The sequence below is a fragment of the Lathyrus oleraceus genome, chromosome 6 (assembly GCF_024323335.1).
Source record: "Lathyrus oleraceus cultivar Zhongwan6 chromosome 6, CAAS_Psat_ZW6_1.0, whole genome shotgun sequence".
Lineage (NCBI taxonomy): Eukaryota > Viridiplantae > Streptophyta > Magnoliopsida > Fabales > Fabaceae > Lathyrus > Lathyrus oleraceus.
The window spans coordinates 28,046,291-28,118,379 of record NC_066584.1 but is presented as its reverse complement, the minus strand read 5'-3'; the positions used below and the strand labels follow the sequence as shown (position 1 = coordinate 28,118,379).

Below are 72,089 nucleotides of genomic sequence, written 5' to 3'. Positions count from 1 at the left end.
CTTGACGCAAGAGTGAGGTCTATTAGTTTTTGACCACTCAGAGCACACTATTTGTTGTTTAATAATTTGACTTACTAAACAGTAGCTAACTAACTTCAGTAGTTGCTATAAATTATCAGACGTACACATTCCCTCTTTGCCCTTACTAATGTCGTACAATGTCATGACATTCTGGGTGACATTGTACTCAGTCTGCGTCAGGTTCCTCCATACTCTGGTTGACCACCTGCTACCAGAAGCTAGGTATTTAGTTTCTGCAGACGACAATAATACACACATCTGTTTATCCCTTGCAGTCATATCAATTGTATGATGCCCAATAGGTGCCAAAGACTCATAACTTTCAATCAGACATTTTCCACAGTCTGTCCTTTTGTCTGAGGACAGATATGGGCCTTCTCTCATAGTTCCCTTGGAAATGTTCTTCTTCATTCCTTTTACATGAAGTTGATCAAGTCTTCCATGTCCCAGCTTCCCTTCCTGATCTCCCTTGGCTAAGGGGCACTTGGGGAAGTAGAGTGAGTCTTTAGATTTCCATAGATAGCAGTTATCTTTGGATCTGTCTCCTCTCATCACTTCCTGATTGCAACCATTCAATACCACACATCCTTCCTTAGTAAATTCCACCTTACATCCTTGGTCACATAGCTGGCTTATGCTTATGAGGTTTACAGTCAGTCCTTTTACTAACAATATATCACTCAGTTTTGGAGCTTCAGGACAGTCCAGCTTACCAACACCCTTGACTTCTCCTTTAGTTCCATCACCAAATGTCACAAACTTGGTGGTAGGAGGTTGTAGATTCACCACTAGGTTGCTCATCCCAGTCATATGCCTTGAGCAACCACTATCAAGGTACCAGTCTTGTTTGATAGGTGCCCTTGGAGATGTGTGAGCAAGGTTAGCAACACATAGTTGATTCTCAGGAGAGGGATGAAGCTTAGATGCCTGCTGCTTAGGATTGACCTGAGGTGTCTGCTTAGCCGCCCATGTTTGTTTCTTAATGGGGACATTATGCTTAGACACCTTCTTCTTAGGCCTACCTTGCGAGGTCTGGTTTGGGTAACCATGCAGCCTATAGCAGAAGGGTTTTATGTGACCGAATCTACCACAATAATGACATCTCCATCTCTGAAATTTCTTCTTCTGATGTTTGCTCATTCTGGTTCTCTGATGTTGAGACATTGGATGTGACTTCCGCTTGAATTTCTGAACTCCAGCCTTAGACTTTTTGAGTTCAGATGAAGAGTTCTTAGTGAAACCTAAATCAGATATGGTTCCTGACTTCTGTCCCACTTTTAGAGTCTCTTCCAAGGTGTCAGATCCTTTACTCAACATTCTGATGGATTTGGTCATTTGATTCAGCTTGGAGGTCAGCAGGGTTATCTCACCATTTAAACCCTCTATGACTTTCAGCTGCTCCTGTTTCTCAGATTCTAGCTCTTTGATGAGTTTCTTCTACTTTTCTCCTTGGATACATACTTCTGCACTTTTAACACATAGTTCTTTATATGAGGCAGCAAGTTCATCCAAGTTGAGCTCATCTCCGCTTGAGTCATCCTCTGAACCACAGACACTGGTCAGAGCTGTGACATGTTTAGCCGATTCTCCTTCAGATTCACTCTCCGTGTCTTCCTCTGACCAGGTGGCAGATAGCCCTTTCCTTTGCATCTTGAGAAAGGTAGGGCATTCAGCCTGAATATGACCATATCCTTCACATCCATGGCACTGGATTCCCTTGCCTTGTTTGAACTTTTCTTCAGAAGTTGATCTTTTCCTTATGTCAGACGGGATGTTCTTGACATTAGGTCTACCCTGTTGGTCAACCTTCTTTATGAACTTGTTGAACTGTCTTCCAAGCAAGGCTATGGCTTTAGAGATGCTTCCATTTCCTCCACTGTTTCCTTCTTCTGACTTCTCTTCAGTGTTAGATACAAATGCTATGCTTTTGTTCTTCCTGTTAGCATCCTCACATAAGCCCATTTCAAAGGTTTGGAGGGAACCAATGAGCTCATTTACCTTCATCTTGCAGATATCTTGAGCCTCTTCTATGGTTGTGACCTTCATAGCAAATCTCTTAGGCAAGGACCTGAGAATCTTTCTTACAAGTTTCTCTTCAGCCATTTTCTCACCTAGTCCACCAGAGGTGTTTGCAATTTCAAGAATATTCATGTGAAAGTCATGAATAGTCTCATCCTCTTTCATCCTCAGATTTTCAAACTTGGTGGTCAGCATCTGAAGTTTGGACATCTTCACCTTGGAAGTACCTTCATGAGTTACCTTGAGGGTATCCCAAACTTCCTTAGCTAGTTCACAGTGGTGCACCAGCCTGAATATGTTCTTACTGATTCCATTGAACAATGCATTCAAGGCCTTGGAATTTCCAAGAGCTAATGCCTCTTGCTCCTTGTCCCACTCTTCTTCAGGAATCTGCACACTGACTCCATCTTCACCTGTCTTCGTTGGATGTTCCCATCCTTTGTTGACAGCTCTCCAGACTTTGCTATCTAGAGACCTTAAGAAGGCTATCATACGAGGCTTCCAGTCATCATAATTAGAGCCATCCAACATGGGTGGTCTGTTTGAGTGTCCTATATCCTTGTCCATGGTACTAGAAAGTAACTTCCCTAGATCTCACCCAAAAATTCACAGGCAGGGTGCCTGCTCTGATGCCAATTGAAATTCTAGTTATCATACTTTAGATGTCACACGGGTTGTTATGACATCCAATTATGCACAGACAAGAATTATGCAGAACTTAAAAGTAAGTGCAGTAAATAACACAAGTGATTGTTTACCCAGTTCAGTCCAACATGACCTACATCTGGGGGCTACCAAGCCAGGGAGGAAATCCACTATCAGTAGTATTAATTCAAAGCTAAACTCACCCGTTTACAACTTGTCACTTAATCCCTACCCAATGCAATTTCAATCTTACTCTAAGATCAGAGTTCCTACTCACTCCCCCTCAATCACCACAGTGATTACTACCTTTAATCAATATTAAAGACAACTTTGAAGTCACACTTCAAACAACTATTGATTGTGCTTAACAGCTTTAATCAAGATACACAACACTCACGCTTAAAAGCTTTGACCGACACAACACTTACAACTCAATGAACACCCTATGCCAAAGCAATCATCTACTTGATAATGGCTTGGCTTACAAGATATGTCTAATACAAGACTCACAAAAATACAGTAGTGAAGTATGATGGACACCCTAAATCTTCACGCCTCAAAATCCCCAGTTCTGAATGAAGGAACGACTTCCTTTTATATTGCAGTACTTGGGCCTTTGCACTTGTATTCTCCTGAATTTAAGGTCACGCGAGTTCCCCTAAATTCCACATCTAGGTTACTAACAAATAGGCTATTTGTTAGGTTCATTAAATGTAGCTTGGTTGTTAATTTCCTGGATTTTCTCTCAGCTGTTGAATCCCTGAAGAATAGCCTGAGAAAAAGCTGAAACAGAAAACTGAACAACCTACAATATAGCATATGCTGTCAGGAATGAATGTCACGACATTCAGCTTGACATCAAGGATCATATGCTGAGTCTGTTTTTCCAGAAAACAGACTGTACAATTTTGCTGACCTGTACATGACCAAAATGACCATACTACAGTAACAGCTTACATTAATAAATGTCAAAGTATCCAATTTGACATTTACACATTTGGCCTTAAGTTAGTTCTGTTATCCTCTTGGAGAACAGACTAAGAAACATACTGAAGTGTAGCAGAACACCACTCTGTCTATTGTTCAGTATATGCTGTCAATGATGAATGTCATAACATCCAGTTTGACATTCAGTCAGTAGGCCTTATGCCAGGTCTGGTATTTCCTTTGATAACCAGACTGCAAATGAATACTGAGCTCTAACAGAACACCAACTGTTCTATTCCTCAGTATCTGCTGACAGGGATGAATGTCACAACATCCAGTTTGACATTCAATAAATCCTGTATTAGCCAATCCTGCAGTAACTACTCAAGTGTGTCATGACATCAGTCAAGACATCAGAGTACAGTTAGATATTCTAACCTACAATGCAGTTACACATACACACCATGTCATGACATCAGTCAAGACATTAGAATCCAGCTAGTGTTTTACCATATAATGCAGCCAATTAAACACCTACAGTAAGGCTCTTCCAACATTGAGTAAGTGTTAGTGTTTTCTCTCTACCCTCCCATTCTGTTGAGTGCTTTCAACACAAGACCTTCGGTGATTGATTCCTTTGAAATCATAAAAGGATTGAAACAAAAACTTAAGGTTATGATCAGTTCTTATGGTTTTAGGTGTAATGTGGAATTGGTTTTGGATCATGGTGACAAAATGTTTCACTTTTGTAGATGCTTCAACTTTGGTTTTCAAAAGAACAATTCACACATATCTTGTATAATCATCAAGGATATTAAGAAGTATTTGTGATGGCATACTGAGGGTATAGATAAAGGCCCACATATATCTAGATGGAGAATTTCAAACTTTTAGTTAGTAGTGCTAGAAATATGACAAAATGGAAGATTCTTTTGTCTAGCTAGGTGGAAAATATCACAAGTTGCTTTATTATCAAAAGAAATTGACGGATACAACAGAGTCATATAGCTAAGATTGTTATTTGAAACATGAACTAGTCTAAAATGCCATAAAACATTACTATGTAATATGGTGTTAATGCTGGTAGAAATAGAGGGATATGGTCTTGTGTTATCAACAAGGGAACACGCATCCATTTGCAATCTGTATAGTCCTCCAATCTGCTAACCCAAATCAATCATCTTCATCATGTTCAAATCTTGTATAACATATTTGTTGATAGAAAAATCAATTTTATGTTTAAAAGACTTACAAAGTTTGGAGATGGATATGAAATTGAGATGAAACTCATCAGAATACAGTACATTGTGTAAATAAAAGGTGGAAGAAAAATGAATGTTGCCATCTTGTTTGACAAATATAGAGTGTCCATTTGGAAAAGTGATGTTAAGAGGTTTGATATCATGAATCAAAGTAAAGAAATGAAATGAAAAACATACATGGTCATTAGCACCAGAATTAAGGATCCAAAATTGATTATGAGGTAACATTTTAAAAGTTATGCAGATAATACCTTAAGAGCCCGCAATCAATGGATTATCATGAATCATGGAAGAAAATGAAACATTATTGCAAGGATTTGATGTAGGTAGTAAATTAACTTATTAGAGAAAGCCAATTAATTTATCATATTGTTCTTGAGAAATAGTATAATTGTTACTTGCATAAGAAGTAACTACATAAGTATCTATTGGTTGAGCAAGATCACAATTTTGACTGGTAGATGCATTAACCTTAGATTTATTCTTGTTGAATGTTGGTGGCCATGCTTTTGGCAGCATAAATCTATAGTGTGACCACTCTTATTACAAAATGTACATTGTCTATAAGGATTCTTAAAGTGTTGTGGCTTACCTTTCTGATCAAATCATTGAGTTGTATTGACCAATAATGGGTTATCTTCTTTAGTGATGTTGACAGGTTTTTGATTAGTCTCTTCTTCCACTACTAACGAATAGACTTTGTTGATTGGTGGTAGGGGTTCCATCAACAAAACTTGATTTTTTTTACAACTGATTATTGATCATTATAACCAGATAAAAATTGCATAACTTTATCTTCATGTCGATAAGCACGAACTTTCCTCATGGCTAAGCATATACATAAAATGGACAATGTTCATTGAGTTCTTCCCATAAACCTTTTAACTCAATGAGTGAATCCATAACACACTTAGATGATTGCTTCAAATTGATTATTGAAAATACGAATGCGGTCAACTTTGAAAATCGTTCTTTCAGGTCAATCCGCACATCGATGGATTGACATCAAATATGATGGTAGATGCAGTTTTCTCAGAAACAGAATTTAACAACTAAGAATGAATCAAGTAATTGCACCATTCTCATTGCTTGCGATTGAGATCATGGTTAAGAGGAATATCAAATGTGTCGTCGATGAACTGAAGCTTGTTTTTCGCACTTAAAGCTTGCTCCATGGAGTTGCTCCATGTAGGATAATTGGATCCATTAAGCTTTGGCGAAATGAAAATATAATTGGGACCTTCGCTGGGATGAATATAGTTGTGTGATTCATTGTCAGCTTGTTGACCTGGTAAAGCAACGTGTAGAGGCATGATTTGTGATAGCAACGATGGATCGAAAATGATGAACAAAAAAGCAAGAATTGTTATGAGAGGAAGCATCAAAACTGATACAAATGCTGAAACAAACCAAAAACTGGTATGCATAAAATAATGGGATGAAGCAGATGGTGAATCAATGAAACAAGAAGTTGATGGCAATGAAGAAATAAGTCGAGAAAATGTTCTTTATGAATGAGGCAAAGGAGAATAAAACTAGATTATTCTATCTTATACCATATTATGAACAAGCATATTTAGTGATTTTCATCTATTTTCATTGATTGAATATGGAGAGTACAAACATTACTTAAAAAATAAGTAAATTTTATGCTAGCTACATTACACCTACACCTATAAGATTGTAATCTCTTAACTAATTCCCAAATGCCATAACCAAAGGTTAGCTATGATGGTTATCTCTTCATGTTAAGTTGTTCTTCTATGTTTCTTATATTATAAGAAAATTAGAGAGGGGATACACATTGGTGCGAGATTGAGAATTTGTTTGGGACTCCTCTTTTATCCCTCAAGAATTCCTCTTTTATAAAAGAATGAACAATATTCCACCACGTGGAAGACGCAATCAAATTACCATAATTCACAAATTTATCAACACAAGAATTACCTTCACGATATATATCACGTTCCAATAAGGAACTTCATAATGACGTGTAAGAAGGGACACCCTTCGAACATGTGTTGTAAGATTGAATGACACTTCTTGCTAATTTGAAAGTTTTCTGTTTTTGTTGATGAGATACATATGTCGTATCATTTTGCTTGCTTTCTTCCATATTCACCCAAGCTTCTCTGGTAATTTGAATATCATTTTGTACCCCCAAAGATATATCAAACTTTGTGTATCTTAAGTAATCATTTCCCCACTAGGAAGGGTGTTTGAAATTACTATATCATTCGGCCTCTTGCAAGCATTAAATGGACTCACCCCAAAAACATCATTTATACTTTATGTCTGATTAACAATATGAGCAGTGTCTTGAATAACAAAGGTATTCACATCATGAAAATCCTCACTCAGGTTATCCATATTTGTCACGACCATCTCACCATATTCTAGATTGTCAAGTATTAGACCAACCTGCTTCGTCGGGTTAAGATTCTCCCCATAAGGTGAGTTGTTAAAATCTTCCTTTAAATCCTCATCATATTGTTGTGTATTATGCTCTTGTAAAATAGGTGTGTTTTCTTTAATAATATGAATGCCTTCCTTGCTAAATGAAGTGTTTTCCTTGATAATAATAGTGTTTTTCTTGATAATAACTGTATCATCCTTGATAATACGAATGTCTTCCTTGGTAATAAATGTGTTTTTCTTATTAATAGGAGTGTCTTCCTTGTAAATACGAGTGCCATCCTTGATAATAACAGTGTTTCCTTGATAATAAGTGTATCATCATTGATAATAGGAAGGCTTGAAAAAATCAAAGTACTCCTCTTTTCAATATACTTGGTTGTATTCTTAGGCCTTGCACCCACCATTTTTGTTGTTTGATCCACCTCTACATCATTTTTAGGTATCAACTTATGGAAATAGTTTATAGCATGACCTAGGGCTTTACAATGAACACAATAATTTTGTATCTTCTCATACACCATCTCTATATAAAAAGCATACCCTTCTCATTTTACCATAATTTCATCATATAATCTTTGAGAAAAATCAATGTCCACCAAGACCCTTATATATCGACCAAAGGAACGATTTCTAGTAGCATGATCTAGCACGAGTCGTCTACCTACCCATCTAGCAATCTCAATCAAAGTATGTGGTCTCTAATAGTCTTGATGGAGATCACATATACACACCCATGATTGACATTAGTTTGTTTGAGTATGACTTAGTTTTAGGTTATATGTTCCCAAGGACCATGCTCTTCTCTTATTTTCTGCATAACTAAAACGAAATTCGAAAAAAACCCTTACCGAGCGAGAAAATTTTCCAAGCTTCAAAACTCTTCCAAATTGTTCCCAACTTAACTGATAAATCTTTGGTTGTCATTGGTTTGTTTTCTTTTTCCCTTACCAATCGTTTGTGAAGATGATTCTTGCAATCATCAATACTATTTTAATATTCTTTCTGCGTTATTTTATTGTTGACATAATCCTCTTTTAAAGTAGGATTCAGAAGTTGGCTGACACTTACTTCATGATGTCTATTATTGATTATCTGCACATAAGATATAGTGTTAGGCACAACGGTCGGAGTAGCTATGACCGTCATGCACAAATTGACGACTTGGTATCTATGCAAACCCTAGCATAGTCTTAGGATGTGAGTAAGAAAAAATATTGGATGTCATTTTGCATAATTTTATAATTTAATATAAAGAAGTTAATTTGTATCCCTTCTAACTAAATATATAATGTTTAAAACATATTTGAAAATAATAAAGAATTTGTTTTTTTCATTAGAGTTTTGTTTAGCTTATAAGAGACGAAATGAATATCAAATACTGATTAACTAGTTGTTATAAAAGTTAAATTTTCTTAAAGAAGAAGAAGAAGAAAAGTAGAAGCAAAGTTAGAAATATGACAAGGGATCAAACATATTGACAAGTTGTTTTCTTTGACAAAATACATATTTGACATTCATGTTGTTTGGTACATATATTTGAGAGAATTTTTTTTAAATAATCAATTTTTTTAAAAAAATTCCAAAAAAACCCATAATTTCAAAAAAATTACATAAATGGGCAATTTTTGCCCTAATATGTACATGGGCGCCACCCTAGATGGCGCCTACCCTTAATTGGAGGGCAAGTCGCCACTAGGAGTGACGCCTACTCCTATTTTCTTTTTTTTTATATTTTTTTTTTGCTTTTTTAAAATTTTTTTAATATGTTTTTAATTATTTTTAAAATTTTTTTTAACTTATTTTAAATTTATTAATTTATATTTATTATAAATTATATTAATTTATATTAATACATATATATAAATAATATTATTTATAATATATATATATATATATATATATATATATATATATATATATATAAATATAAATTTATATATATTAATTTATATATATTAATTTAATTTATAACTAAATAATATTATTTACAAATTTTTGGGAGAATTAGGGTTAATCATGTTAGGGTTAATTAATCAATTATAATTAGGGTTTATTGATCGGTTATAATTAGAGTTTGGTAGTTATGACCTAATTCAAACCCTAGTTCTCCCTAAGACTAATTAATCAAGTGCGACACTAATTAGGGTTAAGTACATTGATGTACAACCTAGATTTTTTCCTATAAATAAAGTGTTATTTCCTTGCATTTTCTTCACCACTATTTCCTATCACTTTCTCTATCAAGTTGAGTTCATGGCATCCCCCAGACCGTCATCATGGCAGCGAACATCATCAAGGCGGCCGGATCCTGAACCAGTAATCTTAAAAAGGGATGGGCATGTTATTTTCTCGCCTGTGAAACCCCCAATGGAGATGAAATTTTGGAACATCCGTTTGTTGGACCAACTAAAAAGGTCCTTGATGTCTTGGTTAGAGGGAGATTACCAACCTGGTGAAGTCATCAGAAGGATTCAGAGGCTTAGAAGAAGGTTCTCATTTGAAACTGGAGAAACGGAATGTTGGTGGGCTGAAGTTGAAAGCGACATTGATTGCATCCAAATGATGCATGGATCAGATGACATAGTGTTAACTGTTGTAATTTCCTAGATTTTAATGATTGTTTGTGTTGTTGTTCTTGTATTTGTTATTGTTCTAGTACTTGTTCTTGTTCTAGTACTTGTTCTTGTTCCAGTATATGTTTTTGTTTTAGTAATTGTTGTTGTAATGTTAGATGTTTGTGTTTGTTGTTCCAGTGTCATCTTCTATTTGGAATAAAAAGTAAACTTTATTGATAAATAACATTGGTACACAGAGTTATGAATATGAAAACTATGTTGTGGAACTAGATCCACGATATGGACATTTGTTCTTATTATGCCCCAGTTGTCGACATATGCTACACTTCCTCTGCATTTTCTCTGCGACGTCCATTTCAGTTCTAATGCGCCTGCTGTTTGGGCGACCACTTTTATTCCGCCGCATCGATTCGTTGTGCCAAACAATTTCCCCGTCATACTCTGGCCAATATGCCTCCAATGCTACCACCGGAAAGGGATTGTCGTATACATTTAGCAATGTTGCAACTTTGTAGATGGGAGACACTAGCGACAATGCATCGAAGTGGGTGTGTGAACACGCTGCAATGACATGGGAACAAGGCATACGATAGGCCTGAAATTGACCACAGTCGCACCAACAGTCTGGTATTAGGACCCTATACTCTTGTCTGGGCAGCCCCTGGTTGTGGTCAATTGTTTCCTTGACACTAAAAGTGTGGCCATGGCGGTCGAATTCCGTTACCCGATGGCTGCTGGCTTTGGCAGATTCCTGCCTCATAAACTTCATGCAGGCATCACTATATACTTGACTCGTCTGTAACACTTCATGCCAGCACTTGCCTCTTGTTACGAACAACGTTGCCATCCGAAAATAGGTCGCACTCACCAAAGCGGTTACCGGGAGGTTACGTATGCCCTTAAAGACGCCGTTCATTGATTCCACAAGATTTGTTGTCACGTGGCCCCACCTCACCCCATCGTCTTATGACCTAGTCCACTTTGCTCTGTCAATATTATCGATCCACCTCCCTGCATCAGAATTTGCCAACACTATTTCCCGGCGGTAGTATTGGAATCCAGGTTGGTTTAATGCATACCCCGCGTTTATCAAATTTTGCTTCAAGAAATTATCTTTAAACTCCAGCACAAAATTTTGAGCAATATGCCTGATGCAGTAGACATGCGTAGACGGGGGGTCATGCCAACCATTTGCTGGATTATTGTATGCACTGTCTATAGAAGCGTGCCTGTCAGAAATCACACAGATGCCAGCTTGTGGAGTCACGTGCGTTCAGAGATTCTTAAGGAAGAAACTCCAAGCAGCAGCCGTTTCTCCTTCTACCAATGCAAAGGCTATTGGGAAAATATTAGAATTTCCATCTTATGCGACCGCCATCAGTAACGATCCTTTGTATTTCCCATACAGCCAAGTTCCATCGACTTGAATAAGCGGCTTGCAGAATGTGAAACCGATGATGCAGGGACGGAATGCCCAGAAAAGTCTATGGAATATTCCATTACCTTCTAGATGAGTTCCGTCAGGGGTTTGTGCCGGCAAGATCTCCATTATAGAAACCGTCCTAGGTGAATACAAATGTAGTGCAGCCAGGTAGCGCGGAAGTTGTTTGTATGATTCCTCCCAATTACCGTATACCAGTTCAATTGCCTTGGTTTTCGCTAACCAAGCCTTTATGTACGACGGTGTATATTTGAAAACAGCAACACAATAGGAGATAATAGTTTTGACCTTGAGTGACAGGTCAGCTTCAACAAGAGGTATTATGGAATGGCAGATCATATCATGGCTAAGTTTGCGATGATCCTGTGCCATGTTTGTGTTGACGCAAGTGTGAGCTTGAGAAATGGACCCTATCACAAGATGTATTACCACTAAATCATTCAAAGACAATACTAAAACCCATAATATCATGGCTAAGTCTTGTCTTTATCGTCAACTCTTGGATCGTCTCCGAGCCAAAGATGTATTACCACTAAATCATTCATCTTCTAACTAATTTATTAATATCAAGCATTATCAATAAATAACATATTTATTTTTTTCTTTGCAGTTTATTTAGAGGCCATATTTGGGATTGGAACATCAACCCAACCCCGAAGATGCAGCTGTTTGGACAGCAAAAACGGATATCATGCGGTTCACCACTGTGGAGATACACCAAAGTGACCGTTTTAAACTGCAATTCGGAATGCATCAAGAAATCTCAGGCCCCCCAATGTCTTTGGAACCTTGGCATCTTAAAAACGTCAGCCTACAGCATTGAAGGGACTTCGACCCAACCACAACGACAAACGGCAAGGGGACGCGTTAGGACTAGGGGTGGGAATAGGGAAGCACCACCACCACGTGAGCCGTCTAGACGAGTAGTTAGACCTCCCCCGTGCGGATCGTACCAAGGACCGCATAATATGTGATAAATCTCAAATTAATAATGCATTTTAATTAAATTTTATAATATTTGTTTTGTGTATTATTTTAATATAAATATATTGTGTTTATTAATATAAATTAATATATATATATATATATATATATATATATATATATATATATATATATATATATTAATATTAATATATATTTATATATATATATCTTGTGTATTTTACAAATATATACATAATATTATTTATTTATATGTATATAAATTAATATATTTTAATAATTTATAAATAATATTATTTAGTTATAAATTAAATTAATATATATATATATAAGTTAATATATATATATATATATATATATATATAATATATATATATATATATTAATATATATTTTATATATATCTTGTGTATTTTACAAATATATACATAATATTATTTATTTATATGTATATAAATTAATATATTTTAATAATTTATAAATAATATTATTTAGTTATAAATTAAATTAATATATATATAAATTAATATATATATATATATATATATATATATATATATATATATATATATATATATATATATATATATATATATATATATATATATATATATATATATATCTTGTAAAAAATATTATTTATATATATGTTAAAAAAGATATCTTGTAAATAATATCTTGTAAATTAATATAAATATAAATTAATAAATTTAAAATAAGTTAAAAAAATTTAAAAAAATAATTAAAATATATTAAAAAAAATTTTAAAAAAATAAAAATAAAAAAATTAAAAAAAAAGAAAAGAAAATAGGAGTAGGCGCCACTCCTAGTGGCGACTTGCCCTCTAGGGGGGCGCCCATGTACAAATTAGGGCACAAATGTGTCCATTTTTGCAATTTTTTTTGAAATAAAGGTTATTTTTGTAATTTTTTTAAAAAAATTGTTTATTTAAAAAAAATTCTCTATATTTGACAGAAATTGTAATTGGGATATTTTGCAAGTAGTTCCCAGCCAATTACGTTTAAATTAAATGGGTTATAGTGTTCGTCTTGTTTCATGCCCATTACTAGGTTGTTAAGATGAATTATTGAAATCAAATTAGGCAATTTTGTGAATAACAAATGCACAAGTCCACATCCGTACAATTTTTGAGTCGGCTAGGCTCAAGTTTCAGTGGCAATGGCAAGGTCAAATTATATGCCATAAGCCTTTAGAATTTGATGATCTAAAAGTCAATGTAAATATGATTTGATTATTAAAACAGAATCAACCGCAATTAATCTTGAACAAGTCAGCAAGTTCAGCAGTATATAGAATAATATTATGAATAGCATGAATAGAATATTGTTTGAAAATTTTATGTTTTTTTTTATAAGAAAACACGTAGATGAGAGATATTTTTATCAAATAAGATTACTTTTAGTGGTGTTCTCACCACTCGATAATCAATATTTTCAAACGGAAGTTTCAGGCAGAATTTTTTCAATCTAATTTTGTTTTACCTTTTTGAAAATATTAGAAATAGGTTTCAAATGAATTGATAAGATATTTTATCCCAAATCCATATCTATTTTAAAGAGATTTTGTCTCAAATTTGTTGTTTTAAATATTTTTAAACATATTATGTTGCATATATATATATATATATATATATATATATATATATATATATATATATATATATATATATATATATATATATATGAAAGTTTGAGACAAATTTCAGACAAAATACATAATTATAATTTATTCATAGAATTAATCTCAAATTCATGCGAAATTTAAAGATAAATTTTGGATAAAATACGGAATCTTGTTTTATGTTTTCATGAGTTTCATCTCGAATCAATATAATATTTTGAGATAAACTCTATACAAAAATACATATTGATATTTTTTATTAAAGAATTCTATCTCGAATCCATGTAAAACATTGCAATATCTTTTGGACGAGTTAGATTATTAAAGTTTTTATTTTTCACTTTTTTGTATGAGTTTCGTCTCAAATCTATGTGAAATAATGAGACATATTTTAGACGTATATAATGATGTTTTTTTTATGAAATTTGTCCCAAACTATACAAATCATTGAGATATATTTTAGACAACACATATAATAAAGTTTTTAATTGTATTTTTGATGAGTTCTGTTTAAAATCTGTGTGAAATATTAAGTAAGATTTCATACCAAATATTTAGTGATGTTTATGAACTGTCTCATATTTGTGTGAAACTTTGAATCATCCTTTAGACAAAATAAATAATTTAACATTTTATTTTTATTTTTTTTGACTTTTATATTTGTGAGAATTTTTGAGACATATTTAAGAAGTCTATAATGATATTTTATTTTATAAAATCAGTGTTAAACATATATATATATATATATATATATATATATATATATATATATATATATATATATATATATATATATATATATATATATAAAGCTTTATTTATTTATTTAATATAGTTGATTTCAAATTTGTGTGAAAGATTGTTGCTAAAATAATCTATTTTTCGGGTATCATATTTGGACAGATTTAAAACAAAACACATGCTATTGTGTATTTTTTTATTTGTTAATCAAATTTATCTCTAGTTTTCCTGCAATTTTAGGACAAATTTGAGATAATACATAGGATATTATGTATGTATTATCTGTTCTTCAATTGCGTCACAATTCTCTCTAAAACTTTGGGACATATTGGAGAAAATTGTAGAAAAAATATTTGAGACGGATGTTGGACGAATTTTATAATTTGCATCTAGGGTTTGACATTTTTTTCTCTGAAATTCGTGCTAAATGTATTTGGAACATATTTTGGCAAGGATTCTATAATTTGCAGTGAGGTTTTTTTTTAGAGAAAGTGACTTTTCGATTGAAATTTGTGCGAAAAATGTCCAAAATCCATTTTAATTCATTCGTAAATTTGTGTGAAAATGATATTTTTCTAGTAGTGTGTCTTGACAGCTGATTCAAAATAGTTTACTGGAAAGTCAGAACCTTCTTAGGCGTGACATTGTAAATGTCGTCAAAGAGGCAATATGCAATTTAAGCTTAGGTCAGGTAGAGTCACACTATCACGTTTTTGTTCTTTGTTAGGTTGCCTCAGTAATCTAATATAAAGTGTTTGGGTTGCGGGAAGGCCGATGTCTCTTTCACATTCAATTTTAGGTGTGTTCTAGGAGTTCCGGGATTTTGGTCAAGGTAAAATAAGGTGCTTTTAGATTTGGTTTCGATATGGCATTCGGTGGTTTGGAGGGTAAAGTCACATACATCTGGAGGGCATTAATCCAATAAAAGAAATTCACTCTTAATAGTCAGAAGTACAATTGGTCTTATCTGAACTCACCATGTTCAGTGTAGCTTTCCTAATACTACTCGTGGAGTTTCGATCCAGTGTTTCCCTTAAAGGAAATTCACTATTCATAGTCAAAATTACGACGGGTCTTATCTGAACTCACCACATTCAATGCCGCTTTCCTAATACTACCCCTGAAATTTCGATAAGGACTTCTCCTGAATTTGAGACACCTCTCACTTTTACTCGAGCGCTCTCCCAAGAGCTTTGATAGTTATAAATATAAAAGATAAAACTCCACTACAACTCAATACTCTATTTGGCTGACTTATACTTGATGCCCGAGAATAAAGTGTACAAGATAAAAATACATAGAATTGATTAAAACTTTTCTATAAAGTAGATATTATCTCTTGAGGTCTAAGTCTTCATAAAGGAGATTTCCTCCTGAAATAGTAACGCAAAGTCTAACTAGAAAGTCCAATAGGATTTCGAGTTGAAAGTGGCTTAACCTCCAAAAAGCGCAGAGATCAATCTTCAATGATGTTATTTGTAAATCTTGATTGATCAAATATTCAATAAATATGAATATCTTGATTTTAACAAATTCAATCTTGCAAAAAAAAATTCAGAATAAATATTTCCTAAAACCAAAAATGTGTTATAGCAATCACATATCTGATTGGACAGAAGAGAAAACAAATGTCAAAAACGTGAGATGTACTTCATTCAACCTTGTATGCCAAACAAACAGTGAGACAAGACAGAATGTCTCATAGAATATTAAATATTTTGCTTATTATGTTGCTTTCCACGTAACTTCATAAAGCTGATTCAAGATTTTGATTCAAACAAATTCAATAATATATTTCTTGATATAATTAAGAATTTCAAATCCTCAACTAAAGGATTCAAAATAAAATATCTTAAAAAAAGAAATGAGCTATAAATCATCTTTAGTAAAAGGATGAAGATCTACTCATAAAATGTAAATCTCAATCTTGTAATTAATGCAAATCCAATAAGATCTCTTCATGCAAGATTTATTTAATTAGACTATTTCCAATAAAAAAAATTTGAAACCACTTTAGTATAATCTTGGACCGAACAAAGCTGACCCAAATCTTGTAATAATCTCTAGAGTCAAACATTAGATCATCGACATGAATCTGTAGTCCAACTAAAGTTTATCATATTCCTATAAGGCTTCTTTTTTTTAACATCATACCATTCAGTTTAACTATGAAGCTTACATGCTCTGGTCTAATTGTCACAAAACTAATAAACACGTAAGAATATACCATAATCAATTCACTGAACAAATTAATAAAAATTCATCAAATATATTAAAATAAAATAGGTCAAAGTTGGTAAATAAAGCAAACATGCTTTCTCCATTATTGAAATAACACAAAGTACATTCGGTGAATAAGGAAAACATCCTTACCCGATTATTGAAAAAACATACATCTCACACAAGAACTAATACAGTTACATTTGATTTGATGATAATTTAGCAGAATCACGATGTTACCGTGATTTCGTTAAACTCACAGTGGTTCCAATTATTAACATAAACAATAATAAAAATAAAACAACAGTGAAAATAGAACTTATAACGTGAAAGTCTATGATGAGCATTGGAAACCAGAGGGAACTGATTTTTGACAAGCACTGAGTAGAAGACTGAGTGTGACAGGAACATTCAAGTTGATACCAAGAACGTTAGCCTTAATAGCAGTACAAAGACAAATGGCTGCATCCAAATCAGCCAAACCTTGAATCAATGCACAACACTTGCTTGAAGCAGGACTTCCGACAACAACATTAACAAGTCCAAGAAGATTAGCACAAACACCTAGCTTTAATGTGTCGTTAGGACATTTTTGTGATGTTGAAGGAGTAGGAGGACTAGCCGTAGGCGTTGTTGTTGAAGGAGGTGGAGTACCAGTGGTAGGTGTTGTTGATGGGGTAGGAGGAGGACTGGCCTTAGGTGTTGTTGAAGGTGGTGGAGGACAAGGTGGAGGACTAGGCTTAGGTTTTGGATTGCATGATTCACAAGCATCTGAAAATATGGAACAAGAAAGAAGAGAAAGCAATATAGTGAGTGAACTAAGTTTGTTGAAAGCCATTGTTAAGAAATAAACACTAATGTTTTGTATGTTTAGATGTTGAACTATGGATGAGAATGAAAGAGGAGAATTGGATTATATTTATAGGGAAAAACAATAATGGTTTCATATCTTAGTGGCTGTTAAAGACAAGGAATTTCTACTATCTATAGCTAGTAATAACTAGTAACTTAAGACATTTTTTCAATTAACTTTTTTTCTTTATCAGTGCTGTTAATATGCTTTTTTTTACACGACATCTAGAATGATTCTTTACTAAAATGCTTTATTCAACAAGTGTTGTAATGAGATAGTTTGTGACATCGCTTTTACATGCAAGTGCTTTAATTGGGTAGTTTGTTAAATAGGTGATTCATATATCCTATCATTTAAGATTTGGTGGGAGATGAGGTGTTAATTTCTTTGCATTTTCTAATCACTTAAGTTTGTTATTTTCTTTTTAAGCTTTATCGAAGTATCGAAGTTGTGACTTTTGAATTAGTTCGAAGTTGTGACATTTGAATTAGGTTTACCTTAATATAACTAACTATTTGTGTCAAAAGTGTCCTTAAAATAATAAACTTCTGCCTAAGTATTAACGAGCAATCCTAATTGTTACGCTCCCTATATTTTAAGTTTCTCTTATTATCATTGTGTGTCTAGCCACTCCATAACATTGTGTGTTATCGAACATTGTGTGTCTAGCCACTCCATAACTCTTTCTGTGTGTGTGCGTGTGCGTGTGCGTGTGCGTGTACGTTTGCGTGTGTGCGTGTGCGTGCGTGTGTGTGTGTCACATACTCGTTTTCAGCTTTCAATGTTTTGTCCTACTAACAAAAACCCACCATCAAGCTCAGAAACACTTCTATTGCAAAAAATATTTGCATTGGATAATGTTGGAAATTTGGACCACAAGGTTGATGAACAATGGTGGAGAAAATTGGAATGTGAAAAGTGAAAGTGAAAAGTGAATGTGAAAAGTGAGTGAGAGAGAGAGAGATAATGATAATTGTCATTACTTTGAATGAGAATGTATCCAACACATTTATACAAGTGTTACAATTTGATTGGGATAAAAAAACAATTGTATAACAGAAAAAGTGCAAAACTCGGGCCTGTAACCGATTACACAATTTGGTTAACTAGTTATAGCTAACACTAAAAGTTAAAACAACTTCAAAGGTAGTTGGTTAACAACTGAGGTTAACCGGTTACAACTTCCTAACAATCCTTCACTAACAAGATCGCTCAAGTAGGAAAACCTCATATCAATATGCTTGCTTCTCCCATGTGCAATTGGGTTATTAGCAAGATTAATCGCAGAAACATTGTCAACTAGGAGAGTAACATCCTCACTCTCACTGCTTCCCAGCCCCTCCAATAGATTCATAAGTCAAACGTCTTGGCACACACATAATGAGGCGGAAATGTACTCGGTCTCACAAGATGAGAGTGCAACTATCGGTCTCTTCTTCAAACACCATGAGATTGGTTTTCCACCAAACATAAAGATGTATCCAGCTATAGACTTTCGACCATCTTTATCTATGCACCAATTAGAATCGGTAAAACCGAGCAAATTGCATTTTCTGCCCGTATCTGCTGCGGGATAGAGAATTCCGTAGCCAACAAAATCTTTGACATATCTTAGGATCCTCTTCACTGCTGCCAAGTGAGACACCTTTCGTATCCCCATGAACCTACTCACAATACTGACACTAAACGCCAAGTATGGTCGCGTATTGCACAAATAGCACAAGGATCCAATCAACCTCCTATATTGAGTTGGATCAACATCTTGCTCATCCTCATTCTTAGACAATTACATCATTGGTTCAGCTGGAGTAATGACAACATTACAATGCTCCATTTCAAACTTCTTCAATATTCAAGAGCATACCTTCTTTGGTGCATGAGCAATCCCCTTTTGGACTTGTGGAACTCAATACCTAGGAATTATATCATGAGACCAAGGTCGGTCATCTGAAACTCTTTCATAAGTTCACTCTTGAAATTTGAAATTCACTTTCGGTTGCAGTGCGTTATCAACAAGTCGGCTATATATAAACAAAGGATAATCACTCTTTGACTCATATTTGTCTTCACATACACTTAATGCTCGGATACACATTTCTTGAAGCCAACCTCATTTAGGAAACCATATATCGTTTTGTTACAAGCTCTTGGAGCTTGGTTTAAACCATATAACTCTTTCTTCAACATGTAGAACTTCATCTCTTGGTTTCTCAAAACAAAACCAGGGAGTTATCCTACATATACCTCCTCTTTCAATGGTCCATTCAAAAACGCAGATTTGACGTCCATTTGGTAAATGGGCCAATTGTGGTTATTTGCAATACCAACAACAAGCCTAATGGTTTCAATCCTAGCAATTGGTGTAAATACCTCTTCAAAGGCTATACCTTCTCTTTGCAAAAATCCCTTAGCCACCAATCGAGGCTCATGCTTGATTATCTCACCCTTGGGATTTGCCTTCTTTGAACACCCATTTCACACCAATTGACTTCTTTTCATCTGGTAAATAAACCAACTCCCAAGTATTGTTCTTCCCTATGGATTCCAGATCCTCCTTGATAACACAAATCCATTTTGGATCACTTAAAGCCTCTTCCATTTTAACGGGTTTGAATTCTTCCATAAGTGCCAAATGAACAAAACCACCAATATCGTTGACTTTGTTGTTTTGGAACATCTCAAAATCTTGAAGTCTTTAAGGAAAACCTCTTTTCCTTGTTGATCTTATAACATTCTCTTCAATTCGAGCTTCGACAACAAGAGTTTCTGCTCTTTCTGTTTCTGTAGAATTTGAATTTTCAAAGCTGTAACTGGTTACAACTTTTATGTAACTAGTTACTAGCTGCTGCAACTCCTTGATTTTATCAACAATGACGTCTCGACTGATCACAACCCTCCTCCTTACTACATCAAACAACTTATAACCATCGATAGGGTGATACCTTATAATTATCGTCACTTCTCCCTATTCATCCAACTTCATTCTAAGTTATCCTAGAACATGTTGATACGCCACATAACCAAAAACTCTGAAATGGCTCTGATTCAATTTGATTCCCGACCATATTTTCTCCGAAAGTTAATTTGTATCACTTCTAACTAAATATATAATTTTTAAAACGTATTTGAAAATAATAAAGAATCTGTTTTTTTCATTACAATTTTGTTTAGCTTATAAGAGACGAAATGAATATCAAATACTGATTAACTAGTTGTTGTAAAAGTTAAATTTTCTTAAAGAAGAAGAAGAAAAAAAGTAGAAGGAAAGTTAGAAATATGAGAAAGGATTACACATATTGACAAGTTGTTTTCTTTGACAAAATACATATTTGACATTCGTGTGTTGTTTTTGTTACATATATTTGACAGAAATTGTAATTGGGATATTTTGCAAGTAGTTCCCAGCCAATTACGTTTAAATTAAATGAATTATTGAAATCAAATTAGGCAATTTTGTGAATAACAAATGCACAAGTCCACATCCGTACAATTTTTGAGTCGGCTAGGCTTAAATTTAGTGGCTATGGCAAGGTCAAATTATATGCCATAAGCCTTTAGAATTTGATGATCTAAAAGTCAATGTAAATATGATTTGATTATTAAAACAGAATCAACCGCAATTAATCTTGAACAAGTCAGCAAGTTCAGCAGTATATAGAATAATATTATGAATAGCATGAATAGAAAATTGTTTGAGAATTTTATGTTTTTTTTATAAGAAAATACGTAGATGAGAGATATTTTTATCAATTAAGATTACTTTTAGTGGTGTTCTCACCACTCGATAATCAATATTTTCAAACGGAAATTTCAGGCAGAATTGTTTCAATCTAATTTTGTTTTACCTTTTTGAAAATATTAGAGATAGGTTTCAAATGAATTGATAAGATATTTTATCCCAAATCCATATCTATTTTAAAGAGATTTTGTCTCAAATTTGTTTTAAATATTTTTTAAAACATATTTTGTTGCAAATATGTATGAAAGTTTGAGACAAATTTCAGACAAAATATATAATTATACTTTATTTATAGAATTAATCTCAAATCTGTGTGAAATTTAGAGATAGGTTTTGGATAAAATACATAATTAATAAATCATCTTGTTTTATGTTTTTATGAGTTTCATCTCCAATCAATATGACATTTTGAGATAGACTCTATACAAAATACATACTGATATTTTCTTTATGTTTTTGTGAATTTTTTACGAAAATAATCCACTTTTTAAAGGAAATTCCCAAAATATTTTTGATTTCAAAAAAAATCTCAAACTACCCCACTTTTAGGAGGAGTCGCCAATTGAATTGGAGACTCCTCTTAAAAATTGAATGGAGGCGCCAATTGGATTGGCTAGGGCAGGTGCCCTAGCCAATTGGATTGGCGCCCCTGTGTAGGGCTTAAGAGGAGGCGCCAATTCAACTGGAGCCTCAGTGTAAAATGCAATTTTTTTTGGTAAATGGTATATGTGATAGATAAATTTGATATATGACCAATTGATATTAATAAAATTTGCCGTTTACACAAAGAAACCTAATGGTGATGACCGGGATCACCTAACCGATCTCCGGTCCCACATCCTCTAGCTACCTTAAATTTGATATAGACCAATTGATATTAATAAAATTTTCCGTTTACACAAGGAATTGCCACGGTTTTTATGGGCACTAAAAACATATGTCCCAAGAATTGTGGCAATTATGGAGACATTGTCAGCGATGATGCCAGACGGAACCTGTGCTACAGGTAATAAAATCTTTCACCGTCTCTTTTGGGCATTTGACCTGTGCATCAAAGGTTTCGCATTCTGCAAACCTATTATTCAAATTGATGGCACTTGGTTATACGGAAAATACAAGGGTATTTTGCTCATGGCGGTTGCACAAGACGGCAACAACAATGTCTTTCCCATTGCCTTTGCTCTTGTTGAAGGTGAAACGGCTGGTGGATGGGGTTTCTTTCTTCGACATCTCAGAACGCATGTGGCTCCATAAGCCAATCTCTGTTTGATTTCTGACAGACATGTTGCCATTGAGAGTGCCTACAACAACCATGACAACGGATGACAGGATCCTCCTTCTACCCATGTCTATTGCATCAGACACATTGCACAAAACTTCATGCGTGCTATAAAAGATAAGAATCTTCGCAAGACGGTGGTGAATGCTGGGTATGCTCTAACTCAGCCGTCATTTCAAATATTATCGTGATGAAATTAGACTGTTTAATGAAGACGCAGGGAGATGGCTAAATAACATACCAGTAGAGCAGTGGACAAGGGCATTTGATAGAGGTTGTCGATGGGGCCACATGACAACAAACCTTGTGGAATGCATGAACGGGATATTCAAAGGAATTCGAAATCTGTCGATAACCGCCTTGGTAAGATCAACCTATTATAGGTTGGCTTCTACGTTCGCAACCAGAGGTGAAAGATGGAGTGCGGTGTTAATGTCCGGGCAAGTATTCAGTGAGTGTTGCATGAAGGTCATGAAAGAGGAGAGCATCAAAGCTAGCACACACACTATAACAGTCTTTGACCGTCATAGGAAAAATTTCAGCGTCCAGGAAACAATGAACCACAACGAGGGGAGACCAAATTTAGCCTACGCTGTTAGACTAAACAGAAGTTGGTGCGATTATGGAAAATTCCAGGCCTTCCGCATACCTTGCTCCCATGTCATTGCAACATGCGTTTATACTCGTCAAGATGCTTACAGCCATTTATCTGATGTGTACAAGGCCGACACCGTCATGAATGTATATAATCAAAGCTTCTCGGTACTACCAATGGAGGATTACTGGCCTCCATATGAAGGTGATATTGTTTGGCACAATGACGAGATGCGTAGAAAGAAAAAAGGAAGACCAAACAGCACACGTATCAGAACAGAGATGGATTCCACAGATAAAATGATAAGATTATGTAGTATCTGTCGTTAACCAGGACACAACAAGAACAACTGTCCCAATCGAGGAGCATCATCTAGGTCTTAAGCTTTTTGTAACATTGTATTTCTGTAACCTTCAATCATTATATATCATTAAATTTTTGTTACAACGAGGTTCACAACAAACATCAGTACAAAATAAGCTATCTGAAAACAGAAATATTTATAACTGATTACAACAATCAAATTGATGTCGTCTCGACCGAACATCATTTCCCTAGCATCCTTATCAGTCTTCATTCGTACCCAACCAAAGATACTGTCAAGTCTCTCAATACTTCTAATTTTTCCCCTTCTGGTATTTTTCCATCTAACCAACGAACCAGCTCCCTCTTCAGTTGATCGAACGTAGTGATGTTCCAGAACAACATCAACATCTGAGGTTTGTCTCTCGCATAAATCACCTTACCGTATCGCCGACGAACACTAAACAAGATTGCCAAATGATTGTATGAGATGTGGAACAATTACTCACATAACGCATCTATTTATAACACAAAAATTGCATTTTAGGAGAAGTCTCCAATTGAATTGGCGCTTCCTCTTAAGCCCTACACAGGGGCGCCAATCCAATTGGCTAGGGCACCTGCCCTAGCCAATCCAATTGGCGCCTCTATTCAATTTTTAAGAGGAGTCTCCAATTCAATTGGCGACTCCTCCTAAAAACGGGGTAGTTTGGGATTTTTTTTGAAACCAGAGGTATTTTGGGAATTTTCTTTAAAAAGTGGGTTATTTTTGTAAAAATTTCTTTTGTGAATTTTTACGAAAATAACATAGGATTTTGTAGTATCATTTTTTACGAAAATTTCTTTTCGTTTTTTACCAAAACGAAAAAGTGGGTTATTTTAAGAATAATTCACCATATTCTTTCTCCCCTAACCATAACTCGGATTTTGTAGTATCATTTTTTAATGTTTTCTTAATAATTTCTTTTGCAGTATCATACAATTATCCTGGTGAATTTCAAGCCTTTAAGTGTTACTCTAAAAATAATATAGCTGCGTGCATTTGCATGTTTGTTCATATTTTTTTAGTGTAATTGGTAGTTATTTTTTATTTTTATAAATTATTTGTGTTGATACTTTTTATCTATTTACAGATTTGTAGCAATAGATTTTTCAGAAAGAAGTCTCTAAAAGATGTTGTACATGATAACAAATCTCAGTCTCCCAAGTTAAATTTCTTTTAACTACTCTAATTTTACAAAGAATTTGAAGAGAGGTTAATGAATAATCAAACAATAATATTATTTGTTGATGATTGAGTAGAATTGAGCTCTTGTGTTGCATGCTAGATGAATCTGTTTAAATTAAATTTTTATAAATAAGCTTTAGAGTATAATTTCTTTTTTTTTTGTCGATCAAATTATTATATATAATTTTTTTATGTAATTTAATTGTCATTTTAATTATTTTATCACTTCTTTTTGAGATATGAGATTAATATATTTGTAAATTAAATTTGATAATACGTCAATTTAATACATGATTTTTATCTATTTGTGTCCAAAAATTTAAATATGCTTTGAACAATACAATTACTTAAATTTCCAAATAATATTATAAAATCTACTTTATGATTTTTTTGTAATATTATATTAAATATTCAAAATCAAAACAGTGTAAAATTTAATATTCAGAAATTTGTTTTAATTCTAATAGAAATCTGTCTCAAAATATTTGGGACACATTTTGGGACAAAAATTATAATTTGGATATACATTTTTTGGACAAACTGTATTTCCCTTGAAAATTGTAGAAGAAATATTTGAGACGGATGTTGGACGAATTTTATAATTTGCATCTAGGGTTTTTCTGACACACTCTTTTCTTCTGAAATTCATGCTAAATATATTTGGAACATATTTTGGCAAGGATTTTATAATTTGTACTGAGGTTGTTTTTAGAGAAAGTCTATTCCATTTTAAATCTTTGTGAAAGTAACTTTTTGATTGAAGTTCGTGCAAAAAAATGTCCAAAATTCATTTTAATTCATTCGTAAATTTGTGTGAAAATGTTTTTTTTAGTAGTATCTCTTAGCAGCTGATTCAGAATAGTTTACTGAAATGTTAAAACCTTCTTAGGCATGAAATTGTGAATGTTGTCAGAGAGGCATTGTGAAATTTGAGCTTAGGTCAGGTAAAACTTCACCTACCAAATAGTTTGCATAATCAGCAAACCATGGAACACCACTAATTCCCAAGATGTGCTCATCAGCAAAGACATCCTGAAAAGGGTGTGTCTCTTATGCCTTCTCAATTAGGGACATGCGGGACAAGTGATCAGCCATGGTATTCTCGCACCCCCTTTTGTCTCGGATTTCAAGATTAAACTCTTGAAGAAGTAGTATCCATCTTAAGAATCTTGACTTTGATTCCTGCTTAGCAAACAAATACTTCAAAGCACCATGGTCAGTATACACAATAACTTTTGACCCTAGTAAATAAGACCTGAATTTGTCAAAAGCATAAACAATAGATAACAACTCATTTTTGATAGTTTCATAATTCATATAAGCAGGTTAATACATGTCAAAACCTTCTTAGGTGTGAAATTGTGAATGTCGTCAGAGAGGCGGTGTGAAATTGTGAATGTTGTTAGGTAGAGTCACAATATCATGTTTTTATTTTTTAGGAGGTTGCCTCTATCATCTAATAAAGAGAGTTTAGGTTGCATATTTTTGGTGTTTAGGTTGCCTCTGTCACAATATCATGATTTCAGGTGTGTTTTAGGTGTTCCGGGATTTTTGTCAAGGTAAAATAAGGTGCTTTCAGATTTGATTTCAATATGGCATTCGGTGGTTTGGAGGGTAAAGGCACATACGTCTAGAGGGTATTAATTCTATAAAAGAAATTCACTCTTAATAGTCAGAAGTACAATTGGTCCTATCTGAACTAACAATGTTCAGTGTAGCTTTCCTAATACTACTCATGAAGTTTCAATTTAATGTCTCCCTTAACATAAATTCACTCTTCATAGTCAAAATTACAGTGGGTCTTATTTGAACTCACCACATTCAATGCCGCTTTCCTAATACTACCAGTGAAATTTACGACCAGGGCTCCTCCTAAATTTGAGACACCTCTCACTTTTACTCGAGCACTCTGTTAGATGTCCAAAAGTGCTTATTTGAGCTATCATATGTGGGCTTCTTTCACTCTATTTCCTTGCTAAATTGTCAAAACCACCTTTGTTTTAGATGAAATGCATTACATTGATTAACGATCTTGGTACCTTTGATTTGTGTGTTATTGTGCAGGAAGAAGGCATGAAATAATTGAAAATGAAGACACAAGAAAGTTGGCAAAGGAATCAAAGAAATCAAGCATTCATCAGCCTGCTCGCTAGGCGAGGGCTGTGGCGAAGCACTCGCTAGGCGAGCGCCCAGCGAAAAGCTCCAGTAAAATATCAATAAATTCGCTAGGCGAGCTGCTAGCGAAGGTGGTAGCGAGTTCGTTCAGTTTTGGTGAAAAGCGCAGCCAGCACTCACTCGCTAGGTGAGGCTCTAGCGAGTTCCCAGCGAGCATTCCAGTAGCCAAACCTCTCAACCTCGCTGGAGCGAGGGTTGAAGCGTGCCCTTCGCTAGGCGAAGGTTTTGTTCGCTATGCGAACATGACAGTCTGAGATAGACTGTGTCTCTGGGCGCAGGTGCCTCTTGTGCCTCAATTTGACCCTCGCTAGGCGAGCCATTCTGCTCGCCTAGCGAGCATGACAGCCCAGTACAGCTCTATAAGTAGCAAGTGCCACTTTTGAGAGCCATACCTTAGTTTTACCTAATTTTTCCACTTTTGTACTTTCTTAGAGATATTTTCCAGCATTGTTCTTATGATCATTTATGCCCTAGATTTCATTTCTCTTCATCTTGTAACCATCTTCTACAAAAAGAAGGTGGATTCCCATCCAATCTCGATTATCCGACTTGGATGTTGATCAACCTTCTTCCGAAACTTGCCGACCAAGCTACCATGAAAATGAGTAGCTAAGTCATCCATTTGTCAAGGTTAGATGTAGGTGATTACTAGCTTTGTGTGTAAATGTAAGGATCTTCATGTGTAAACTCTTTAATGGTGAATATATGATGAAAACTTTGTTTCTATTTAAAACTCTTTGTGTTGGTTTATGATCGAGAGATGTTTACCAACTCTTGACCTAAGTTTTCATCCAATATTGTTTGTTAGCTAGAGATAGTAATGAATGATTTTGTTCACCATAAGGTTGAACCAAAAAGTTGTCATTTTGATAGATTGTGTTCGAGAGAAACAATGGATCAAAATGGGAAAACTCACAATGTGTGTTCGAGAGAAACATATTGGGAGGACTTTGTGAAATGATTTATCATCTAAAGGAGTTTATAAGATTGTTGACCGAACAAATACATGCAAAGTGATCATCGAACCCTAACTTTGGCAATATTTATCATTTATTCAAACCAAAACTTTTACCGCAATTTATTACCTTTTTATGCAAGATAACGTGACAACCAACCAAAACCCTATTGTTACATTGAGCTAGAATTAATACAACCATCGAACGGCGGTGATATCTTACAATCCCTGTGGATACGATAACAAAAATCCGACACTTAAAATTACAACTAACAAAATGGCGCCGTTGCCGGGGATTGTAAATTGATATTGCGAGCATCGCAATGGTTGTTTAAGTTTTAGCTTGTGAAGTTTTGACTTGTGCTTGTAATTTGTTTGGTTTAGTGTGCAACTTACGTCTTATGTGAGGGCAAATCCCTGTGGACGAACTTCTTTTTGATCCCGAGATCGAGAGAACCGCAAGGAGGCTCAATAGCAAAACGAGACGTAGGAGGCAACATGCTAGACAACGCCAAGAGCAAGGAGAAAGTTCTTCTACCACAAATCCACTACCATTCATACCTAACATGGAGCCACCACCACCACCTATTTCTACTCCATGCATAAACAGTCCAAGAAACACCGCTCAGTTTGCCAACCACACGGGAAGGCAAGCTGAGATGAAAACGGGAACTCTAAATTTATTATATGGAAGTCCATTCACCGGAATGGACCATGAAGACCCATTTGCTTTTCTCACAAAATTTTATGAGATAGCATTGGCGGCCGGAGTGGATCAGGCTCAGGAGCTCCCGTTATTCAGAAGATTATTTCCCCATGCTTTGCTCGGCAAAGCAAAGGATTGGTACTTAGATCAAACACCAGCCGTAATGACAGACTAGAACGTGTTAGAAGAGAAATTCATCGAAAGATTTTTCTCCCATAACCGATTCATGGAATGCAAGACGACCATCTCGGTGTTTTCACAAGGAACCAGTGAATCCTTAAATGAAGCGTGGGAAAGATTCAAGTCCATGCTTCGGAAATGTAAAGGGCATGGATTTGATGAATTGACTCAAATCCATATCTTCAAAAATGGACTTCAACCAAACTGCAAGACGTTGTTGGATGCTACCTCGGGTGGCTCTTTATTGTCAAAAAGTGCCGAAGAAGCTACAGACATTATAAATCGAATGGCTCTAAATGATCTTCAGAGTCAAAGTCGAGGCAACTCTTTGAAGAAGTCGGGAGTGATTGAGCTAGGGACGAACGATGCCATCCTTGCCCAAAACAAGCTCATCTCACAACAAGTGGAACTCTTAACGCAACAAATTAAAGAGTTGAGAGAACCGTCTAAAGCTAAAAAAATAGCTTGTTGTGAGCTTTGTAAAGGTGAGCATGACACCGGTTTCTGTCCACCTCCGGGGTTTGAAGAAGTAAACTACATGGCAAACCAAAGGGACTACCAACCGAGACCACAACAACAACAACAACAACCTTATCAACCAAACCTTCAAAATCAACAACAACATTTCCAAGGGAACCAAGGGTTCCAACCTAGAAGTAACTATTACCAAAACCAAGGTTATGGAGGTGGTTCTTCTAGCCGTCAAAACCCTCCTCAAAATCCTTATATACCTCAACAACCGCCGGTCGTAACTTCGAAGTTGGAAGAGACATTGACGCAATTCATGCAAATGTCAATGGCAAATCAAAAAAGCAACGACGCGGCTATAAAAAATCTCGAGACTCAAGTTGGGCAACTTGCTAAGCAACTCGCGGAACAACAAACCGGTCCTTCCTTTTCGGCAAACACGCAAACAAATCCTAAGGAGTATTGTAAGGCGATCACAACGAGAAGTGGGAGGGAGTTGATGAGTGAGAATAAAAAAAGAGTTGAGAGAGAAAATGAGGAGGAAATAGTTGAGGAAAATATTGATGGTGAAGTGGGGGAGTGGAGTGAAAAGGAAGAAGTTGAAAAGAACAAAACGAATGGTGAAGTTGAAAAGAAAAAAAGTGTGGAGATTGAGAAAAATACAAGTGATGAAGTAATGGTGGAGCCAGTGAAAAAACCTAGATGGAGGAGTTCGAGAATTGCAAAAGGAAAGGAGGTAGTGAGCGCTACTCCAATCCAAAACCTTCCTTATCCTCATGCTCCATCCAAAAGGGAGAATGAATGGCATTACGCCCGGTTCATGGATACTTTTAAACAACTACAAATCAACATTCCGTTTGCCGAAGCTTTGGAGCAAATGCCAAAGTATGCCAAATTCATGAAGGACATACTTACAAAAAAACAGAGGTACACGGAACCAGAGACAATCTTGCTTGATGCACGATGTAGTGCCATCATTCAGAAAACTCTCCCAAGGAAGGAATCCGATCCAGGACGAGTCGCTTTACCGGTAACCATCGGAGACACCTACATGGGTAATGGCTTGATTGACTTGGGATCTAGCATCAATTTAATTCCCCTGTCCATTATCAAAAGATTGGGAAATGTTGATATCAAACCTGCGAAGATGACTTTGCAACTTGCTGATAAATCTACCACTGCACCATATGGAGTGGCTCAAGACATGTTAGTCAAAGTTGATAAATTCTTCTTCCCGGTTGATTTTATTATTATTGATATGGAAGAGGATGATGATGCTCCGCTCATCCTGGGCCGACCATTCATGAAAACCGCGCGAATGATGATAGACGTAGATAACGGTTTGATGAAGGTAAGGGTCCAAAATGAAGAGGTAGCCTTCCATCTTTTTGAAGCCAAAAAGCATCTCAATGATAAACATGATTCTTTCCGAATCGATGCCACAGAGGAGAAGCTAGTGGAGGTCGCAAACCAGGTTCATATTTCTAATCCTTCCGAAAGACCTCTTATAGGAGTCTACCAAGTTTCGACCAAAACTAAAGAAAAAAAGATGGAAGCATGGTTGCATGAATTAGAGGCTTACGGAGAACTTTTCTATCATGATGAGACAAGGGAAGGCGTGGATATGACCAATATAGTGGAGGAACCAAAACTGGAGCCACATTTGAAATATGTGTACCTTGATGATAACTGTACTAAACCCGTGATCATCAACAATAATTTGTCCACAAACGAAGAGAATCAATTGATGCGGGTGCTGAAGAAGAAAGAGGTTGTCAAACTGGTAGAGGCCGGGATGAATTATTCTATCGCCGACGGTGAATGGGTGAGCGTTGTGCAAATAGTTCCGAAAAAGGGTGGTATTAGATTTTATCGAAGGTTCATCAAGAACCTCGTGAAGACAACAAAGCCCTTGAGAAAGTTGCTCAACAAAATGGATCCCGGTAGCTCAAACAACAAAGTGGATCGCGGAAGCGGCACAATTCCGTTGGATGCTCCTCTGTGAGCATCACACCGTCGAGCTTAGCCGACGTTAAACAAGCGCTAGTTGGGAGGCACCCCAACATTGTAAGTATTTACTGTTTTTTGTGTTGTGTTGTGTTGGGTTTCCTAGTGCTAAAACCATGCTGTATGAACATGAATTGCTGCCTTTGAAAAGGCATTTGCTGTCATTCTCGCTAGCTGCTCGCTAGGCGAGGCAGTAGCGAGCTGATTCGCTAGCTGCTCGCTAGGCGAAGCAGCAGCGAGCGCTGCATGACAACACTTATTTAAAATCTCAGCAGGGCACTCATTTTGCCCCAAACACAATTTTTCTGTTTTTCGACTCTGCTGAGGAAATTTTTTCAGAGCTCTCCACACTCTCTCATTTGCATCTCTCTCACTAACAACTTGGTTCCCTATTTAGAGATTGCAAACCCTACTCCACTTCACATTTCAATCTATCACTGTAACTAAGGTTTGCCCTACTACATTTTCTTTATGTTTGAACTCTGTATTTCCAATTTGAATGACAATTAGGATGAGTTGTGGTATGGGAAACTTTAGGTTTGCATGAGGGAGTTTAGGTTTTGCAATTTGGGATTTTAGGTTTTGGAATTGGGGATTTTAGGTTTTGCATGTAAATGTGTAATCCCCAATAGCCATAGAACGTTTGTTTAATCGATAAATCATTAGGTTCTGAAATTGAAACCATTAGAGTATGGGTTTTGGGAAATATTCTTTGAACATGCTGAAAACCCCAAAAACCCGTAAGGTTCGCTAGCACTCGCTAGGCGAACCTGGGGCGAGCGTTCGCTGCCACTTCGCTAGGCGAAGCAGCAGCGAGCCTGACAGTCTTTTAAAAAATGGTTTTGCTGTCTAATTTGTTTGGTGTGTGTTGTTTCCTTTTATATTTTGCAGATCGAATCAAGGTCTGGAGCGTCAAAGAAAAGAAAGGGAGGAAACACTTCCCGGTCTGTACCTATCCAGTTTGATAACGACAAATTTGTCGGTCCGAAGCAGGCCGCCAGGTACATTTCTCTGGAGAAACGGAAAATTCTTCTGGAGAAGCGATTCCTCATCAACCCCCAAGGCACAAACAGAGCATTTGCCGGGTTGATAGACACTATGAAGTGGGATCGGTTAATTTCCCCACTTGAGCATTATGACATAGCAACGGTGCGTGAGTTTTATGCAAACGCACTGCCTGATGACGACGAGCCCTTTACTTGGATACCTAGGGTGGCCGGCCGTCCAGTTGCATTTGATAGGGATGCCATTAACCGGGTCCTTGGTGAGCCGCTCCAGCTGGGAGCTGAGGAAAGAGACACATACCACACTGATTTACGGCTTCACCGGGATATTGAAGCCATTTCTGCCGCCCTGCTATTACCAGGGAAATCTGTTGAGCGGAACCCATCTGGGGTTCCAATGAGGTATCATAGGGAGGACATGACTCCCTTGGCTCAACTGATTCTGCTGATGGTGCTGACAAACATCCAGTCAAAGTCCCACACGTCTACAGTGCCGATCCCAGTGGCACATTTGGTTCACAGTATCCTCTCCAACGTCCAGATCAATGTGGCGAGGATCATCGCTAATGAGCTTAAGTCCGTAATCGAAAGCGGGCTAAAGTCGGGGGCTCGTGTGAATTGTCCCCTAGCTTTCCCGTGCTTGATCATGAGTTTGCGCATTTAGGAAAGGGTGAGACTACCGTCTCGGGATAAGGTAAGGATCCCGTCGCCACCGATGACCGGTACGTGGCCAAATATTGTAGAGCTAAGAATGCCAGAGGCAGTGCAGCTACAGAGAGTACTCGGGCTTCTGATGGTCCTGGTACTTCTACTCCTGGACTTGATCCCTACCTGCGAGCTGTGTGCGATTACAGTTTTGAATGGATGGCGGCATCCCAGAGAGCCATGATAGATATGCACGACTCTATGCAGCGGTTACAGCTGCAGGGAAGTGGTGCTTATGCCTTGATGACGCGTGAGCAGTTTCTGCTTAACGCCAACTGGCCTGTGGACAGGCCTGTGGATGATGAGGCTACCGGTTCTGAAGCCGGTAGCGAGGAGGATTCTGAGCCCTTAGAGGGTTAAGTTTTTGTATTTTTCAGTTTTTATGTTTATTTCTATTGAATTTTCGGATTCTGTATTTTGACTTTGGTTTTGTACTTTTGGGGTGTTTTGTCCCCCATGAACAAATTTAAATTTTCAGTAATGTTATTTATTTATGTTTTTAATTTTGTTTGTTTAATAAATTTTTGGTTGATTGAGTGGCAAACCTTCTAGATTGGTTGCTCCTCAAAGAAGTACCCAATGAAGGTGCATCCGAGCTTGGATGGCAATGATAAGAATAAACAAGTGAATGAGGCTAAGGTACATGGTTACCTCCGGCTAGAATTTTAGAATGCATTAAGAACTTTACTCTTTTTGGTAAATTGAATATTGTCTTTTTGCAACATAATTGAATGAATGTTTCATCTAGGACTTAAAACCACAAATTGTGAGGAAACCTCCATTGTACACTTAAATGCTGGATTCTAATAAGTTTTGTTGATTCATTTGATTCATGCTTTGTCTTTTATTATTTTGAATATGTGGAAGTAATTAGAAATGATCAAGGCACTTGTTTTCTATCGAGCACAACTACATCCAAAAACAACTTACCTGTGAGCAGAAAGAGTATTCGTTAACCCCTTTGAGCTTAAACAGTTGAATCTCTGCTTGAAATAAAGCGAGATTTCAAAAATATTTTTTTTACAACCCGAAAAATCTTGATTATTGTTCTTTTGCCGTAAAAAGTTAAGAGCATTCACTTAGGGTGAGTAAGAAATAAGTTGGGGAGAATAGGTAAGTACCACAACTCTTGAAAAAAGAAATGAAAAACCAAGCAAGCATTGAAAATAAAAATATAGAAAAGAAACATCTGTTTTGTAAATATGATGTGAAAGAAAAGAACAAAAATAGAAAGAATGAAAATGAATGCTTGCTTGGAAGAAAAATAGTGAAAAATAAAAATTGAGTTGTGAAATAAGAGTTGTGAAGGTTTCAAATAAGAAACAGATGGAACGAAGTCGAGATGTGTGAATATGTGTACATTGAATGTCTCTTTTGCATCGGCAATTTCGTTTTCAATGGCCTTAGAAATGACCCTTGTTTGTTAACCTGACCAAGCTTCAACCGAAAAGCCCTTAGTGATCTTCGTGCTTCCACATTACCATTTATAATTGTTAGACATTGTATGAATCGAATTGATTTCTTCATTATTTGTTAGAGAGTGAGATTATTCCCGCGGTTGCAAACGCGTAAATTCTTCATTCCTTATTCGAAGAGGAGAGATAGGGTGATTCATTCAGAATAATATTGTTGTAGATAGATAAATATTTCGCATTGCTATTAAGTTTTAGTTCTTGTGTATTATTTTATTTGAACCGTTGGAAACTTGTATATGCTGACTCACTTGTGTTTGAGCCGTTTTATCCAACTTCGGAGAAACCATTTTCTTAAAGCAAATCCTCTTGTCCTTCAAGGGGCATACTTTGCTTGAGGACAAGCAAGAATCTAGCTGGGGAGAGTTGTTAGATGCCCAAAAGTGCTTATTTGAGCTATCATATATGGGCATCTTTCACTCTATTTCCTTGCTAAATTGTCAAAACCACCTTTGTTTTAGATGAAATGCATTACATTGATTAACGATCTTGGTATCTTTGATTTGTGTGTTATTGTGCAGGAAGAAGGCATGAAATAATTGAAAATGAAGACACAAGAAAGTTGGCAAAGGAACCAAAGAAATCAAGCATTCATCAGCCTGCTCGCTAGGCGAAGGCTGTGGCGAAGCACTCGCTAGGCGAGCGCCCAGCGAAAAGCTCCAGTAAAATATCAATAAATTCGCTAGGCGAGCTGCTAGCGAAGGTGGTAGCGAGTTCGTTCAGTTTTGGTGAAAAGCGCAGCCAGCACTCACTCGCTAGGCGAGGCTCTAGCGAGTTCCCAGCGAGCATTCCAGTAGCCAAACCTCTCAACCTCGCTGGAGCGAGGGTTGAAGCGTGCCCTTCGCTAGGCGAAGGTTTTGTTCGCTAGGCGAACATGACAGTCTGAGATAGACTGTGTCTCTGGGCGCAGGTGCCTCTTGTGCCTCAATTTGACCCTCGCTAGGCGAGCCATTCTGCTCGCCTAGCGAGCATGACAGCCCAGTACAACTCTATAAGTAGCAAGTGCCACTTTTGAGAGTCATACCTTAGTTTTACCTAATTTTTCCATTTTTGTACTTTCTTAGAGATATTTTCCAGCATTGTTCTTAGGATCTTTTATGCCCTAGATTTCATTTCTCTTCATCTTGTAACCATCTTCTACAAAAAGAAGGTGGATTCCCATCCAATCTCGATTATCCGACTTGGATGTTGATCAACCTTCTTCCGAAACTTGCCGACCAAGCTACCATGAAAAGGAGTAGCTAAGTCATCCATTTGTCAAGGTTAGATGTAGGTGATTACTAGCTTTGTGTGTAAATGTAAGGATCTTCATGTGTAAACTCTTTAATGGTGAATATATGATGAAAACTTTGTTTCTATTTAAAACTCTTTGTGTTGGTTTATGATCGAGAGATGTTTACCAACTCTTGACCTAGGTTTTCATCCAATCTTGTTTGTTAGCTAGAGATAGTAATGAATGATTTTGTTCACCATAAGGTTGAACCAAAAAGTTGTCATTTTGATAGATTGTGTTCGAGAGAAACAATGGATCAAAATGGGAAAACTCACAATGTGTGTTCGAGAGAAACATATTGGGAGGACTTTGTGAAATGATTTATCATCTAAAGGAGTTTATAAGATTGTTGACCGAACAAATACATGCAAAGTGATCATCGAACCCTAACTTTGGCAATATTTCTCATTTATTCAAACCAAAACTTTTACCGCAATTTATTACCTTTTTATGCAAGATAACGTGACAACCAACCAAAACCCTATTGTTACATTGAGCTAGAATTAATACAACCATCGAACGGCGGTGATATCTTACAATCCCTGTGGATACGATAACAAAAACCCGACACTTAAAATTACAACTAACACACTCTCCCTAGTGTTTTGATAGTTACAAAGATAAAAGATAAGACTCCACTATAACTCAATACTCGATTTGGCTGACTTAAACTTGATACCCAAGAATAGAGTGTACAAGATACAAATATATAGAATCGATTAAAACTTCACAAAGGAGATTTCCTCCTTAAATAGTAACACAAAGTCTAGCTAGAAAGCCCAATAGGGTTTGGAGTTGAAAGTGGCTTAACCTCCAAAAAGCGCATCAGATCAATCTTCAATGATGTGATTTGTAAATCTTGATTGATCAAATCTTCAATAAATATGAATCTCTTAATTTTAACAAATTCAATCTTGCAAGAAATTGATTCAGAATAAATATTTTCTAAAACCAAAAATGTGTTATAGCAATCATATATCTGATTGGACAAAAGAGGAAATAAATATCAAAAGTGTGAGATATACTTCATTCAACCTTGTGCGCCAAGCAAATGTCTGAGACAAGATGTCTCACAAAATATTAGATATTTTGCTTATTATGTTGCTTTTCACGTATCTTCATAAAGCCAATTCCGGATTTTGATTCAAATAAATTCAATAGTATATTTACATGATATAATTCAGAATTCCAAACCCTCAAGTGAAGGATTCAGAATAAATCTCTTACAAAAAAAGAAATGTGTTATAAATCATCTTTAATAAAAGGATGAAAATCTACTAATTAATTGCAAATCTCAATCTTATAATTAATGCAAATCCAATAAAATCTCTTCATGCAAGATTTATTTAACTAGACTATTTCCAATCAAAAAAAATTGAAATCACTTTAGCATAATCCTGGACTGAACAAAGCTGAATCAAATCTTGTAATAATCTCTGGAGTCAAACATTAGATCAAATGAGTCAAAATTAAACTTTTGAAAAATAGTGCAGTAGAGAAACATAGCCAAGATGTTCTCAAAAACTTTAGAGACATCTTGTTCAAAATTTTGCTTATAAAAATATGTCAATCTAAATGTAACAATAGTTTGTGGTGTTGTGGCTAGTTTTGACAAGTCCAATGGAAAAAATGGAGTTTTTCTCTCCATCATTACTTTGATAGTGTTGTGCGGAAACCTACGAATAAAGTGAGACTTCATTTCAATCTTCAGACAAATCAACGCTCAAGATATCGGTAGAATCGAAGAAAGATCACTAAAGAACAGAGACTTTAAAGAAGAATTATTGGGACTGAAAGATTCAAGATGAATTCAAATAAATATTTTACAAGGATTCAATTTGGATACTAGCTACAAGTTAAGGGATCAATATAATTTTTTTTTTATATTTCCATAATTATTTGGATATAATCATATACGGCTTCTTTTTTTTGGTAGATAGTATCGATCCCTTCTATATGTTAAACTGAATGTTAAAAAAAAGAAGGCTTATATATATCGGAGAATTATTTGTTTAGGTCGCTTTTATCTTTTATTTGAATAATCTTGTTGTTAATTAAGATTGAAATACTCTTTACTAGAATCTAGATCGTATTGATTTTGTATATTTACACGCTTTATGTAAATTTGATATTAATACAATACATTGTTTAATTATTATTTTTGTAGGTGTTGGATTTGAAACCACTTTAGCATAATCTTGGACTGAACAAAGCAGAACCAAACATTGTAATAATCTTTGGAGTCAAATATTAGATCAAATGAGGCAAAATCAAACTTTTGAAAAATAGTACAGTAGAGAAACACATAGCCAAGAAGTTCACAAAAATTTTTGAGACATCTTGTTTGAAATTTTGCCTATAAAAATACACCAATCCAAATGTAATAACAGTCTGTGGTGTTATGGCAAGTTTTGACAAGTCTAATGGAAAAGAATGGAGTTTTTCTCTCCATCATTACTTTGTAGTATTGTGGAAGCCTACAAACAAAGTGAGACTTCTTATCAATCTTCAGATAGACCAACTGTTAAGATATCGGTAGGATTGAGGAAAGATCGTTGCAGAATAGAGATTCAGAGAAGAATTAGAAGAATTGTAGGGGCTAGAACATTTAAGATGAATTAGAGTAAATATTTTTCAAGGATTCGGTTTGGATACTATGTATTAGTTAAGGGATCGATATAGAAATTTATTTTTTTATATTTTTATATTTTCATCATTATTTGGATATTATGATTTTAGTAAACATCATGTAATTTGTAATAGTGGAAGACCATAAATTTCTATGGGAAAGCATTAAAGGGCGGAGTAAGCTTAACAAGGATAATAGTCATATATATATATATATATATATATATATATATATATATATATATATATATATATATATATATATATATATATATATATATATATATATATATATATATATATATATGGTACTAGAATCTAGATTGTATTGATTTGTGTAAATTTGATATTAATACAATACATTACTTAATTATTATTTTTGTTAGTGTTTGATTCGATCGTTTATCTTATTCTATACCGATTAAGGTGTTTTATAAATATATTGTTTGATAAGCATAATCATTTTATATGCATATTGTTTATGCCACGCAAATTTAACAATGAAGCTTACATGCTTTGGTCTAATTGTCACAAAACTAATAAACACGTAAGAATATACCATAATCAATTCACTGAACAAATTAATAAAAATTTCTCAAATAGATTAAAGTTGGTAAATAAAGCAAACATGCTTACTCCATTATTGAAATAACACAAAGTACATTTGGATTGATGATAATTTAGCAGAATCACAATGTTACCGTGATTTTGTTAAACTCATAGTGGTTCCAATTATTAACATAAACTCATAGTTTGGCTTCAACTTATAACGTGAAAGTCTATGAACACTGGAAACCAGAGGGAATTGATTTTTGACAAGCACTAAGTAAGAGACTGAGTGTGACAGGAACATTCAAGTTGATACCAACAACATTAGCCTTAATTGCAGTACAAAGACAAATGGCTGCATCCAAATCAGCCAAACCTTGAATCAATGCACAACACTTGCTTGAAGCAGGACTTTCGACAACAACATTAACAAGTCCAAGAAGATTAGCACAAGCACCTAGCTTTAAAGTGTCATTAGGACATTTTTGTGATGTTGAAGGAATAGGAGGACTAGCCGTAGGTGTTGTTGATGGAGTAGGAGTAGGGGGACTGGCCTTAGGTGTTGTTGAAGGTGGTGGAGTATAAGGTTTAGGTTTTGGACTGCATGATTTACAAGCATGTGAAAATATGGAACAAGATAGAAGAGAAAGCAATATAGTGAGTGAACTAAGTTTGTTGAAAGCCATTGTTAAGAAATAAACACTAATGTTTTGTATGTTTAGATGTTGAACTATGGATGAGAATGAAAGAGGAGAATTGGATTATATTTATAGGAAAAAATAATAATGGTTTCATATCTTAGTGGCTGTTAAAGACAAGGAATTTCTACTATCTATAACTAGTAACTTAGATATTTTTTCAATTAACTATTTTTCTTTATCGGTGCTGCTGTTAATTGGCTACTTTCTCCGCTTTTTATTATAAATAGTTTTAGAAAAAAAATTATACTATAATATAAATTATTTTACATTATCAATTAATAATTAATGTTATTTCTGCTATTATATTTTTAAAAGTTTATTATTCTCTCTATTTTTTTATGTCAATTTATATTTTCCATGTCATTAATAAATTACAATTTTATAAACATATTCAGAATTTTTTATTTTTATTTATCATAATTATTTTTCTTAATATATGTGAAATTTCAAAAACGACTTATAATTAAAAATTGAAGTACTATTTATTTATAGGACATCTAGAATGATTCTTTACTAAAATGCTTTATTCAACAAGCGTTGTAGTAGGATAGTTTATTACATTGTTTTCACAAGCAAGTGCTTTAATTGAATAGTTTGTTAAATAGGTGATTCATATATCCTATCATTTCTTATATCCTATTTTTTTTATCACTTGAGTTTGTTATTTTCTTTTTAAGCTTCATCGAATTCTCGAAGGAGTGATATTTGAATTAGGTTTGTCTTAATGTAACTAACTATTTGTGTCAAAATTGTCCTTACAAAAATAATCTTCTGCCATAGTAGTAACGAGCAATTCTAAATGTGATGTTCCCTATCTTTTTTGTTTCTCTTATGATCCAACATAAAAGATAATGTATTTGTAGAAATTATCTCGACGGATCTAGATGTTTAACACAAAACATATGTGATTAAAATGTGTCTCTAGCCACTCCATAACATGATTTGCTCGGTTCTTTCATGCTTAAGTTGTTACAAAAATGAGCTTTTAATATAAATTTGAACTAAAATGATTTTTATTTAACTCTGAAATAAAATATAAAGAACATGATAACAAGAGATGTCAAATTATTTATCCTTTAGGTTTTGTTCGAGAGTTCGAAATATAATGGAGGAAAGGAACAAAAAAGAAAATATTGAAAAAAATTGAGCGATTTAAGTGAAAAGAGTTTTGAGAAATTTATTTTTATTTATAATACAAAATATATTTTTATTCATGATACAAAATATATTGCTAACTAATTCTTCAAATATAATTTATATTAGTATAATATTTTAAAAGTTATACTTATATAAATGATAAAAAACTATTTATCTTTATATTCAAAAACATAATTAAAAAAATATATATATATATATATAATTTTAATATATATATATATATATATATATATATATATATATATATATATATATATATATATATATATATATATATATATATATATATATATATATATATATATTTGTCTCACCTCCAAACTGGTAATATAGAGACTTACAAAATAGAACTCAAACTCAATTCTGATAGTCTCTCATTAAGAAAGTAGTGATTAAAACAGAAAACAAATGCATTGTTGCCAATTCGATAATTATCCCATGGTGGACCCAAAGATTTAAATGCTTACCGTGAGTTAGAAAAAAAAATGTAGGATGTCATATTTTGTGAGGAGATATTCCCTCTATTTTTTTAAAAGAAATTGGAATTTCTATTACTATAGCTTTGTATCAATATTTTAGAAATGTATGCTATTATACATTAAAATTATAATAATAAAAGAAATGGAGTGAACAGAGAATGAAAGAGACAACAATTCATATTTTGTGGCATTTTCATTCAATATACAGAAGTTAATTCTTATAACTTCTTATTATTATTTATATAATTTTTAAAATTTACTTTAAAAAAAAGTATTTTTATTTTTGATTAAAATCTTGTTTAATTTATTAGAGACCAAATCAATTTCAAATACTACTTAACTAGTTGTTATAAAAGTTAGAAAAAGGATAAAGGATTACATAGATATTGACAAGTAGTTTTCTTTGACAAAATACATATGTCACATACTTGTTTTTTATTACTTAATTGACTGACGTTGTGAATGGGATAATTTGCAAGTAGTTCCAAGCCAATTATGCTCAAATAGAAAAGATGTAAATGTTTGTCTTATTTCTTATTGGAGAGGGTGAATTAGAGATTAATGATATATTTGGATTCATCTATTTGAATTTATTTATTCACATAAATTTTGTAACATTATTTAGAAGACATTACTAAAATAATTTATGATATTTTTTTATAAAAAGGTTTTAATTTATTTTAAAAAGTTATCCGACATAGTTTATAAAAACAAACAATAGTTAATATAAAACTATAAATTTATTTTATCATTTGTTATAAAAATAACTTAGATAAACTTATTCAAAAGTGTTCATTTTAATAAGTAGTTGTGTTATAAGGTGTAAATAAGTTGTTTATCCAAATATGCCATAAACGTTAGGTCCCTTGAGGATGCGATTTTATTTTATTTTACAAATATTTTAGTTGAAGCTACAGTGTTATTGCAAACATGGAGGAAGATGTGTATTTATCTCTCGTAAAGTTATAAGATATATTCAAAGCAAAAAGTTATGTTCCCCATAATCATACTGAGGTAATGGCTCCCCATAATCATACTGAGGTAATGGCTCCACTATCTAGGCTTTTGAGATAGAGGATACTATAACCACTTTCTTGGGTCTTAGGATATAGTAGGTTGACAAAATTCCCCGTAGATAATGGCATTTGGTCAGGGTTGGCAATAGGGTCACATTACAACAAACCGATCCAATGACCTCTGTCTATAAAGATAATTGCAATCTACCAATCATAGTGTCTGTGAGGGCAACATACTATAGGCAAGGAGCACTATTTGTAGATAGGGGATTAAAATGGAGTAACTAATTAGAATCTAGCAAACTATTCATAGAAGAAAGTTTATATGAATGTGGTGAAAGAGGAAATTGAAAAAACTAACACACTCTAGGTAACATGATTTGACCAACAAAATAATATATATTTTTTAGTGTCCACGAGATGACGGACACAATGAGGGAAGGCTTATGATATATTAAAGCTTTTCGTGTGCCTTTGTAACATGTTATTGCAGCACGTTGCAATGTGCACCAATTTGTTTTTATGCATTTGTCAAATGTTTACAAGGTTATAAATCTATTTAGGGTCTACAACAAAAGTTTTTTAATGGTACCAAACAAAAATATTAGCTAATTTAACAAGGGGATCAAATATTCCGTAACAAAAACATGGTTATGAAAAAGAAAGGTCGCGCAAACCGCATACGAATTAGAATGGGAATGGACACGACTCTTAAGTTATAAATAGAATTTCGATTGTTTCGTCTTACCGATTATACACAATTGTTTCGGTGTAAAATGAGGGATAATTAAACATGCCGTTTCATTGGTACATTACTTACAAGCTTTATATTATATAAATAAGAATTTTAGGTTACACCATAATAAAGCAGCAAAACTAACAATAAGTTTAAATCATTAGAAAACTTAATAAGCTAATATGTTGCAACAAACAAGACAAAAACATATATACCATTTGCAAGGTTCCATAATATAGATGAAACATCTCTAGTATTTTTAACATACTCATAGTAATATTGCACACTCCCGTTATGAACAACCAATAGAACAAGTGAGATGAACGAGTGGAATTTATATGGCACAAATAATTTAAGAGAATGAAATATGAAGAGGGTAAAGACACACAATTGTTTTAAGAGAAGAAGGAACATAACACACAAAAGATGCGAAACCTAGTTTTGCGTTTTAGTTTCTGAATTAATTCTAATAACATTGAAAATTAAGTTTTAATAAAAAATATTATAATTATATATTTATAAAAAATGAATGGATGAGTAATCAACAATAAATGTTAATAACATAGTGGATTTGAACCCGTTTTCTTTGTTTTTTTTAATGTTGAGTAATTAAAATTAAAACTTAGTCAGAAATAAAACTTGCTTAAACGTATTGTTAAACACGGGGGCGGGTATTCATAACCCATGTTAACCAATTTTTATTATATCTTATTTAAACTCAAATTTAAAAGAGAAAACTATTTATTAAAATTGTGGCTTATTTTAACTATGCTTTCAAAATTGTTGTCTTTTAAATTAGAGATGACTACATTTATAAATTGTGGCATAACATGAATAAACAACTATTGTCTTTCACCCACATTTTCAATGTTGCTTAAGGTGAATAGGTGACGTTATTTTAAATCCACACTTTCAAAACCATATTTTAAACTTAATAAGCAACGATGTTCAACAAAAATCTAAAAAGCTGTCAATGGATAAAAAAAATGAAGCCTATTACCCCTATAAGCAACAGTTGTTTAACCGTTGTCTATTTTTATTCATGAAACAAAATTTATTGCTAATTAATTCTTCAAATATAATTTATATTAGTATAATATTTTAAAAGTTATACTGATATAAATGATAAATAGCTATTTATCTTTATATACAAAAACACAATTAATATATATATATATATATATATATATATATATATATATATATATATATATATATATATATATATATATATATATATATATATATATATATATGAAGAAGATGGAAAGAGGTTTAGAAAAACACTACTCATATATATCGAATTTAGCAAGTCAATTGAAGGAATATTAAATCAACCTCCAATAACTTATCGAACCCTTACTTAAACTAAAATTATTTTATTTTATTTGCACGTAATTATTTTATAAAATTTAATTAATACGATATTATAACTAAAATATAATTATTTTAATTAAAATTATTATATTTATTTTTTATATAATTTAAATCTTTAATTTATGTTAAACATTTACTATAATATCTATTAAATAAATAAAAATAAATTATTTGGGGAGACCCACGATATTAATTGGTGAGTGCATTTAAAATTAATTGGTCCCACCCTTTGTTTTATCAGATCCACTTTGAAAGTATTTATTTTTCTTTAAGACTGATACTTTAAGAATTAATATGAAAATGTGGTAATGTAAAATGTAAGAATAAACTTGGAAAGGGGTGGTAGTATAGGTATCCGTTGAACCTAGCACACTCATCCATTTCTTGTTGCCTTAACACTCGTCATGATCCTGGTAATGGTTGCTCATATTCCCACTCCCTTTAGTATGGTGCTTGAAGGCCTTGTGAGACAAAAAAGATCATTTAGGTTATGTTTTGGTTATTAAACAACCTCACTCAATTTTACTACACCCCATTTCCAACTAGAGCTTTTTTACTTCTTTCTTTGGATCTTCTTTTGGTGTTAGTTGTATGGCTAGAAAGTAGGTTAACAAAAGATATATTAATATATGGGATAACTAGAAAGGCTCTGGGCTTAAACAAACAATGTGTCTCACTGCGTGTAAGCATATAATGGATATCAGAAAAGAGTAAACATATTGTCTAGATGATAAAAACATACCTGAATGCTCTCTCATAGGATGAAAAATGTATTTGCCTTTTTCTGTTCTCACCATGTTGGTAAGAGCTAACAGTGTCCATAGTGTCTCTCGTGTGATGCAACTTCACAAGCTTTCAAGATTATCATGCACCCCTTCTAATGAATCTTCTAGAAAACCACATCAAATCATTTTAGAGATATTATGGTTGATTGGTATGGTCATGAATAGGGCATCCAAACTTTATCTAGGTGATCAGAGTTAGCCACTCATGGTGGTTAAACTCACTTAAATAACATAAACATAAAAATAAATTAACTGAAAGAGCTGCAATACTATTCAACTAAAATTTTTGGGAAGTACATAAAATAACCAAAAATTAAAGTACATCAACTCAACAAAAACAAAACAAACAAAGCTAAAAATAGAAAGAAAATGAATTTATTATGGATTTATTATGAATTAAACAAAATAAGGTAATTAAATGAAAAATCAGAAAATATGAAAAATCAAGGGTCATCAGATCTCCCTTAGTAATTGAGGTGGCAGATCTGATGGCCAAGCGCACGCTTCCATCCAACACCTCAGTCAATTGCATCACACGTGTGGTATTCAAAAGTAAGGGCCAGGATTAGAACGTGGATAAATGATCAGATGATCTGGGCAATGCCAGCACACCACCGGAGCCCTACCTCCAGTCATCTTCTCTGGTGGAACTCACCGGACTGGTCCACCACAAACCACCACAAAAATGAAAAGTAAGGACATGGTTTTAAAGGAAAAATGCTCAGGAGCTCGAATCTGACCTCCGTTTTATCCAATTCCAAGTATATTGAAAGATACATGGATTTGAAAATTGAGGTTCATGATATGAGTTGCTTCGATTTGACCTCAAAGCAATTCAATCTTGTCGCCTACATTGGTAGGACTTCAGCCAACCAAAAATCAAAGAGAATGGTGAAGAAATGAGAGAGAATCGAAAGTGTTCCTGAAATATCACCATCGGGTACCTTGAATCTGGCTTGATCTTGATCTAAATTTGCTTGATTCTTCCTCTTCTGGCTTGCAGTGACCAATTGAGATGAAAAAGGAAATGAATCCTTGGAGTTTGAATCTCAAAACAGAAGGTGAAATTCAAACGCGATTTTAAAGAAACCTTCAAGGAATTCTATCATGTGAGGTTCTGAGATCACTTGGCAAAGCTTGGGCAAGGTGTGTGTGAAGTTCTGATGCAATGCATTTGTTTAAATAGGCAAGGGAAAGGCTTTCTACACCATTTGAAATTTATGCTAAAATTAGCAAGTTTGCTTGCATGGATGCATGGGCGTGTACAAGGCCCAATTCATGATGCCAAATGATCCAACATTCTGTGTTAATCAACCTGAAATGATATCGCATGGTCATGCATTATAGAAATGAATTTTGAAAATAGATCTTACCAATGAAGCCTTGTAAAGAACCCATGCGCAAGTCCTTCAAATACTGTCCAAATAAGGTGATCTTAGACTTTTTAGAAAGGTGACATCAAGGGGAACAACTTTGATGTTGAAAACTTTTCAATTTTAAGATTGGATCATGATGAATTTTGAGGTGAAAGTTTGAGAAATTAAACATAATTGAAAATTTTCTAAGTATCAAGTAAAATTACCACTTCTTCTACCTTGAATAACTTTTGCTATGAGCTTCAAATGGAAATGGTTCCTTAATAAAAGTTGTATCTATTTCATACCTGTTCAATTTGATCATAAATTTGACCTCATTTAAATTTGGCATGAGGGAGTTATGCATTTTAGAAGTTGAGGAAAATTGCTTGTTCAATGGTAATGGCACAAAATGACCTATAATGTTTCCTCTTGGCACATGCCCTTGAAAGTTGAATTTGACATTTATCAAAGAATCAAAGTTGGATAGGACATCTTGAAATTGATCGTGGAACTTGTATGTCCTTCATCTCATAAAAATTTAGCAAGTTATGGTCCTTGGAAGTTGACCTCGTAACTAGGGCACATACAAAATGACCTATAATGTTCCACCATAAAAAATGACTTTGCAAGCAAAAATAGCTCTTGATGTCAACATGAAGTTTGTTTTTAATGTCATAAGGAGTAACGTGTCTCTTGGAATCATTTTCATATGACAATTATTGTAGGAGATAGGGCCTAGAGAACCCCAGTTTTGACCAGTTGACTTCTCTAGTCAACCTCTTTGAACTAACTTGCAAACTTGAAGTTCTCTTGATCTTTTGGACTCGTGGAGGATCATATATGCATAAGATAATGTTAAATTAAGTATAACTTGATATATTGGACCAATTGTTGAAGAAGCTTGCTGAGAAAGTTACACAAGATACTCAGATGAATTAGGGTTTCCAAAGCAGACAAGCTTCAAACTCTTGATGATTTCTTGATCCAAATGATAAATATAGTGACCCATCTCTTGATTGATATCCTTGCACTGAGGATCTCAAACCCTAGTTGTGAGCTTGATGAGGCATTGTTGGATGCATACACTACCTACAAAAGAAACAAAACTATACACAGACATATTTTTGGTATTTTGCTTAGTAGATAAAGGAAAACAAAAGTATGATACAATTAAATATGCTTGGTGATCTCTCCCAATTCCAACCTAATGAATGAGGGGTAAGGAGGATGCCAAGGTGTGATCCCAAAGATAATGCAAATGATGAGATAATATGAGGGATCTTAGGGTCAACATTGTGGTCTTACACAATGAAATTGAATTTCAAAAACATGTCAATATGAAAAGAAAACTCAAAGGACTCAGGTTAGCCACCACCTCCAACCACCACGCCGGAGGTTGCCTTCGGCAGCGGTGGTGCACCAGAACCCTAAATTAAGACCATTACCTGATGCGCCATGGCATGCTGATTATGAATCTGGGGTTGATTTTACAAAATTATTACTCATAACTCCAAATCAAAGGTGAAGGATCAAGAACCCTAAATGCTATATGTTAAATTAAATGGATTTTATGAGGAATCAAGGCCCAAGATGTCAGGGCTTTGATTCCTTTCCTTAAATCCTACATTCTGGTATGAAGAAAATGACGAAATACGTGGGATTCAAAATTACCTCGTCGGAAAAGAAGCTCGGAACAGACTCAGGTAATCTCCTAACTTTCTCTCCCTCTTTCTCTCTCTCTCTCTCTCTCTCTCTCTACTTTGTTTGAAGCGAAAATCTCTGTTTCTCTTTCTACTTCTTCTTTTTCTTGAATTCGTGAGTGAATAAGGAGAGATTGGGAGTTGAATCGAGTGCTCAGACCTTATGTCTTAGAGGTTGAGATTGAGGTTATGATGAGTTCCTTAGGTGATGATGAATGAGAGTTTTAGAGGTTGAAGATTATGTTGATTCTTAGGAAAATGATTGTGTTTTGAGATGATTGGAAAATAACTCATGATTTAGGAAAAAAGATTGGTGATTATGAGATATGAAATGAATAGCCAATGATTAAGGAATGATTAGGGTGATTTATATGTGGTTGAGCTTTTGGGATTCATGAGGAATCAGTTGGATTCAGTGTAACTGAAATTGCTGAAATCAAGGATGAAAGTTAGTTATTTATGTTTTGTCTGATTGGTTATGATAGGTTCAGTTAGTTGGCATCTAAAAATGACAGTTAAGTGATGTGGCAATGTTAAGTTATTTTAGGTGAATGGAGTTAGTTGAAGTTAGTCTTATTCAATGGTGCAGTTAATTGTTTTTGTTGAATGCAAGTTAGGTTGATAGGATGGACTGATAAGTATGTTCATTTGGTGTGGTTGTAGGCTTGGTTCGTTTTCAATTTGGGTGTTTACTTGATTTGCTTGGTTTGTGTTGCTGCAGGTGTGATGTTGACTGATGTGTAATGTTTGCAGGTTGATGTTTGTGCCTTGGTTTGTTCATGATGTAGGTTGATGCAAGGTCTGGTGCAGGTGTTGCTCTTGCTACAATGTTGTGCAATTGCTAGCATCTGCTGCTTATATTCTGACTTGTTGTTGGATGAATGCAGGTCATGTTGTACATGTTGTGTCCATGGCTTATTAGGTAATGGTTGCTTAAATGAATGTTGTAGGCAGGTTCGTGGCATATGATTTGTATGCTTGAATGTATGTGGTGTGCCATGGATGTGTATGCTAGGAAATGTTACATTGCCTTTGTTTGAATGCTTAGAAATATCATGGTTTATGTTGTGTTTGAAATGGTTATGTGTGCTAACTTGGATTTGTAACATTGCATTATTGGTTTCCTTTTGTAAGGTGGCATGAACATGAACATGGCCAAGGTGACTTGTAAATGAAGAAATCATGGTAAAACCAAGCAAACATGGATCTGGATGATGAATCAAGACAATACGGATTAGGTTAGGTCTTAGGATTGTAAAGGGGGTCAGTTGACTTTGGTCAACTAGTTGACCAAAAAGTCAATAGTTAACAAAAAGTCAACTATTGTAAAAAATGGTCAAACTTGTAATTTTTGTATGTATGAACATTCTTTTGATTTGTATAATGCAATGGATAATTGGTTTATGAGTGGTATTGAATTTGAATGATATTTGAATGACTTGAATTGTCTGAAAATGAATGGTGTTGAAACATGGACTAATGGAAATCCCAAGATACATGTATAAAGACTAATGGACAATCCATCATGACATTGAGAGTGAAATGAACGGGAATGAAATGGACTTGAATGAACAATCCCATATTGCAAAAATGACCAATGGGTCAAGGACCCTAACATGGGAAATGAGACTTGAATGAAGCATCAAGGGACACATGAACAACCATGAGTGAACCAACCAAGAACTAGCAATGACTAGATGAAAAGACCATGAATGGAACATGTGGAAGTTGTGATGCAATGAGAATGGGCTTTGAACCAAAGGATTCCCTTAGGCAATATATGAACATGTAAAGCATTAAAATGAAATTAATCCAAACAATGGAGCCTCATAATGAACCAAGAATAAGTGAACTTGAATGGAGTTTGACCAAGCAAATGAACATGCATAATGGGTGATAGTGAACCAGATAAAATTAGGCTTAGATGCACACACAATGAGTGACAACCATAAATAGGGTTTTGTTACCAAGATGATACAAATGAATCCTCAAAATAAGGTACACACACAAAGAAGCAAAGATGGAACCTATTAGGGTTTAGCCTGGTTGAGCAACCCCAAGTTTCTAGGAACACACAGCTATGCTTTGAATCCAAGATACCTGTCCTCGTGTCTTGAACAATGCCAATGACAGTGAAATGATTGAACATGAATATATGCATATGAATTAGGGTTATGGACCGAGGTGAACATTGTGAAGAGTATGGTAAATTTTGGGGTATGACAAGTGGAAGTTTGTTATTTCAATTCTCTCTCTTCTCTCTCTTCTTCCATCATCATCTTCTACACCTTGTGCACCAACAATTGGTATCTAGAGCTTCAGTTCAAATATATAGGGAAACACAAATGAACGGTGAGGCGTTGTGTGATTGATTTCGTTTCTTTAATTCGTGTTGAATTTTTTTGACGGAATCGTAACAGAATCACATTTCTTGATTCTGCGGGATTGGGAAACAGTAGTGTTTAGTGAGACCTGAGTGAATTGCACATGGTTGAAGATGAACGGAAACAATAATCTCAATATTAAGCTTCTGAGTCTGATAGTGCATCTTCGGAAGACTGGTGGTACATGGACATTGGTTTTTTAAATCACCTTACTGGAAATAAGAAATGGTTGGTTGAGTTTGACTCTAGTAAGAGAACCAAGATCTAATGTGTTAATGATAAGTATTTGAATGCCGAAGGAATGAGAAATGTTAGAGTAGTTTGAATAAGGGTAAAAATACATTGATTCAGAATGTATGGTATGTTCCTGGCATGAAAAGTAATATGATGAGTGTGGATCAATTAATTGAGAGAGGATTTTCAATTACCATGAAGGATAATCTTTTGAAGCTGTATGAATGTAATCAAAAGATGATTGTGAAGTTAAAACAGAGAAGGAATATAACATTCAAATTGAATGTTAAAACTATAGACTCTGAATGTTTTACTGCAACAAGTGTTATGAAGGAAAGCGAGTTGTGGCACAAAAGATTTAGTCATCAGAACTTCAGAAGCTTAGTGTGGATCAATTAATTGAATGCCGAAGGAATGAGAAATGTTAGAGTAGTTTTGAATAAGGGTAAAAATATATTGATTCAGAATGTATGGTATGTTCATGGCATGAAAAGTAATATGATGAGTGTGGATCAGTTAATTGAGAAAGGATTTTCAATTACCATGAAGGATAATCTTTTGAAGCTGTATGACTGTAATCAAAAGATGATTATGAAGTTAAAACAGAGAAGGAATATAACATTCAAATTGAATGTTAAAACTATAGACTCTGAATGTTTTAGTGCAACAAGTGTTATGAAGGAAAGCGAGTTGTGGCACAAAAGATTTGGTCATCAGAACTTCAGAAGCTTAGGGCATCTGAGTTCAAAGAGGTTGGCACATGGAATTCCTACAATTAAGAAGCCATAGAAGTCATGTAATGTGTGCATGAGAGGGAAGCAATCAAGACTATCATTTGTATCTAAAATGCCTCCAAGAGCAAAACATGCTCTAGGTGTGGTGCATTCTGATGTGTGTGGACCATTTCCAGTACCTTCACTTGTAGGGAATGGATACTTTATGTCATTTTTTGATGAGTTCATAAGGATGACGTGGGTATCCGTTATAAAGTTCAAACACATGGTGTTTGTTGAATTTAAGAAATTTAGAATCAAGGATGAGAATCAAAGTGGTCAGAAGATGAAAGTTCTTAGAACTGATAGTGGAGGTGAGTATAACTCTACAGAGTTCAGAAAGGTCTATGAGGGGAATGGAATTAAGCATGAGGTGAATGCTCTATACACTTCTCAGCACAATTGTCTTGCTGAAAAAAGAAACCAAACTTTGCTTGATATGACAAGGAGGAGCTATAAGAGAATAAGCTCCCTCACACGTTATGGGGAGAAGCTGTTGCCACTATAAAATATGTGCTCAACAAGTGTCCAACCAAAAAGTGAAACAAATTGTTCGTTTAGAGAAGTGGACTGGAGATAAGCAAAATGTGAGCCATCTGAAGGTATTTGGTTCTATTTGTTACAAACATGTTCCAGATGTTAAGAGAAGGAAGTTGGATGACATAAGCAGGTTCTGTTTGTTACAAAATTGTAGTGTACCATAGTACACGTTCTTATAAGCTCTATTTTCCTGTCACTAACAAGGTTGAATTCAGCAGAGATGTCATTGTGAAAGAATCGGAAGTGTGGGATTGAAAGAAATCTCAATCCAACTCTGGTGCAATGTTAACACCTAAGTTAACTTCTGAAGATACTTCAGAATTCAAAGGTTATGAAGATGAGTCAGAATTAGAAGATGATTCTGAAGGTGACTCTGAAGACGAGTCTGACTCTGAAGATGAGTCCGACTCTGAAGGTGAATCTGATTCTGATCCAGATTCTAATGGTGATTAAGACTTTGGTGGAGATCCAGACTCTGGGAATATTCCATACTCTAAAGGTGATCATGCCTCTGAAGGTGGCACTTTTGGGGTTCCAGCATCTGATATTGTTCTAGCGTCTGAAGAAGACTATGAATAAGTTCAGAGGCAACAAAGAATCAGAAACATTCCAAGAAGATTGACAGGGTTTGACATGATGCAAGATACTAAAATAGACTCTGAAGGAGAAGTCATTCAATGTGTCATGTTAGTAGACTCTAAACCAGTTAAAGAAGCGCTCAAGAAGAAAGTGTGTTTGAAGTTCATGAAATAAGAACTCAAGGTTATAGAAAGAAACAAGATGTGGGAGTTGACTGAGCTTCCAAAAGACAAGAAAGCCATCAACGTCATATGGGTTTTCAAGGTGAAACTGAATCCAGGTGGATCAATTGGCAAACACAAAGCAAGGTTAGCGGAAAGAGATTTTAGATAATGTTTGTGGTAATGTAGGAAGAAACTATGAAAGGGGTGGTAGTATAGGTATCCGTTGAACCTACCACACTCCTCCATTTCTTGTTGCGTTAACACTCATCATGATCCTGGTAATGGGTGCTCATATTCCTACTCCCTTTAGTATGGCGCTTGAGGGCCTTGTGAGACAAAAGACTCATTTAGGTTATATTTTGGATATTCAACAACCTCACTCGGTTTTACTACACCCCATTTCCAACTAGAGCTTTTTTTACTTTTTTCTTTGGGTCTTCTTTTGGTGTTAATTGTGTGGATCTCATTACATTCCATGTGTCTACAAGAGATCCATATGGGGTGATTCAATGAAGTATAAAAATCATTTTATGGTGAAGTATGGTGTGTTACAAGAGATTTTAACTATGCATGTTATACTAGAGAAACCTTGGTGCCTTTGGGACTAACTATGCTAATGGTGTAGTGTTAACCTATGATTTTTAACTTAGTAGGAAAAGTCAAATGAATGTTAAAATGAATATTGCATTAGTGAAATGTTATGTGTTGGAATTGATGGACAAGAGTCAACAGTAACGAAACATCGACTAAGGTTTTCCGATTGACATCTTGAGATGTAGTTTGGAAGAATCTCAAGAATAGATATTGAAACAATCTTTTATTTTATCATCTATTGAATGCATTTTATGTTGTTTATATAAACTTCTTTTACTTTAATTCAAGCTTTATTATCTTTAAAATTTACGTTTACACTGTCTGCACCCAGACATTCGTAATCAAACCATACATGTACTTTTATGGTAAAGTTTTTGCACAAAGATATTCCCGAGATTTTTCGAGTTAATCTCAAACACTTTCAAACTTGTGAGTGTTTGCTAAAAACACATCTGAACAAATTGACACGCTCAATGGGAAACATATTTGTGTGAAAAAATAATTTTCTTTTTCAAGAAACTGTCGTATTATTTACTTCGTTTTATCGTTGAAATATTTTCAATGTTTGGAGTCATATACATTTGATGAGTGGTAAGGTTTTCAGTGTCCGAGGTCATACGCGTTTGAGGAGTGGTAGGATTTTAGCAGAAATAGTTAACCCAAAGAACACTTTTCGTGCCCGAAACAACGCTCTAGACCCTAAAACAACGGTTACTACGAGGGTTGGTACAATAGGGACAACTGACACTATCGGAGTCACATGTCGTATATTATCACCGGTAGCGATTTCTACGTCGATTCTAGGAGTGGTGACTTCTTTACCATCGGTAACAAGCATACCAGCTTCTCCCAGGCTTACTTCGGCAGTTCTGGGGGGCCCTTGTTACAACACCCCGAATTCGATTAATTAATTTAATTTAATTAATTATAATTTTATTTGATTAATTGGTGTTTTTAAATTATTATTGTGGGATTGTGGGTGGTAAGTATCCATGGAATAGAGGTATGGAGAGACTAAGAGGTTGATTTAGTTGTTTAGAAGTTATTAGAACTTTAATTAATTATTAGAATATATATATATATATATATATATATATATATATATATATATATATATATATATATATATATATATATATATATATATATATATATATATATATATATATATATATATATATATATATATATATATATATATATATATATATATGGGTAATGCTAACTTGTGCCCCAAGGGCACATGTTAAGCCATTCATAAATAGAAAGTTTATATTGAAAAAAATAATAAAAATATTAATTATAAAATTTTGATAATGACCATGCACAGGTTCCAAGAAAACATTTTTACAATTAGTTCTTAACATGTGCCCCTAGGGCACAAGATAGCATTATCCTATATATATATATATATATATATATATATATATATATATATATATATATATATATATATATATATATATATATATATATATATATATATATATATATATATATATATATATATATATATATATATATATATATATATATATATATATATATATATAGTGTTTCATTAAAATAATAAAATGATAGAATTGAGCCATTTGTGAGAATTAGAGAAAATTGGTGGTGGGAATAGAAAAGCTAGTATTGAGTTGGGAAAAATTAATAATTAAACAAAGTGGTGAGGGACTATATATTCTAAAAATAGGGAGAAAGTTAGGTTTTAGAGAAAATATTTGACCTACGTAGAAAAGAGGCAAAAGGGAGAAAACATCTGACATATTCTAATGAGAAGTCCTTAATATCATTAGGATTCTAGGTTTTTGTTTGACAATGTGTTATATGATGAAATTCTGAAAATTGGTTGGTTGATTTGTGTTTATATGTGTTGTTATACTTGAGTCCTTATTTGAATGATCATGAGTATGTATGTATGAGGTTGTGAAAGCTTGATTTTATTCATGATTGATGATGAATTTGTTGTTAACAATATAGATGAGATTGCTATGGATTGTAGTGAGATAAATGATGTTTATATTAATGATTATGCTAACATGAGTCTCAGTCAAATTCGTTTTTGAATCAATGGATTTTGAGAAAAATTAGTTGGAGACATGTATGAAGGTTTAGGGTTAAGAGAGGTGGAGATCGTACGATGAAAACTGTAATTTTTGAAAAAATAAGCATTGCAATCGATTGCATGGGGATTACAATCGATTGTATGCCTTCAAAAAGTGAAAAAATAAGCATTGCAATCGATTGTAAGGGGGTTACAATCAACCGCAATGCCTGGAAATATGATTTTTACGAAGTCAGTAGCGAAACGTGTTTCTGTGACAATCGATTGCACTAGATGACAATCGATTGTCATAGGCCAATAATGAAAAACTATACTTTTGTGTTTGTTGCATTGTCCGACGATTTTGGCTGTATCTTTTGATTCGTAGGTCTAAATGATATGTCGTTTGAATCTTAGAAAGCTAACGTATAGAGATACCTCATGGTAGTGCTTTTTGAAATGTTTGAGTTGTACTCAATTACATAATATAGAAATGTTTGCGATGGCTTGTATGATCGGTTAGCGAATCTTTATATTTATACGATGATATGTTGTTGTTTTGGTGAAGTAACATGAATGAATGCATATGAAGTCATCTTTGACGAGTGTTATCTCAAATTTATTATTTTAAATGTTTTTGTAACATATTTTGTCCCAAATATGTATGAAAGTTTGAGACAAATTTCAGACAAAATATATAATTATACTTTATTTATAAAATTAATCTCAAATCCGTGTGAAATTTAGAGATAAATTTTAGACAAAATACATAATTAATAAAGCATTTTATTTTATGTTTTCATGAGTTTCATCTCGAATCTATATGAAATATTGTGACATCTTTTATTTTATTTTAAAAGAATTCTATCTCAAATCCATGCAAAACATTGTGACATCTTTTGGACAAATTACATTATTAAAGTTTTTATTTTCATTTTTTATGAGTTTCGTCTCAAATCTATATGAAATATTGAGACATATTTTAGATGTAATATATCATGATGTTTTTTTTTATGAAATTTGTCCCAAGTTGTACGAATCATTGAGATATATTTTAGACAAAATATATAATAAAGTTTTTTATTTTTATTTTTTATGAGTTCTCATAAAATCTGTGTAAAATATTAAGTAACATTTCATACGATATATGTAATAAGGTTTCTTCATAGAACTGTCTCATATTTGTGTAAAACTTTGAACCATACTTTGGATGAAATAAGGATAGACCCCTTGTAGTTTTTTAGAATGGTGTGGGTCTCCCTTGAGTTGTCTAAACTCAAGGTGATGAGTCCGGATTGTTCTTAAGGGTTGAGTACCTTTATATTCTTTTTGTTAATGAATTTCTTGTTTAGTAAAAAATTAATTTTTTTATTTTTTTTATTTTCATATTTGTGAGAAATTTTGAGACATATTTAGGACGAAGTCTATAATGATTTTTTATTTAATAAATCAGTCTTAAATCTATGTGAATTATTGATATATATATATATATATATATATATATATATATATATATATATATATATATATATATATATATATATATATATATATATATATATATATATATATATATATATATATATATATATATATATATATATATATATATATATATATATATATATATATATATATATATATATATATATATATATATATATATATATATATATATATATATATATATATATATATATATATATATATGAAGTTTTATTTATTTATTTAATATACTTGGTTTCAAATTTTTGTGAAAGATTGTTGCTAAAATAATTTATTTTTCGGGTATAATATTTGGACAGATTTAAAACAAAACACCTAATATTGTGTATTTTTAATTTGTTAATCAATTTTATCTCTAAAAAAATATTATATTATGCATGTATTATTTATTCTTCAATTGCGTCACAAGTCTCTGGGACATATTTGGGAAAGTAAATACAATGATGTGAATTTTCTTATTCCATCATTAGAATTCCTAAATCCTAACGTGCTCCTTTATTTTTCAATTTTTTCTTTATATACTTTTTTATTACCATCACATTTTATCTTTAATTCACCTTTATCTTTCTCCCCTAAGAATACGTTGGATTTTGTAGTACATTTTTTATGTTCCCTTAATAATTTTTTTTGGAGCATCATACAATTATCCTGGTGATTTTCACGACTTTAAATGTTACTCTAAAAATAATATAGCTTGTGGATTTGCATGTTTATCCATTTTTAAATCTTTTTTTAGTGTAATGGGTAGTTATCTTTACTTTATAAATTATTTGTGTTTATTCAATTACTTTTTATCTATTTACAGATTTGTAGCGATAGATTTTTCAGAAAGTAGGCTCTAAAGGATGTACATGATAACAAATCTCAGTCTCCCAATTAACTAATATTTTTTAGTATGCTAATTTTACAAAGAATTCGAAGAGAGATGAATGAATAATCAAATAATATTATTATTTTTATTTTGATGATTGAGTAGAATTGAGCTCTTGTGTTGCATGCTAGATGAATCTGTTTAAATTTTTTTTTAAATAAGCTTTAGAGTATAATTTCTTTTTTGTTGTTCGTCAAATTTGTATATAATATAATTTTTTTTATGTAATTTAATTCTCATTTTAATTGTTCTATGACTTCTTTTTGAAGGTATGAGATTAATATATTTGTAAATTAAAATTGATAATACGTCAATTTAATACATAAGTTTATCTCATTTTTGTCCAAAACATTAAATATGTTTTGAACAATATAATTACTTAAATTTCCAAATAATATTCTAAAATCTATTTTTTAATTTTTTTAAAATATTACATTAAATGCTCAAAATCAAAATAATATAAATTTAACTCATAAATTTGTTTGAATTCTAATAGAAACCTGTCTCAAAATATCTTGGACACGTTTTGGGACATAACTTATAATTTGGAAACACGATTTTTAGATAGACTGTATATCGTTTGAAAATCGTAGAAAAATATTTGAGACGGATGTTGGACGAATTTTATAATTTGCACTAGGGTTTTTCTGACACTTTTTTTTCTTCTGAAATTCGTGCTTAATATATTTGGGACATATTTTGGCAAGGATTTTATAATTTGCAATGAGGATTTTTTTGGAGAAAGTGTATTTCGTTTGAAATATGTGCGAAAGTAACTTTTCGATTGAAATTCTTGCTAAAAATGTCCAAAATCCATTTAAATTCATACGTAAATTTGTGTGAAAATGACATTTTTCTAGTAGTGTCTCTGGCAGCTGATTCAGAATAGTTTACCGACAAGTTAGAACCTTCTTAGGCGTGACATTGTGAATGTCATAATAGAGGCGATGTGCAATTTGAGCGTAGGTCATGTAATGTCATAATATCATGTTATTGTTCTTTGTGAGGTTGCCTCTGTCATCTAATATAGAGTGTTTAGGTTGTGGGAAGGCTGATGCTTCTTTCACATTCGATTATTGGTATGTTTTAGGTGTTCCAGGATTTTGTCAAGGTAAAAGAAGGTGCTTTTAGATTTGGTTCTGGTATGGCATTCAATGATTTGGAGAGTAAAGTCACCTACGTCTGGAGGGCATTAATCTAATAAAAGAAATTCACTCTTAATAGTCAAAAATATAATTGGTCTTATCTGAATTCACCATGTTCAGTGTAGCTTCCTAATACTAACCATGAAGTTTGGATCCAGTGTCTTCCTTAAAGGAAATTCACTCTTCAAAGTCAAAATTACAATGGGTCTTATCTGAACTCACCACATTCAATGTTGCTTGACTAATACTACCGGTGAAATTTCGATCAGGGCTCCTCCTGAATTTGAGACACCTCTCACTTTTACTCGAGCACTCTCCCAAGTGTTTTGATAGTTACAAAGATAAAAGATAAAACTCCATTACAACTCAATTCTCTATTTGGCTGACTTATACTCGATGCCCGAGAATAGAATGTATAAGATACAAATACATAGAATCGATTGAAACTTCCCTATAGAGTAGATATTATCTCTTGAGGTCTAAGTTTTCACAAATGAGATATCCTCCTTAAACAGTAGCACAAAGTCTAGCTAGAAAGCCCAATAGGGTTTGGAGTTGAAAGTGGCTTAATCTCCAAAAAGTTCATGAGATCAATCTTCAATGATGTTATTTGTAAATCTTGATTGATCAAATATTCAATAAATATGAATCTCTTGATTTTAACAAATTCAGAAAAAATATTTCCTAAAACCAAAATTGTGTTATAGAAATCATATATCTGATTGGACAGAAGAGGAAACAAATGTCAAAATCGTGAGATATACTTCATTCAACCTTGTGCGCCAAAAAAATAGTCCGAGACAAGATGTCTCACAAAATATTATATATTTTGCTTATTATGTTGAATTCCACGTATCTTCATTAATGCCGATTCTGGATTTTGATTCACACAAATTCAATAATATCTTTACTTGATATAATTAAAAATTCAAAACCTTCAAGTAAAGGATTGAGAATAAAATCTCTTACAAAAAAGAAATGTGTTATAAATCATCTTCAATAAAAGGATGAAGATCTACTAATTAAAGGCATTTCTCAATCTTGTAATTAATGCAAATCCAATAAAATCTCTTCATGCAAGATTTATATAATTAGACTATTTCGAATAAAAAAATTTGAAACCACTTTAGCATAATCTTGGACTGAACAAAGCAGAACCAAACATTGTAATAATCTTTGGAGTCAAATATTAGATCAAATGAGGCAAAATCAAACTTTTGAAAAATAGTACAGTAGAGAAACGCATAGCCCAGAAGTTCACAAAAACTTTTGAGACATCTTGTTTGAAATTTTGCCTATAAAAATACACCAATCCAAATGTAATAACAGTTTGTGGTGTTATGGCAAGTTTTGACAAGTCTAATGGAAAAGAATGGAGTTTTTCTCTCCATCATTACTTTGGTAGTATTGTGGAAGCCTACGAACAAAGTGAGACTTCTTATCAATCTTCAGATAGACCAACAGTTAAGATACCGGCAGGATTGAGGAAAGATCGTTGCAGAATAGAGATTCAGAGAAGAATTAGAAGAATTGTAGGGGCTAGAACATTTAAGATGAATTAGAGTAAATATTTTTCAAGGATTCGGTTTGGATACTATGTACTAGTTAAGGGATCGATATAGAAGTTTATTTTTTTATATTTTTTATATTTCCATCATTATTTGGAAATTATGATTTTAGTAAACATCATGTAATTTGTAATAGTGGAAGACCATAAATTTCTATGGGAAAGCATTAAAGGGCGGAGTAAGCTTAACAAGGACGATAGTCATACCACTATAAATTAAGCATATATCTCTCTCTCTCTCTCTCTCTCTCTATATATATATATATATATATATATATATATATATATATATATATATATATATATATATATATATATATATATATGGTACTAGAATCTAGATTGTATTGATTTGTGTAAATTTGATATTTATACAATACATTACTTAATTATTATTTTTGTTAGTGTTTGATTCGATTGTTTATCTTATTCTATACTGATTAAGGTGTTTTCTAAATATATTGTTTGATAAGCATAATCATTTTATATGCATATTGTTTATGCCACAAAAATTTAATTTAATTTTCAAATTCTGATAAATTTTTTAAATTTATTTTCAATTGATCAATTTTATTTGAGAGGTCTATTCATCCCTTCTAAATCGTTGTATTCTGACCCAATAAAAAAACCATACTTAATTATACCTTTGATATCAACTTGAATTCATGTTTTAGATAGGTTGGGTTTATTAAGTTGAAATACTTATCATTCTTTGGAAAATAAAACAGCTAAAATGGTGTGACTGCAATTTTGATTAACGAAGCATTATACCATCGGCATGAATGTGTAGTCCAAATAAAGTTTCTTTTTTTAACATCATACCATTCAGTTTAACAATGAAGCTTACATGCTTTGGTCTAATTGTCACAAAACTAATAAACACGTAAAAATATATCATAATCAATTCACTGAACAAATTCATAAAAATTTCTCAAATATATTAAAGTTGGTAAATAAACCAAACATGCTTACTCCATTATTGAAATAACACAAAGTACATTTGGATTGATGATAATTTAGCAGAATCACAATGTTACCGTGATTTTGTTAAACTCATAGTGGTTCCAATTATTAACATAAACTCATAGTTTGACTTCAACTTATAACGTGAAAGTCTATGAACACTGGAAACCAGAGGGAATTGATTTTTGACAAGCACTAAGTAAGAGACTGAGTGTGACAGGAACATTCAAGTTGATACCAACAACATTAGCCTTAATAGCAGTACAAAGACAAATGGCTGCATCCAAATCAGCCAAACCTTGAATCAATGCACAACACTTGCTTGAAGCAGGAGTTCCGACAACAACATTAACAAGTCCAAGAAGATTAGCACAAGCACCTAGCTTTAATGTGTCATTAGGACATTTTTGTGATGTTGAAGGAGTAGGAGGACTAGCCGTAGGTGTTGTTGATGGAGTAGGAATAGGGGGACTGGCCTTAGGTGTTGTTGAAGGTGGTGGAGGATAAGGTTTAGGTTTTGGACTGCATGATTTACAAGCATGTGAAAATATGGAACAAGATAGAAGAGAAAGCAATATAGTGAGTGCACTAAGTTTGTTGAAAGCCATTGTTAAGAAATAAACACTAATGTTTTGTGTGTTTAGATGTTGAACTATGGATGAGAATGAAAGAGGAGAATTGCACAATATTTATAGGGATAAATAATAATGGTTTCATATCTTAGTGGCTTTTAAAGACAAGGAATTTCTACTATCTATAGCTAGTAGTAACTAGTAACTTAGATATTTTTTCAATTAACTTTTTTTCTTATCGGTGCTGCTGTTAATATGCTACTCTCTCCGGTTTTTTCTTATAAATAGTTTTAGAAAAAAATATTATACTATAATATAAGTTATTTTACATTATCAATTAATAGTTAATGTTATTTTTGCTATTATATTTTTAAAAGTTTATTATTCTCTCTATTTTTTTTTGTCAATTTATATTTTTCATGTCATTAATAAATTACAATTTTATAAAAATATTTGGAATTTCTTATTTTCATATGACAATTTTTTTTAATATACATGAAATATCAAAAATGACTTATAATGAAAAATGGGGAGGTACTATTTTTTTACACGACATCTAGAATGATTCTTTACTAAAACACTTTATTCAACAAGTGTTGTAATAGGATAGTTTGTAACATTAGCAAGTGCTTTAATCGGGTAGTTTGTTAAATAAGTGATTCGTAGATCCTATCATTTAAAATTTTGATTGAAGATGCGGTGTCTTAATTAATTTCTTTGCAATTTTGAATCACTTAGTTTGTTGTTTTCTTTTTAACTTCATCGAGTTCTCGAACAAGTGACATTTGATTTAGGTTTGTCTTAATATAACTAACTATTTGTGTCAAAAGTGTCCTCAAAATAATATACTTCTGCCTAAGCAGTAACGAGCAATCTTAAATGTGATGTTCCCTATATTTTATGTATATCTTATGATTTGTAGAAATTATCTCGACGGGGGTCTAGGTGTTTAGCACAAAACATATGTTATCAAAATGTATGTCTTAGGTGTCTCTAGCGACTCCATAACATGACTTGCTAGGCTCTTTCATGCTTAAGTTGTTATAAAATTGATTTTTTTTATATAAATTTGAACTAAAATGATTTATGTTTAACTCTAAAATAAAATATAAAGAACATGATAAGAAGAGATGTTAAATTATTTATCCTTTAAGTTTTGTTAGAGAGTTCAAAGTATAATGGAAAGGGTTTAAATAAGAAAATAATTGAAAAAAACTGAGAGATTTGACTGAAAAGAATTTTGAGAGATTTATTTTTATTTATGATACAAAATACTGTTAATTTAGGGAAACTTAAAAATTTCATTGGAGGAGAGATGGTAGGGTTTTGGAGGTCTAAATTAATTCTTCAAATATAATTTATATTGTTATAATATTCTAAAAGTTAAAATTATATTAATGATAAATACTTATTTTTCTTTTTATACAAAAACACAATTTCAATTTTTTATTTTTTTAAATTTTTTCCTTAAATATCTTTATCTAAAAATCCTAATTTGTCTTCCCTCCAAACTTGTAATATAGAGACTTAAAAGATAGCACTCAAACTCAATTCTGATAGTCTCTCATTAAGAAAGTAGTGATCCACCTTATTAATTAAAACAGAAAACAAATGCATTGTTGCCAAATCGATAATTATCCCATTGTGGGCCCAAAGATTTAAATGCTTACCGTGAGTTAGAAAAAAAATGTAGGATGCCATATTTTGTGAGGAGATATTCCCTCTATTTTTTTTAAAGAAATTCGAATTTCTATTACTATAGTTTTGTATGAATATATTACATAAATGTTTAATTTATGTGTCAAATATTTTAGAAATGTATGCTATTATACATTAAAATTAAAATTATGATAATAAAAGAAATGGAGAGAACAGAGAATGGAAGAGACAACAATCCGTATTTTGTGGTATTTTCATTCAATATACAGAAGTTAATTCTTATAACTTCTAATTATTATTTATATAATTTTAAGTTTTACTTAAAAATAAAAAAAGTATTTTTATTTTTGATTAAAATCTTGTTTAATTTATTAGAAACAAAATCAATTTCTAATACTACTTAACTAGTTGATATAAAAGTTAGAAAGAGGATAAAGAATTACATACATATTGAGAAATTTTTCTCTAAATAATCAATTCTTTCAAATAAATATTCAAACTAATTTACATTTCCACGTATTTTCCAAATTAACCCATTTTCAGACAAAAAAAATTTCAACACAAAGGTGGCGACAATTCAATTGGCGATATTGTATAAAAATTAAGAAGAGTCGTCAATCCAAATGACGGCAGTGTACAAATACAGAGGAGAGAGAGTATTCGTTTTCCTCTGTATTTGTACATTATCACTAATTGGATTGATGACTCATCTTAATTTTTATACACTGTCGCCAATTGAACTGACGTCATGTTTTGAATTTTTTTTTGATTTGAAAGTGGATTAATTTGAAAAATACGGGAGAATGTGGATTAATTTTGGTATTTATTTTAAAAAATTGGTTATTTGAGTTATTTTATCACATATTGACAAGTTGTTTTCTTTGACAAAATACATATGTCACAGACTTGTTTTTTATTATTTAATTGACTGACGTTGTGAATGGGATAATTTGCAAGTAGTTCCAAGCCAATTATGCTCAAATAGAAAAGATGTAAATGTTTGTCTTATTTCTTATTGGGGAGGGTGAGTTAGAGATTAATGATATATTTGGATTGATCTATTTTAATTTATTTATTGACATAAATTTTGTAACATTATTTAGAAGATATTACTAAAACAATTTATGATATTTTTTATAAAAAAATTTAAATTTATTTTAAAAAGTTATCCGACATAGTTTATAAAAACAAACAATAGTTAATATAAAACTATAAATTTATTTTATCATTTGTTATATGTAAACTTATCCAAAAGTGTTTATTTTAACAAATACTTGTGTTATAAGGTGTAAATAAGTTGTTTATTCAAACATGCCATAAATGTTAGGTTCCTTGAAGATGCAATTTTATTTTATGTTTACAAAAATTTTAGTTGAAACTACAGTGTTTAGGTTTTGAATTTCTTCTTCCCGTCTAGGTTCAAAGTTTTGATCTGTTCATCCTGTCTAAAAAGAGATAAGTATGGAAGAAAGTTTTACTTTGTTAGACTAAAATTAGTGAAGAATGTTAGAAAAATGAAAGAGTTTTTCGAGAATGTTTGATTTGACCACTCTAATATCTTTTAACTTGAATAAGAGCAAAGTAATCGAAACCTTTCATTTGTGCAAGGATGGTCTTCTAAACAGGGGCTACAAGATAGTCATGTTATTGATAAACAGTTATCGTTGTCACCATCTCCTTTGTTCGTAGTTCCTCATTTCGAAATGTGTAGGTGTATTGAAGTTGTTGCAAACATGTCATTATGCTCCAATGTCCACCAATTTGTTTTTGTGCATCTGTCTAATATTTACAAAGTCATAAACCTATTTAGGGTCTACAACACAAATTTTTTAATGGTACCAAACAAAAATAATAGCTAATTTAACGAGGAGATCAAATATTCCCTAACAAAAACATGCCTTTGAAAAAGAAAGGTCGCACAAACCGCACACGAATTAGAACGGAAATGGAGACGACTCTTAGATTATAAATAATATGTTGATTGTTTTGTCTTACCTGTTATACACAAAAATGGTGTTCCAATATTAAAATGAAGGATAATTAAACATGTCCGTTTCATTAATACATTACTTGCAAATTTTATATTATATAAATAAGAATTTAAACTTACAACATAGTAAAGCAGCAAAACTAATAATAAATTTAAATCATTAGAAAACTTAATAACCTAATACGTTGTAATAAACAAGACAAAGTCATATATACCATTTGCAAGGTTCCATGACATAGAAGAAACATCTCTAATATTTTTAATATACTCATAGTAATATTGCACACTCTCGTTATGAACAAATGAGAAAACGAGTGAGACCGATGAATTGAACGAGTGGAAGTTATATGACACAAATTATTTAAGAGAATGAAAGGAACAATGAAGAGGGTAAGGGCACACAATTGTTGTAAGAGAAGAAGGATCACAACACACAAAAGACGTGAAACCTAATTTTACGTTTCAGTTTCTGAATTTGTTCGGATAACATTGAAAATTAAGTTTTAATAAAAAAAATTACAATTCTGTATTTATAAGAAATGAATGAACGAGTAATCAACGATAAATATTAATAGCATAGTGGATTTGAATCCTATTTTTAATTTTGTTTTAATTGTTGAGTAATTAAAATTATAATTTAGTCAAAAATAAAACTTGCTTAAACACATTGTTGTTAAACATGGGGAAGGGTATTCATGTTAATTGAAAATTAAAAATTCTATTTTTTTCCCTCCCAAAATTAACAGATTTTATTTTCTTTAGAGTCACTTTAGTTGTAGCTTTTATTCCTAATGTATAAATACATTTGTATCATTCCAATTCAAGGTTAATGCAAAAATACATACTCATCCAAAATATTACTCTATTCTCTCTATTTTTCTCTCTCAACTTCATCTTCCCCAATCTTCTTTTCTTCCACCATTGTTGAACCTTCAATTTTCAGTTTTATGTTTTATGTTCCAACATTTGGCATCAAGAGCCTTGGTTATCGATCTTAATCCGCTGCAACAATGACAATCATTTCCAATGATCGAATTCCCACCAATCTCCCGATTCTTGATTCGAAGAACTATGATAAATGGGTAAAACAAATGAGGGTTTTGTTTGGTTATCAAGAGGTGCTTGAGATCGTCGTCAATGGAGTTACACAATTAGGGGCAGAGACTACCGACATTCAAAGAGCTACACACAAAGAAGAGAAGAAAAAGGATTACAAAACCCTATTCCTGATTCATTCTTGTGTTGATAACGACAATTTCGAGAAGGTTGGCAATTGTGAATCGGCGAAGCAAGCATGAGAAATCTTGGAGAAAGCATATGTCGGTGCCGTCAAAGCGAAGGTTGTAAGGTTACAAACTTACAAGCGACAATTCGAGTTAACACAAATGGAAGATAAAGAAACGATCAACGACTACATTACGCGCATTACCCGGTTAGTTAATCAAATCAAATCTTGTGGGGAAATGATTCTTGAGCAGAATGTTGTATCGAAAGTATTGCGTTTGTTAACGCCACGTTTCGATAACATAGTTGTGGCTATTTAAGAATCAAATGATCTAACAAATTTGAGCAAGGATGAATTGCAAAGTTCGTTAGAGGCACATGAACAAAGGATGGATGAGAGAGGCGCCGGCAAAGCCAAAGAGGAGATTGCTTTGCAAGCGCATTTCAATGAGAAGAATAAGAGGTCGAAAGGAAAATTTGCGGTGAGAGGTAAATCAAATTTTCAGAATTTTGGTTCAAATGATTCGCAAAATTCAAAGCATTCGACGAGTGAAAAGGGTGAATGTAGCTCCAAGGATAGTGGTCATAGCAATGGTTTCAAGAAGCGTGATGTGAGTAAGGTGCAATGCTACAAGTGCAGAAAGTTTGGACACTTTGCAAATTCGTGTCGTGGTAAATCGAACGAGAATCACAATAATGAAGCCAAGGTTGCTAGGGAAGAGGTAGATGATGAGGACACACTTCTAGTAATGATCACGGAGGGGAGTTATGGCATTATGGATGTTCCGGGCAGCAGCTACAGCAGTGAAAGTTTGCGGGAGAGCAACTGTATTGTTCCGGAAAATAGCGAGAAAATGCATTCGGATCGAAATGCGTTGGTTACTATTCGTGATGGAGTCCAAGGGAGAGATGAGTGGTACTTGGATTCCGGTTGTTCAACACATATGACGGGTCGAAAAGATTGGTTTGTGCAAATCAATCAAGCGGCAGAAAGTAAAGTCAAATTTACCGACGACACCACTTTAAGCGCCGAAGGGGTAGGAGATGTTTTGATCGGAAAGAGGAATGGTGGACATTCGAGGATCAAAGATGTCTTGTATATACTGGGAATTAAGTGTAATCTTTTAAGTATTGGCCAATTACTTGAAAGAGGATACAAAATTCGATTGGAGGACAAGATTTTGCGTGTTTTGGATTCAAATGGTGTGTTGATTCTAAAAGCACCAATGACTGCCAACAGAACTTTTAAGGTTGAGTTAAAGGTTATGGAGCATTGTTATCTAGCTACCGCGGCAAGTAGAGATGAGTGGTTATGGCATTACCGTCTTGGTCACCTTAATTTTAGGGATCTAAAAAAGTTGCAACAAAGTGAAATGGTAACGGGGCTGCCACACATTAGTATTCCAACTTAATTGTGTGAGGAATGTGTGAAGGCTAAACAGCACAAGAATGTGTTTAGCAAAGATGCGGGTCGAAGAACCAAAGGCTTACTTGAGGTGGTATGTTCCGACGTTTGCGGACCGATGCAAGTAGAGACTTACGGTGGCAATCGATATTTTGTTACGTTCATTGAAGATTTTAGTAGGAAGCTTTGGACATATCTTATCAAGAGAAAAGATGAGGTATTTGGAGTTTTCAAGAATTTCAAATCCATGGTGGAGCGCCAAAGCGGTCGGAAGCTCAAAATTATCAAAACGGATGGTGGAGGTGAGTGTGCCTCTAGTGAGTTTGGGAAGTTTTGTGATCTTGAGGGAATTGTACGTGAGGTGGTGCCTCCGTATACGCCTCAACAAAATGGGGCTGCCGAGAGGAAAGATCGTACAATAATGAACATGGTGCATAGTATGCTTTGTGGGAAGAATTTGCCTAAGGAATTGTGGGGTGAGGCCGTGTCTATAGCCACCTACTTGTTGAATAGGTGTCCCACTAAGAAGCTGGAGAAACTCACACCGGAAGAGGCTTGGAGTGGCTTCAAACCAAATTTGAATCATTTGCGCGTTTTTGGATCGATTGCATATCGTCATGTACCGGACCAACTTCGGAAGAAATTGGATGATAAGGGTGAGAAGCTGATATTTGTAGGATATCACTCTACTGGAGGTTATAAGTTGTTCGATGGAAGAAATCGGAAGGTCGTCATAACCCGGGATGTGACTTTTGATGAAGTAAAAAATGCAAAAAATGTTGCAGTAACCGGTTACCCAAATAGCAGTAACCGGTTACTCACAGAAAATGCAGCAGTAACCGGTTACCCAAATAGCAGTAACCGGTTACACAGAGAAGATTTGCAGCAGCAGTAGTTTTTTGAATTCTCTGATCCTGAGGCTAATGACACAGTTGTACCAACACCTACAGTAGCGCAAAATGATGTTGTTAATGATGGTAGACCAGTGAGGCAAAGAGCCTTGCCTCATAAACTCCGAGATTATGAAAGATTCCAAGATAACAAAGTGAATAACGATGGTGACTTTGTTCATTTCGCGCTTATGGCCGAATCCGAACCGGTAAATGAGGAAGAAGCCTTAAGTGATCCTAAGTGGATATGTGCAATGAAAGAGGAGTTGGAATCTATTGAGAAAAACAACACTTGGGAGTTGGTCGATTTACCACTTGGAAAGAAACCGATAGGTGTGCGATGGGTCTATAAGGTTAAAGCAAATCCCAAAGGTGAAGTAATCAAGCACAAAGCTCGATTAGTGGCTAAGGGGTTCTTGCAACGAGAAGGTATAGACTATGAGGAGGTATTCGCACCGGTGGCTAGATTAGAGACTATTCGTTTGGTTGTTGGTATTGCACATAACAATAATTGGATGGTTTACCAAATGGATGTCAAATCTGAGTTTTTGAATGGTCCTCTTGTTGAGGAGGTCTATGTGGGGAAGCCACCCGGTTTCGTGATAAAAGATCAAGAGATGAAGTATTACAAGCTACACAAGGCGTTGTATGGTTTGAAACAAGCTCCAAGAGCTTGGAACAAACGTATTGACGGCTTTCTTATTGACATTGGTTTCAAACGATGTGTATCCGAACATGGAGTTTATGTAAGATCGGATACGAATGATGGTGTGATTATACTTTTCTTGTATGTTGATGATCTCTTATTTACGGGCATCCATGACAAGAGTGTTTCAAGGTTCAAAGGTGAGCTCATGAGAGAGTTTGAGATGACGGACCTTGGTGTCATGAATTACTTCCTTGGCATAGAGTTTCACAAGTCAAAAGTGGGGTTGCTTATGCACCGAAGGAGGTATGCTCTAGATATTTTGAAGAAGTGTGATATGGAGCATTGTAATGCTTGTATTACACCTTGTGAGGCTAAAGTGCAGCTGTCCAAAAGTGATGAGGAGGAGGATGTCGATCCAACGCTTTACCGGAGCTTGATTGGATCGTTACGGTATTTGTGAAATACGCGACCAGACTTGGCTTTTAGTGTCGGTATTGCGAGTAAATTCATGGAGAGACCGAAGGTGTCTCACTTGGCGGCAGCCAAGAGGATCCTTAGATATGTGAAAGGTACTCTTGGTTGCGGAATTCTCTTTCCCGCATCGGACACGGGGCGTAAGTGCAATTTACTGGGCTACACCGATTCCAATTGGTGCGGAGATAAAGATGACCGAAAATCGACGGCGGGGGTACATCTTTATGTTTGGTAGTACACCAATCTCTTGGTGTTCGAAAAAGGAACCGGTTGTAGCACTCTCTTCTTGTGAGGTCGAGTACATTGCGGCGTCGTTAGGTGCGTGCCAAGCTATGTGACTTATGAATCTTTTGAAGGAATTGAGATGTGGTGATGATGCTGCCACCATACTGTTTGTAGACAATGTTTCCGCAATAAATCTTACGAAGAACCCGATTGCATACGGAAGGAGCAAGCATATTGAGATGCGGTTTCATTATTTGAGGGAATTGGTTGGTGATGGAAAGCTTAGATTGAGCTATTTCCGAAGCGAAGACCAAGTTGCGGACTTGTTGACAAAGGGTGTGACAAATGATGTGTTCAAGAGGCTAAAGAAGTGCTTGAGCATGGTGGATTTGGAGCAACTAAAGTGAGGTGGTGTGTTAATTAAAAATTAAAAATTCTGTTTTTATTCCCTCCCAAAATTAACAGATTTTATTTTTTTTAGAGTCACTTTAGTTGTAGCTTTTATTTCCAATGTATAAATACATTTGTATCATTCCAATTCAAGGTTAATGCAAAAATACATGCTCATCCAAAATATTACTCTATTCTTTCTATTTTTCTCTCTCAACTTCATCTTCCCCAATCTTCTTTTCTTCCATCATTGTTGAACCTTCAATTTTTAGTTTTATATTTTATGTTCCAACAATTCAAACCCCATGTTAACCAATTTTTATTATAGCTTATTTAAACTCTAATTTAAAAGCGAAAACTATTTATTAAAATTGTGGCTTATTTTAACTATGCTTTCAAAATCGTTATCTTTTAGATTAGAAATGACTACACTTTATAAATTGTAGCTTAACATAAATAAGCAACTGTTTCTTTCAACCACATTATCAGTGTTGCTTAAGGTGAATAGGTGACGGTTATTTTTAGTCCACACTTTCCAAACCATAGCTTAAACTTAATAAGCAGCGATTTTTACCAACACAAAAACTTCAAAGAAGGATAAATATGAGATTTTTAAAATAACTAGGCCAAAAAAAATAGAGGACTAAAATTGCAATTAAATCTAAAAATTTAAAATTATATGAATGAGATGGAAAGAGATTTGGAACAACACTACGGATATATATATATATATATATATATATATATATATATATATATATATATATATATATATATATATATATATATATATATATATATATATATATATATATATATATATATATATATATATATATATATATATATATATATATATATATATATATATATATATATATATATATATATATATATATATATAATCAACTGCAAATACAATTGACAAGCTTGAATATCAAATCAACTTTCAATAG

At 33.5% G+C, this 72,089-nt stretch overlaps 2 protein-coding genes across 4 annotated transcripts; one reads left to right on the top strand and one right to left on the bottom strand.

Moving 5' to 3' along the window:
- Positions 1-16,981: 16,981 nt before the first annotated feature.
- Positions 16,982-62,337, bottom strand: LOC127093353 (pEARLI1-like lipid transfer protein 1). 3 transcript variants are annotated; one of them, XM_051032270.1, is made up of 3 exons: positions 62,098-62,337; positions 39,352-39,534; positions 17,176-17,339 (listed from the first exon to the last, which is right to left on the bottom strand). In XM_051032270.1, exons 1-3 carry the CDS (start codon positions 62,261-62,263, stop codon positions 17,191-17,193), a joined length of 498 nt encoding a protein of 165 aa, XP_050888227.1. In that variant the 5' UTR covers positions 62,264-62,337; the 3' UTR covers positions 17,176-17,190. The 3 variants fall into 3 exon arrangements, with proteins under 3 accessions (XP_050888226.1, XP_050888227.1, XP_050888228.1); XM_051032271.1 differs by having other exon boundaries at positions 39,352-39,546; positions 62,149-62,337; XM_051032269.1 differs by lacking the exons at positions 39,352-39,534; positions 62,098-62,337 and having other exon boundaries at positions 16,982-17,725.
- Positions 62,338-67,489: 5,152 nt separating this feature from the next.
- On the top strand, positions 67,490-68,512 carry LOC127093811 (uncharacterized). Its single transcript, XM_051032712.1, has one exon. The coding sequence runs from the start codon at positions 67,490-67,492 to the stop codon at positions 68,510-68,512; it is 1,023 nt and encodes a 340-aa protein (XP_050888669.1).
- Positions 68,513-72,089: the final 3,577 nt, after the last annotated feature.

What these genes read in the sequence shown, in the direction of transcription:
- LOC127093353 (XM_051032269.1), bottom strand. Translation starts at nt 17,694, where the DNA reads ATGGCTTTCAACAAACTTAGTTCACTCACTATATTGCTTTCTCTTCTT.
- LOC127093811 (XM_051032712.1), top strand. Translation starts at nt 67,490, where the DNA reads ATGGATGAGAGAGGCGCCGGCAAAGCCAAAGAGGAGATTGCTTTGCAA.